Consider the following 72089-nt stretch of genomic DNA (forward strand, 5'->3'; position numbering starts at 1 on the left):
TCCCATGGCACTATTTCGAAGAGCATATCCCTGGTGCCAAAGCCAATACTTAACCCTCAATCAAACAAACATATTATCTGATCATTATCACATTGCTGTTTCTGGGAATTGGCTACTGCGTTTCCTTCATTACAACAGTGATTACACTTCACATCATCATAGGCAGTCCCTCGTGAAGTGAGGAAGACTTGCTTCCACTCCCAAAGTGAGTTCTTTGATGGCTGAACAGTCTGATACGAGAGCCAGAGATGCTGGTGGGACACTCATCGAGTGGAAGGGGTGGGGCTGGTTTGCTGCCTGAGCTTGACCTCTTCACGCTCTTTGTGTTGAGACTCGAAGAGTTCAATGCACTTTGGCCAGGTGTCAGTGGTGATGTTGCACTTTACCAGGGAGACTTTGAGAGTGTCCTTAGAAACATAGAAAATAGTTGCAGGAGTAGGTCATTCGGCCCTTCGAGCCTGCACCGCCATTCAATGAATTCATGGCTGAACATGCAACCTCAGTACCCCATTCCTGCTTTCTCACCATACCCCTTGATCCCCCTAATATATTTAATGAATTGGCCTCAACAACTTTCTGTGGTAGAGAATTCCAAAGGTTCACCACTCACTGGGTGAAGAAGTTTCTCCTCATCTCAGTCCGAAATGGTTTACCCCTTATCCTTAGACTGTGACCCCTGGTTCTGGACTTCCCCAACATTGGGAACATTCTTCCTGCGTCTAAACCCGTCAGAATTTTAAACGTTTCTATGAGGGTCCCCTCTCATTCTTCTGAACTCCAGTGAATACAAGCCCAGTTGATCCAGTCTTTCTTCATATGTCAGTCCCGCCATCCCGGGAATCAGTCTGGTGAACCTTCGCTGCACTCCCTCAATAGCAAGAATGTCCTTCCTCAAGTTAGGAGACCAAAACTGTACACAATACTCCAGGTGTGGCCTCACCAAGGCCCTGTACAACTGTAGCAACACCTCCCTGCCCCTGTACTCAAATCCGCTTGCTATGAAGGCCAACATGCCATTTGCTTTCTTAACCGCCTGCTGTACCTGCATGCCAACCTTCAATGACTGATATACCATGACACCCAGGTCTCGTTGCACCTCCCCTTTTCCTAATCTGTCACCATTCAGATAATAGTCTGTCTCTCTCTTTTTACCACCAAAGTGGATAACCTCACATTTATCCACATTATACTTCATCTGCCATGCATTTGCCCACTCACCTAACCTATCCAAGTCACTCTGCAGCCTCATAGCATCTTCCTCGCAGCTCACACTGCCACCCAACTTAGTGTCATCCGCAAATTTGAAGATACTACATTTAATCCCCACGTCCAAATCATTAATGTACAGTGTAAACAGCTGGGGCCCCAGCACAGAACCTTGCGGTACCCCACTAGTCATTGCCTGCCATTCTGAAAAGTACCCATTTACTCCTACTCTTTGCTTCCTGTCTGACAACCATTTCTCAATCCATGTCAGCACACTACCCCCAATCCCATGTGCTTTAACTTTGCACATTAATCTCTTGTGTGGGACCTTGTCGAAAGCCTTCTGAAAGTCCAAATATACCACTTCAACTGGTTCTCCCTTGTCCACTCTACTGGAAACATCCTCAAAAAATTCCAGAAGATTTGTCAAGCATGATTTCCCTTTCACAAATCCATGCTGACTTGGACCTATCATGTCACCTCTTTCCAAATGCACTGCTATGACATCCTTAATAATTGATTCCATCATTTTACCCACTACTGATGTCAGGCTGACCGGTCTATAATTCCCTGTTTTCTCGCTCCCTCCTTTTTTAAAAAGTGGGGTTACATTGGCTACCCTCCACTCGATAGGAACTGATCCAGAATCTATGGAATGTTGGAAAAGGAGCTCTGCATAAAGCATTTGCTTAGGGAATCTCGTATCTGGCATGCGAACTATGTGGCCTGCCCAGCGAAGCTGATCGCATGTGGTCAGTGCTTCAATACTGGGGATGTTAGCCTGGATGAGGACACTAATGTTGGTGCGCCTGTCCTCCCAGGGGATTTGCAGGATCTTGCAGAGACATCGTTGGTGATATACCTCCAGCGACTTGAGGTGCATTCTATACATCGTCCATGCCTCAGATCCATACAGGAGGGCGGGTATTACTACAGCCCTGTAGACCATGAGCTCCACCAGCCTGTCCCCGCCGCACAGCACTGCCCTCCAATCATCACGATTCACGGCGCGGCCCTCGACAACGTGGGCCATGTCCCATATCTCGGGAGCCTCTTATCAACAAAGGCAGACATTGATGCGGAGATTCAACATCACCTCCAGTGCCGTCTGAGGAAAAGAGTGTTTGAAGATCAGGCCCTCAAATCTACACTCCAAAAGTACTTCATTGGTTGTAAAGCGCTTTGAGATGTCCAGTGGTTGTGAAAGGCGCTATATAAATGTAAGTCTTTCTTTGAATATAGGGTACTTATAGGGTGATTATTGCAAGGAAGCAACAGTAGATTGAACAGTTTATATATAAGAGTGAATTATGTACTAACTATTACAGTAGAAGCATGGGAGGGGCAAAAGTGAACATCTGGTTTAAATTTCATAACACACGAGAGCAAACATTTTTCGGAAGAACCATTATTATAAAACTGGGAAGAAAAAAGCAATTGTGGGGAACGAGACCATTGATCAAAAAAGACTTGTGCATCTGGCAAGGTGCTTCTTGTAAGATCTCATCGCCGAGAGCATGCAGAAAACAAGCGCAGGCAGCGTAAAGAATGTGTCCCACCCACCCCTTCCCTCAGCTATCTGTCTCACCTGTGACAGGGACTGTGGTTCTCATATTGGGCTGTTCAGCCACCTAAGGACTCATTTTTCGAGCAGAAGCAAGTCTTCCTCGATTCCGAGGGACTGCCTATGATGATGATGATGCTTGTAAGATACACAAAAAGAGCAACAGTGATGAAGTTTTTATTCCGTGGCTTTTTTTTTGACCCCTTCTCCTTTCTTGGGTACAGGCAGGCAGAGATACCAAGTGCTCTCCTGTACCTCGCCCAAGTGCTAGTCTTCGCACGTGAGTCTTGACGGTTTGAACGTGTTTGACCTGCTTCGCTCACCCAATCTTCACGGGCACTCGCGCGCTTTCAGTCGGTGTCACCGACAATGTTTCCGTTAAGCTGCGCAGTCGCCTGGCCGAACAACGGTCTTGAGGTCCTGCACAGGCCATTCACCGTATTTTGTATGGGAAAAGCCGCTTATGCGTTAAAATTTGAACAGGCCGTGGAGCCAGTTAAAGGGACCATGAAAAAAAAATAAAAGGTATCATTGGTAACCATTAGGAGTCAAAACCCGGACTGGTTTATACCCCTGCCTAACCCAGGAACCGAGGCAGATTCTGGTGCTCCCAGTGCCTCCTCTTCCGTTAACTCAGCATGGACGGGAAGGCAAAAACTATGCCTTTGTCAATCTGTGCAGTTCGGCTGCTCAATATATAACCTCGCTGAGGCATCAGGAGAAGGCAGGGGAGATTTGGGGAAAAAATTGATTTAAATTTAACTACAAACAAGAATGAATATATTGTGAAAGTTTGTAAAAAAAAGAAAAGAAAAACTTGCATTTATATGGCGCCTTTCACGACCACCGGACGGCTCAAAGGGCCACTGTACAGCAAAATTCTAAAAGGACAAAGGGTGTTAAAAAAACAAGCCTGAAGGCTTTGTGTCTTAATGCAAGGAGTATCCGCAATAAGGTGGATGAATTAACTGTGCAAATAGATGTTAACAAATATGATGTGATTGGGATTACGGAGACGTGGCTCCAGGATGATCAGGGCTGGGAACTCAACATCCAGAGGTATTCAACATTCAGGAAAGATAGAATAAAAGGAAAAGGAGGTGGGGTAGCATTGCTGGTTCAGGAGGAAATTAAGGCAATAGTTCGGAAGGACATTAGCTTGGATGATGTGGAATCTATATGGGTAGAGCTGCAGAATACCAAAGGGCAAAAAACGTTAGTGGGAGTTGTGTACAGACCTCCAAACAGTAGTAGTGATGTTGGGGAGGGCATCAAACATGAAATTAGGGGTGCGTGCAATAAAGGTGCAGCAGTTATAATGGGTGACTTTAATATGCACATAGATTGGGTTAACCAAACTGGAAGCAATACGGTGGAGGAGGATTTCCTGGAGCGCATAAGGGATGGTTTTTTAGACCAATATGTCGAGGAACCAACTAGTGGGGAGGCCATCTTAGACTGGATGTTGTGTAATGAGAGCAGATTAATTAGCAATCTCATTGTGCGAGGCCCCTTGGGGAAGAGTGACCATACTATGGTGGAATTCTGCATTAGGATGGAGAATGAAACAGTTAATTCAGAGACCATGGTCCAGAACTTAAAGAAGGGTAACTTTGAAGGTATGAGGCGTGAATTGGCTAGGATAGATTCTCGAATGATACTGAAGGGGTTGACTGTGGATGGGCAATGGCAGACATTTAGAGACCGCATGGATGAACTACAACAATTGTACATTCCTGTCTGGCGTAAAAATAAAAAAGGGAAGGTGGCTCAACCATGGCTATCAAGGGAAATCAGGGATAGTATTAAAGCCAAGGAAGTGGCATACAAATTGGCCAGAAATAGCAGCGAACCCGGGGCCTGGGAGAAATTTAGAACTCAGCAGAGGAGGACAAAGGGTTTGATTAGGGCAGGGAAAATGGAGTACGAGAAGAAGCTTGCAGGGAACATTAAGACGGATTGCAAAAGTTTCTATAGAAATGTAAAGAGAAAAAGGTTAGTAAAGACAAACGTAGGTCCCCTGCAGTCAGAATCAGGGGAAGTCATAACGGGGAACAAAGAAATGGCGGACCAATTGAACAAGTACTTTGGTTCGGTATTCACTGAGGAGGACACAAACAACCTTCCGGATATAAAAGGGGTCGGAGGGTCTAGTAAGGAGGAGGAACTGAGGGAAATCCTTATTAGTCGGGAAATTGTGTTGGGGAAATTGATGGGATTGAAGGCCGATAAATCCCCAGGGCCTGATGGACTGCATCCCAGAGTACTTAAGGAGGTGGCCTTGGAAATAGTGGATGCATTGACAGTCATTTTCCAACATTCCATTGACTCTGGATCAGTTCCTATGGAGTGGAGGGTAGCCAATGTAACCCCACTTTTTAAAAAAGGAGGGAGAGAGATAACAGGGAATTATCGACCGGTCAGCCTGACATCGGTAGTGGGTAAAATGATGGAATCAATTATTAAGGATGTCATAGCAGTGCATTTGGAAAGAGGTGATATGATAGGTCCAAGTCAGCATGGATTTGTGAAAGGAAAATCATGATTGACAAATCTTCTGGAATTTTTTGAGGATGTTTCCAGTAGAGTGGACAAGGGAGAACCAGTTGATGTGGTATATTTGGAATTTCAGAAGGCTTTCGACAAGGTCCCACACAAGAGATTAATGTGCAAAGTTAAAGCACATGGGATTGGGGGTAGTGTGCTGACATGGATTGAGAACTGGTTGTCAGACAGGAAGCAAAGAGTAGGAGTAAATATAGACTTTTCAGAATGGCAGGCAGTGACTAGTGGGGTACCGCAAGGTTCTGTGCTGGGGCCCCAGCTGTTTACATTGTATATTAATGATTTAGACGAGGGGATTAAATGTAGTATCTCCAAATTTGCGGATGACACTAAGTTGGGTGCAGTGTGAGCTGCGAGGAGGATGCTATGAGGCTGCAGAGCGACTTGGATAGGTTAGGTGAGTGGGCAAATGCATGGCAGATGAAGTATAATGTGGATAAATGTGAGGTTATCCACTTTGGTGGTAAAAAGAGAGAGACAGACTATTATCTGAATGGTAACAGATTAGGAAAAGGGGAGGTGCAACGAGACCTGGGTGTCATGGTACATCAGTCATTGAAGGTTGGCATGCAGGTACAGCAGGCGGTTAAGAAAGCAAATGGCATGTTGGCCTTCACAGCGAGGGGATTTGAGTACAGGGACAGGGAGGTGTAGCTACAGTTGTACAGGGCCTTGGTGAGGCCACACCTGGAGTATTGTGTACAGTTTTGGTCTCCTAACCTGAGGAAGGACATTCTTGCTATTGAGGGAGTGCAGCGAAGGTTCACCAGACTGATTCCCGGGATGGCGGGACTGACCTATCAAGAAAGACTGGATCAATTAGGCTTGTATTCACTGGAGTTCAGAAGAATGAGAGGGGACCTCATAGAAACGTTTAAAATTCTGACGGGGTTAGACAGGTTAGATGCAGGAAGAATGTTCCCAATGTTGGGGAAGTCCAGAACCAGGGGACACAGTCTAAGGATAAGGGGTAAGCCATTTAGGACCGAGATGAGGAGGAATTTCTTCACCCAGAGAGTGGTGAACGTGTGGAATTCTCTACCACAGAAAGTTGTTGAGGCCAATTCACTAAATATATTCAAAAAGGAGTTAGATGGAGTCCTTACTGCTAGGGGAGTCAAGGGGTATGGTGAGAAAGCAGGAATGGGGTACTGAAGTTGCATGTTCAGCCATGAACTCATTGAATGGCGGTGCAGGCTAGAAGGGCCGAATGGCCTACTCCTGCACCTATTTTCTATGTTTCTATGTTTCTATGTTAAAGCCAATGAAGTACTTTTGGAGTGTAGTCACTGTTGTAATGTGAGAAACGCAGCAGCCAAATTACGCACAGCAAACTCCCACAAACAGCAATGTGATAATGACCAGATAATCTGTTTTTGTTGTATTGATTGAGGGATAAATTTTGGGCAGGACACCAGGGCGAACTCCCCTGTTCTTCTGCAAAATAGTGCCGTGGGATCTTTTACGTCCACCTGAGAGTGCAGACAGGGTCTCGATTTAACGTCTCATCCAAAAGACGGCACCTCCGACAGTGCAGTGCCTCCTCAGTTCTGGGCTGGAGTGTCAGCCTAGATTTATGTGCTTAAGTTCCTAGAGTGGGACTTGAACCCACAACCTTCTGAGTTTAAGGCAAGAGTGCTGCTCACTAAGCCACAGCTAAACAAAGAGCAAAACATACAGACATAAGAAATAGGAGCAGGAGTGGCCCATTTGGTCCCTTGAGCCTGCTCCACCATTCAATAAGATTATGGCTGATCTGATCCTGAACTCAACTCCACTTCTCCGCCCACTCCCCATAACCCTTTACTCCCTTATCATTCAAAAATCTGTCTATCTCCACCTCGAACATATTCAATGACCCAGCCTCTACAGCTCTCTCGGGCAGAGAATTCCAAAGATACATGACCCTCTGAGAGAAGAAATTCCTCCTCATTTCTGTTTTAAATGGGCGACCCCTTTATCTGAAACGATGACCCCTAGTTCTAGATTCCACCACGAGGGAGATATCCTCTCTGCAGCTACCCTGTCAAGCCCCCTCAGAATCTTGTGTTTCAATAAGATCACCTCTCATTCTTCTAAACTTCAATGAGTATAGGCCCAACCTGCTCAACCTTTCTTCATATGACAACCCCTTCATCTCAGGAAACAACCCCTTCATCTCAGGAATCAACCTCGTGAACCTTCTCTGAACTGCCTCCAATGCAAGTATATCCTTCTTTAAATAAGGAGACCAAAACTGTACGCAGTACTCCAGGTGTGGTCTCACCAATACCCTGTACAGTTGGAGCACGATTTCCCTGCTTTTATACTCCATCCCCTTTGCTATAAAGGCCAGCATTCCATTTTTCTTCCTAATTACTTGCTGTACCTGCATGTTAACTGTTTGCGTTTCATGCACAAGAACCCTCAGATCCCTCTGTATTACAACATTTTGTAATCGCTCCCCATTTAAATAATAATTTATTTTTTTATTTTTCCTTGCAAAGTGGATAACCTCACATGTTCCCACATTATACTCCATCTGCCAATTTTTTGCCCAATCACTGAGCCTATCAATATCCCTTTGTAGATTATTTGCGTCATCCTCACAAGTTGCTTTCCCACCTATCTTTTAGTCATCAGCAAACTTGGCTACATTACACTCGGCCCCTTAATATAGATTGTAACTAATTGAGGCCCCAGCACTGATCCCTGTGGCACCCCACTAGTTACTGTTTGCCAGTCTGAAAATGACCCATTTATCCCGACTCTCTGTTTTCTGTTAGTTAGCCAATCCTCTATCCACGCTAATATATTACCCCCTACAAACAATAAAATGCTGGCAATGTGCAGCAGTTCAGTCAGCATATGATTATCATTTTGGTTGTAGACCCTTCACAAAAATGTCTGCTTCAGAATCATATATCATCGGCAGTTTCTTGGAGTCGAGGATGACTTGCTTCCACATCAGAAATGAGTCCTCGGGTGACTGAAGAGTCTGATGAGGGACCTAAAGTCTCTGTCAGAGGTGGGGCAGACGGTGGTTGGAGGGACGGGTGGATGGGGGGCCTGGGTTGCCGCGCGCTCCTTCCGCTGTCGACTCTTGTCTCCAGCTTTCTCTTGGCGAAGAGACTCGAAGTGTTCAGCGCCTTCCCGGATGCTTTTGCTGCACTTCGGTCTTGGGCCAGGGATTCCCAGGTGTCGGTGGGGATGTTACATTTTTTCAAGGAGACTTTGAGGGTGTCCTTGAAGCGTTACCTCTGGCCACTTGAGGCTTGCTTGCCGTGTTGGAGCTCCGAGTAGAGTGCTTGTTTTGGGAGTCTCGTGTCAGGCATACGGACGACGTGGCCCGTCCAGTGGAGCTGATCGAGTGTGGTCAATGCTTCGATGCTGGGGATGTTGGCCTGAGCGAGGACACTGACGTTGGTGCGCCTATTCTGCCAATAGATTTGCAGGATCTTGCGGAGGCAGCGTTGGTAGTACCTCTCCAGTGTTTTGAGGTGCCTGCTGTACATGGTAGTGCCTGCTGTACATAGAATGATACAGCACAGAAGGAGGCCGTTCAGCCCATCGAGCTTGTTCCGGCTCTTTGAAAGAGCTATCCAATTAGTCCCCCTCCTCCGCTCTCCCAATACCTCTGCACATTTTTCCCATTCAAGTATTTATCCGATTCCCTTTTGAAAGTTATTGTTGTATCTGCTTCCACCACCTCCACCAGCCTGTCCACACCGCACAGCACTGCCCTCCCAGTCATCAAGCTCCACGGCGCGGCCCTGGACACCGTGAACCACTTCCCATATCTCGGGAGCCTCCTATCAACAAGAGCAGGCATCGACAACGAGATCCAACACCGCCTCAAGTGCGCCATGCAGCTTTCGGCCACCTGAGGAAAAGAGTGTTTGAAGACCAGGCCCTCAAAACTGCCACCAAGCTCATGGTCTACAGGGCTGTAGTAATACCTGCCCTCCTGTATGGCTCAGAGACATGGACCATGTTCAGTAGACACCTCAAGTTGCTGGAGAAATACCACCAACGATGTCTCCACAAGATCCTACAAATCCCCTGGGAGGACAGGCACACCTAGATCAGCGTCCTCATTCAGGCTAACATTCCCAGCATCGCAGCACTGACCAAACTCGATCAGCTCTGCTGGGCAGGCCACATAGTCCGCATGCCAGACGCGAGACTCCCAAAACAAGTGCTCTACTCGGAACTCCTTCACGGCAAACGAGCCAAAGGTAGGCAGCGGAAACGCTACAAGGACACCCTCAAAGCCTCCCTGATAAAGTGCGACATCCCCACTGACACCTGGGAGTCCCTGGCCCAGGACCACCCTAAGTGGAGGAAGTGCATCCGAGAGGGCGCTGAGCACCTCGAGTCTCAACGCCGAGAGCATGCAGAAACCAAGCACAGACAGCGGAAAGAACGTGCGGCAAACCAGTTCCACCCACCCCTTCCCTCAACGACTATCTGTCCCACTTGTGCCAGACTCTGTGGCTCTCGTATTGGACTGTTCAGCCACCAAAGAACTCACTTCAGGAGTGGAATCAAGTCTTCCTCGATTCCGAGGGACTGCCTATGATGATGATGATTCCATCGCCCTTTCAGGCAGTGCGTTCCAGATCACAACAACTCGCTGCGTAAAGAAATTCTTCCGGTTCTTTTGCCACTTACCTTAAATCTGTGCCCTCTGGTTACAGATCCTTCTGCCACTGGAAACTGTTCCTCCTTATTTACGCTATCAAAAGCCTTCATGATTTTGAACACCCCTGTTAAGTCTCCCCTCAACATTCTCTGCACTAAGAACAAAAATCCCAGATTCTCTAGTCTCTCCCACTCACTGAACTCCCGCATACCCGGAATCATTCTAGTCAAGTTCCTCTGTAAGGCCTTGACATTTTTCCTAGCGTGCAGTGCCAGCATTGGACACAGTGCTCCAGGACGTCCCGAAGCTCTTTACAGCTAAAGAAGCACAGCTACAAAAAATAATTAAAAGGGCAAATGGAATGTGAAGAGGGCTGGAATATAAAGGGGTAGAAGTTGTGTAAAGCTCTGGATCAACCATATCGGAGAACTGTGATTAGCGCTGGGCTCCCCACCTCATGAAGGATATATTGACCTCGGAGAAGGTGCAGCACAGATTCACCAGAATTATCGCAGGGCATTAGAGGGTTAAATTATAAGGACAGGTTGCATAAAGCTGGATTGTATTCCCTTGAGTACTGAAGATGGAAGGGGTGATATAATTGAGATGTTTAAGATGATCAAAGGGTTTGATAGGTGCAGGAGTCCAAAGCACGGGGGCATAATCTTAAATTTAGAGCCAGGCTGTTCAGGGGTGATGTCGGGAAGCAATTCTTCATACAAAAGGTAATGGAAACGTGGAACTCTCGGCCCGAACAAGCTGTTGAGGCTGAAAATTTCAAAACAGAGATTGATATATTTTTGTTGGATAAGGATATTAAGGGCTATGGAACCAAGACAGTTAAATAAAGTTAACATACAGATCAGCCATGAATGGCAGGACACGCTCGAGGGGCTGAATGGCCCACTCCTGTTCCTATATTCCTATTTTTAACCGTGCGGGACCAGCAGTAAGTGGATGAACATTTCATTTTAATGGGGCTAAAATTCCGGCCTCGCCGGGTCCATACGGAGTGTGTACAGACTCAGCGAGGCCTTGCAAAAGGCCTTCCATCTCTTGACAGATCCTTCACATTCCCGCAGCTAGGACATTCGCACGGGTGAGATTGGACCATTTGCCCATCTCTTTCCCAGCGAATGTCCTTAAAACTTTTATGCCTGGTAAAAGTTTTACCAGCGTAAGAGTTTTAAAACACATAAAAATAAAATGTAAACACACATTTTTAGAGTGGGGGCCCTGTCCATTAAGATAAGTTTATTTTGGACCCTATTAAAAGAAATAAAAAAGAAATCGAAAAGATATATATTTTTTCTAAAACATTTGATGAACTTTAATTTCAATTGGTTTTGGAATTGTGAGGTGTTTTTTCTGTTTGTTGTGTTGTGTTTGGGTGTTGTTTTTTCTCATTGGTAGTAATGAGAACTCGGAGTTACAGAGTTCCCATTGCGATCAATGAGAATACTGTACCGTGATTGGTTGTCCAGGCCCACGTGATTCCAGCTTCTCCGTGCGGAGCTGGAAGAAGTGGACGGGCTCCGATGCGCAGGAAGTGAAGGCCTCCGGCCTCCGGGACCACCAGGTACTTTCGCAAAAAATTCTTGGGTTGGAGGCGTTCGTCCAACAGAAGCCTCCGACAGGAATGTCAGGGCCACTATAGCAGTGCTGCACTGGAGCGTCACCCTAGATTTTTGGGCCCAAGTCTCTGGAGTGCGACTTGAACCCACAACCCTCTGACTCAGAGGGGGAGAGTGCTACCCACTGAGCCACAGCTGACACCATGATAACCCTGCAAAATGATGATGGTCAGACCTCTCCTTTAAGCTGAACACAGTAAGATCTTTACCAGGAAATGAGAAGCGGGTGTGTTGAAAGATCCTGCTTCATACTGAGGTGGGAAGTTACATGTCTGGTCCTGCTCCACTTTACTTTTGAAGTTCAGCACTTACATGTGAGGGTGACGGGGAGAGGATGATCAGTCATTAAGTCGGTTAATTTTGGCCCTTTGTGTCAGTACACCATTTCTGCTTTTCTGTCATTCCAAAATAAAAAAGCTAATTTGGTTTATGTGTTATTGAGTTCAAAATTCTCATCCTTGTTTTCAAATCCCTCCATCGCCTCATCCCTCCCTATCTCTGTAATCTCCTCCAGCCCCAGAATCCCCCCCAAGATATCTGCGTCCTCTAATTTTGGCCTCTGAAGCATCCCTGATTATAATCACTCCACCATTGGTGGCCGTGCCTTCTGTTGCCCGGGCCCCAAGCTCTGGAACTCCCTGCCTAAACCTCTCCGCCTCTCTACCTCTCTTTCCTCCTTTAAGACGCTGCTTAAAACCTACCTCTACTGTCCTAATTTCTCCTTATGTGGCTCGGTGTCAAATGTTTTGTTTTTAATGCTCCTGTGAAGCACCTTGGGATGTTTTGCTATGTTAAAGGTGCTATATAAATAAAGGTTATTGTTGAGTTCAATCTGCCAAACACAAAGTGCAAAGACTCCACTCCCCAGTCTTGTTGATACCTGAATCCCTGTATCTTTTAACTTGAGGCTCATCACTCCCCACTTGCTCCTCTAATAAACTATAACTCATCCGGAAAGCCACAGTCAATGCCTTACCCATACATACCTAATTATCCAGCCTAGAACAGGCACAACGACAGCAAATTTCAAGGTCCTGAAAGACACCTGACCCAGAATTGGGTCGGGCAGTTTTTCAGGTGCCCCAGAAATATTGAAATCCTCCACTGTCGAATGTCACGCGGAGATCAAACTCTGCTTGAGACACAATTTATGTCAAAATGTAGAATTACGTTGTAAAAGATATCATCATGTGATATTTGTGATGAAGGTAAAGGTCTGACTGATTCGGCTAGTTTACTTCCTCAGGTAGAGAAAAAAAATCATGGAAAACCACACACCCCTCCTCAAAAAACTCACCCTTGACCCCTCTGTCCTTGCAAACTGCAGTCCCATCTCCAACGTTCTTGAACGTGATGTCGCATCCCAAATCCATACCCATCTTTCCCGCAACTTCCTGTTTCAATCTCTCCTGTTCTCTGTCCCACCTTAGCACAGAAATGGTGCCAAGGAAAGTCACAACTCCTTGGTAATGGTCACCATGACGCACAACCTTTGACACGGGGTCAGCCACATCATCCTCTTCCAAAGCCTCTCCTCCCTTGCACAGCTCAGTGGGGCTGAGTGTGCTCGGTGAGTTCCAATTCGAACTATCCAATAGCGTGCAGTGCATCTCCAACAACAGCTTGCATTTGTATAGCGCCTTTAATGTAGATGCTTCACAGAAATTTATCAAACAAAATTTGAAACTGAGCGTCCTGAGGAGATATTAGGGCAGATGACCAAAAGCTTGGTCAAAAAGGTAGATTTTAAGCAGCGTCTTAAAGGAGGAGAGAGAGCTTGAGAGATGGAGAGATTTAACGAGGGAAGGAATTCCAGAGCTTAGGGCCCAGGTAGCCGAAGGCATGGCCGCCAATAACCGAGTGATTAAAATCAGAGATGCACAAGAGGCCATAATTGGAGGAGCGCAGATATCTCAGAGTGTTGTAGGGCTGGAAGAGGTTGCAGGGATAGGGTTGGGCGAGGTCATAGAGGGATTTGAAATCAAGTAATGGCATCTCTTCCCATCTCCTGCACAGCTACCTCTGGAGTTTCCCAAGGATGTATGCTTGGCCTTCATCTCTTTCCCAGCTACATGATGATACAAAGATAGGTGGGAAAGTAAGTTGTGAGGAGGATGCAAATTATCTGCAAAGGGATATAGATAGACTAAGTGAGTGGACAAAAATTTGTCAGATGGAGTGTCATGTGGGAAAATTTGAGGTTATCCACTTTGGTACGAAAAATAAAAAAGCAAATTATTACTTAAATGGGGAGAGATTACAAAATGCTGAGGTACAGAGGGATCTGGGGGTCCTTGTACATGAAACTCAAAAAGTTAGCATGCAGATACAGCAAGTAATTAGGAAAGCAAATGGAATGTTGGACTTTATTGCAAGGGAGATGGAGTATTTGGTAAGGAAGTCCTGTTACAACTGTACAGGGCATTGGTGAGACCACATCTGGAGTACTGTGTACAGTTTTGGTTTCCTTATTCAAGGAGGGATATAGTTGCATTGGAGGCAGTTCAGAGAAGGTTCACTAGGTTGATTCCTGAGATGAAGGGGTTGTCTTATGAAGAAAGGTTGAGAGCAGGTTGGGCCTAGACTCATTGGAGTTTAGAAGAATGAGGGGTGATCTTATTGAAACATATAAGATTCTGAGGGGGCTTGACAGGGTAAATGCAGAGAGGATGTTTCCTCTCATGGGAGAATCTAAATCTAGGGGGCATAGTTTCGCAAACAAAACTGAAATGAGGAATTTCTTCTCTCAGAGGGTCATGAATCTTTGGAATTCTCTGCCCCAGAGAGCTGTATATATTTAAGGTGGAGATAGACAGATTTTTGAATGATAAGGGAGTCAAGGGTTATGGGGAGAAGGCGGGGAAGTAGAGCTGAGACCAAGATCAGATCAACCATGATCTCATTGAATGGCGGAGCAGACTCGCCGGGCCAAAGGGCCTAATCCTGCCCTATTTCTTATGTTCTTATGTACATGCTGCCCCTTGGTGACATCATCTGCAGACACACAGTCAGCTTTTACATGTACACTGATGATACCCAGTTCCACCTCTCCACCACCTCTCTCAACCCCTCCATTGCCTCTGTGCTATCATACTGGTAATCCAGTATGTGCTATCATACTGGTAATCCAGCATGTGCTATTATACTGGTAATCCAGCATGTGCTATCATACTGGTAATCCAGCATGTACTATTATACTGGTAATCCAGCATGTGCTATCATACTGGTAATCCAGCATGTGCTATTTTACTGGTAATCCAGCATGTGCTATTATACTGGTAATCCAGCATGTGCTATCATACTGGTAATCCAGCATCCAGTCTTGGATGAGCTGCAACTTCCTCCAGCTAAACATTGGAAAGATAGAAACATAGAAACATAGAAAATAGGTGCAGGAGTAGGCCATTCGACCTTTCGAGCCTGCAACTCCATTCAATATGATCATGGCTGATCATCACCTCAGTACCCCTTTCCTGCTTTCTCTCCATACCCCTTGGTCCCTTTAGCCGTCGGGCCATATCTAACTCCCTCTTGAATATATCCAACGAACTGGCATCAACAACTCTCTGCAGTAGGGAATTCCACAAGTTAACAACTCTCTGAGTGAAGAACTTTCTCCTCAGCTCGGTCCTAAATGGCTTACCCCTTATCCTGGACTTCCCCAACATCAGAAACATTCTTCCTGCATCTAACATGTCCAGTCCCATCAGAAGTTTATATGTTTCGATGAGATCCCCTCTCATCCTTCTAAACTCCAGTGAATACAGGCCAAGTCAGTCCAATCTCTCCTCATATGTCAGTCCTGCCATCCTGGGAATCAGTCTGATGAACCTTCGCTGCACTCCCTCAATAGCAAGAATGGCATTCCTCAGATTAGGAGATCAAAACTGAACACAATATTCCAGGTGAGGCCTCACCAAGGCCCTGTACAACTGAGTAAGACCTCCCTGCTCCTATACTCAAATCCCCTCGCTATGAAGGTCAACATGCCATTTGCCTTCTTCACCGCCTGCTGTACCTGCATGCCAACTTTCAATGACTGATGTACCATGACACCCAGGTCTCGTTGCACCTCCACTTTTTCTAATCTGCTGCCATTCAGTTAATATTCTGCCTTTGTGTTTTTGCTCCCAAAGTGGATAACCTCACATTTATCCACATTATACTGCATCTGCCATGCATTTGCCCACTCATCTAACCTGTCCAAGTAACCCTGCAGCCTCTTAGCATCCTCCTCACAGCTCACACCACCACCCAGCTTAGTGTCATCTGAAAACTATGAGATATTACACTCAATTCCTTCATCTAAATCATTGATGTATATTGTAAATAGCTGGGGTCCCAGCACTGAGCCCTGCGACACCCCACTAGTCACTGCCTGCCATTCTGAAAAGGACCCATTTATCCCGATTCTCTGCTTCTTGTCTGCCAACCAGTTCTCTATCCACATCAATACATTACCCCCAATAACATGTGCTTTAATTTTGCACACCAATCTCTTGTGTGAGACCTTTTCAAAAGCCTTTTGAAAGTCCAAATACACCACATCCATTGGTTCTCCCCTGTCCACTCTACTAGTTACATCCTCCAAAAATTCTAGAAGATTTGTCAAGCATAATTTCCCTTTCATAAATCCATGCTGACTTGGACCGATCCTGTCACTGCTTTCCAAATGCGCTGCTATTTCATCTTTAATAATTGATTCCAACATTTTCCTGACTACTGTCGCAACACTTGCTCTCAACTGAGCAATGCACCCAGGGAGGCACCGCTAAGTTCTTGGTTGTTGTGAATGCTTATTCAAAATGGATTGAGTGTATAATAATATCTGTAAGCACGTCCACTGCCACCATCGAAAGCCTACGAGCCATGTTTGCACGCACGGCCTGCCTGATGTCCTTGTCAGCGACAATGGGCCGTGCTTCACCAGTGCTGAATTCAAGGAATTCATGACCCACAATGGGATCAAGCACGTCACATCTGCCCCATTCAAGCCCGCATCTAACGGCCAGGCAGAACGGGCAGTCCAAACTATCAAGCAAAGCTTGAAACGTGTGTCGGAAGGCTCACTGCAGACCCGCCTGTCCCGAGTCCTGCTCAGCTACCGCAAAAGACCCCACTCACTCACCGGGGATCCCCCTGCCGAATTGCTCATGAAAAGGGTACTCAAAACAAGGCTCTCTCTAGTCCACCCTGATCTCCATGATCATGTCTAAGGCAGGCGGCATCAACCGAGCATGTACTATGATCACACAAGTTTGTCACGCGCTACTGAAGTCAATGACCCTGTATTTGTACTCAACTATGGACATGGTCCCAAACAGCTTGCTGGCACTGTCGTAGCCAAAGAAGGGAGTAGGGTGTTTGAGGGCAAACTCGCAAATGGGCTAACTTGCAGAAAGCATTTGAACCAAACCAAACTGCAATTCACAGACAGCCACGAGCAATCTGAAGAGGACACCACCAACTTCGACCCTCTGATACACACACAAGTGGCAACCGACATCACGGTTGATCACGAAGCTGAACTCATCATCCCCAACAGCCCAGCAAGGCCAGCTGTGCAGCAGCCAAGCGAAGGCCCAACCAACTCACCTGCACCTGTGTTTGTACCGAGACGATCGACTAGGGAGCGGAAAGCCCCAGATCGTCTCACCCTATAAATAAGTGTACTATTGACTTTGGCGGTGGGGGGGGGTGGAGGGGAATGATGTTATGTATGCAACACCTTGTAACCAGCATTCTACCGCCACCAGAGGATCCCAGCATCCCTTGGGAGCATGTATATAAGCGGGCCTCCCATGCTGTGCGAGCACTCTGGAGTCAGAATAAAGGGACTAAGGTCACACTTACTCAAGTCTACAGTACTCAGTCAGATTGCTTTATTCGAGACATAACAAGTTTAACAATCACACCACACATTACCAGTTCATCCACCAGGCTCACAACTGCATACCTCATCGTGAATCCCCTAAACCCAACTGGTTGGGGTTTTATTGAGTCTTGTGAACATCACGTGACTGGCTAAGCCATTCCCAACTCAACAGCTCTATAAGCCTGTGAGCATACTCACAGGTGTATACGTTACACCCGCGACTTATCTGTGTATTGGCGGGGAGAAGTGGCGGGGGAAGGGGGGGTGGGGCCTCAGCCCTTCCAATCTTCAACTGTCAGCTGTCAGCCAGCTACTTTCCACTTGTTTCAGACGGGCACCTGGCTGGCAGGGTATCAATGAGACCCGGCCGTTAAAATCAGCTTCCTGCCTTGGAATAAAAATTCCCCTCACATCCTCTCCAACGCCAAGACTGCCTCCTTCCATGCCCGTAACATTGCTCACTTCCACCCATACCTCAGTCCCTCTGCTGCTGAAACCCTCAGCCATGCCATTGCCACTACCACCACCAGATGCAACAATTCGAACACTCTCCCATCCTCTGCCCTCTGTCATTGTCAGCTCATCCAAAAGTCTGCTGACCCATATCCAATCCCGTACCCAGTTCTCTTCACCTCACACCGCTCTGCTCACTGACCTATATTGGTTCCCGGTGCCCCGACACCCGTCCTTGTGTGCTTGAATCTCTTCATGACCTTGCCCTTCCCTTTCTCTGTAACCTCTTCCATTCATATAACCAGTTCCAAGCTCTGCGTATACCCAACTCTTGGCCACTTATGGACCTCCTCTTCTGTCACCCTACCATTGGTGACTATGTCTTCAGTCAGCTAGGTCCCACACTCTAGAATTCCTTGCCAAAAGCATTTCGCCTTTCTCAAATACCCTCACTCCTTCAAGAGACGCCATAAAACCCACCTCTTTGACTAAGCTTTTGACCACCCACCCGAATACCTCCTTCTTTGGTGTCCTGTCTGGCTGATCACACTCCTGTGTAGAGGGCGCTTTATAAATGCAGGTCATTGTTGCATTCACATGAAGTTGCTCCATCAACCCTTTGACCTACTTATGTTTAAATGGGTCAACACTTCTTTTAAAATAACAGATGGATTTGATATGGATGTGCTAAATGTTACATAGATTTTACAGCACAGGAACTTTATGGGGAACAGGCAGAAAAATGGAGTTGAGGCCAAGATCAGATCAGCCATGACCTTATTGAATGACGGAGCAGGCTCGAGAGGCCGTATGGCTTACTCCTGCTCCTAGTTCTTATGTTCTTAGCTGGCCACTCGAGCCTCCTCCCACCTTACTTCATCTCACCCTATAAGAACATAAGAAATAGGAGCAGGAGTAGGCCATACGGCCCCACAAGGCTGCTCCGCCATTTAATAAGATCATGGCTGATCTGATCATGGGCTCAGCTCCACTTCCCTGCCCGCTCCCCATAATGCCTTATCCCCTTATCGTTTAAGAAACTGTCTATTTCTGTCTTAAAGTTATTCAATATCCTAGCTTCCACAGCTCTCTGAGGCAGCAAATTCCACAGATTTACAACCCTCTGAGAGAAGAAATGTCTCCACATCTCAGTTTTAAATGGGCGGCTTCTTATTCTAAGATCATGCCCTCTAGTTCTAGTCTCCCCCATCAGTGGAAACATCCTCTCTGCATCCACCTTGTCAAGCCCCTCATAATCTTATACGTTGCGATAAGATCACCTGTCATTCTTCTGAATTCCAATGAGTAGAGGCCCAACCTCCTCAACCTCTCCTCATATCAGCATATCCTTCTATTCCTTTCTCCCTCATGTGCTTATCTAGCTACTTCTGAAAAACATCTGTGCTATTCGCCTCAACTATTCCGTGCAGCAGTGATTTCCACACTCGCACCACTCTCTGGGAAAAAAAGTTCCTCTTGAATTCGCCCCTAATTTTGGACTCACCCACAAGTGGAACCATCCTCTCTATGTCTACCCTATCGAACCCTTTCATTATTTTAAAGACTCTATCAGGTCAACCCTCAGTCTTTTCTTTTCTCGAGAAAAGAGCCCCGGCCTCTTCAGTCTATCCTGATAGGTATAACCTCTCAGTTCTGGTATCATCCGTGTAAAAGTCCTGGGGCTGGATTTTCCGCACAACTCCGCTCCGTTTTTCACCCCGGAGCGGCGGCAATGGCGGCGGTGAGGTGTTTTGGCCGGGCGGCCGGGCGGTCAACCTCCAGCGCCCCGCAGCGATCCTCGGGCCCGGTTTTGCGGTGGCGTGGAGCAGCACCGCCCGGATGAGCTGCGCCCTGGTTGCTACGTCCCTGGTTGCGACACAGGCGCGAGTTTTGATTCTTGCCCGGCCCGTCCGCCCCGAAGTGCCCGCATCACCCGCCTGGGAAATCAGGGTGGTCCAACCATCCCATCGGCGAAGAGGTAAGTAATGGACTCCGAAGGCAAGTGTGATTGTTTTTTCTTTTAATTTTCTTTGCGATTGTGTTGTGGTGGCGTGAGCAATGTTTTGGGAATGTTTTTGTGTTTTTTTTAGTTCTCCCCCCCCACCACCCCCACCTCTCTCGGAGCGCTCCCGGCCTGACTCTTTAGCTCAGGAGTTTCCCATGCTAATGCCCTAAGAGAGATGAACATAGAAACAAAGAAACATAAAAAATAGGTGCAGGAGTAGGCCATTCGGCCCTTCGGGCCTGCACCGCCATTCAATAAGATCATGGCTGATCATTCACCTCAGTACCCCTTTCCTGCTTTCTCTCCATACCCCTTGATCCCTTTAGCCGTAAGGGCCATATCTAACTCCCTTTTGAATATATCTAACCAACTGGCCTCAACAACTTTCTGTGTTAGAGAATTCCACAGGTTCACCACTCTCTGAGTGAAGAAGTTTTTCCTCATCTCGGTCCTAAATGGCTTACCCCTTATCCTTAGACTGTGACCCCTGGTTCTGGACTGCCCCAACATTGGGAACATTCTTCCTGCATCTAACCTGTCCAATCCCATCAGAATTTTATATGTTTCTATGAGATCCCATCTCATTCTTCTAAATTCCATTGAGTATAAGCCTAGTCGATCCAGTCTTTCTTCATATGTCAGTCCACTCATCCCTTAGGGCCACCCTTAATGCTCTGCCCCCTGACTCAGGGCCCAGCTGTCCAAACTTACTTACTGAGGTGCAAACTATTCCCGGGGGTTTAACTTTCCTGTCCCGCTGCCATTATCGCCCCAACACATCAACGCCAAAAATCCAGCCCTTGGTATCACTCTCCTAATTGTTCAAATGATATTGCACAGTTTAATCTCTAGATCGCAAAACAGTGACTGTTTGATACTTTATGGAATTTGGAGGAGTCATTGATCGACTTCATGGGTGCACTGAAGTGAGCCCAGCGGCCACACAGCCATACACCAGCGACTCTCTCATCTCCACTGCGTAGGCTGCTTTCCTTCCCTCACACCGGCAGGCTCGGTTACTTGCCGTGCTTATGTTACGGCACCATTGACAGAACCTGCTGTAATATCAAGACAACTTAAACCTGCTCTCGGCATCAAACGGAGAGCGATCCTGTCGAGTCAGGTCAGTGCCACTGAATGGTTAGTTTGTCCACAGCTGACTGACCCATCCATCGGCAGCTGCTCCAGACCCCAAGACCTTCCGTTCACACTTCACTCCCTATCAGTGAAATCAATGCCTCCTCACAGCTTACACACTTCACCTCAAGAACAAACAGAAGTAAAGTGACAGGGGCCTCGCTCTGCAGTGTTTTAGCACAATCTCAGGACCCTGAACCTGGCTGTCACAGAGGACATTTGAATGTGCTTTAAAAAATATTGTGCTTAAATATTTGATTCACTCCCAGTGCGGCACTGAGGGAGCACTACACTGTCGGAGGTGCCGCCTTTTGGAAGAGATGTCAAACCTCTCAGATGGACGTAAAATATCTCATGGCACTGTTTGGAAGAGCAGGAGAGTTCTTCCTCGTGTCCTACCAATGCTTACCCACCCCTCCTCTTTCTTTTGTCTCTCTTTCCCACAGCAGCTGGTGATGATTCCCCCATTCACACACTGTCCAGACTCATCTTTTGTTTCTTAACTTGTCCCATTACCATCTCATTTTTGCCCATCATCCCTTTTGTCTCTCTAATCTCTCCTACCTTCCACCCAATCACAGACCTTCCCTTTTGTTCTTTCCTCCCCTCCCCCTTTCCCTGCCCCTGTACTTACTTAAGAATCTGAGGTAATCTTAAGAATGAGAGGTGATCTAATTGAAACACATAAGATAATGAGGGGGCTCGACAAGGTGGATGCAGAGAGGATATTTCCACTCATAGGGGAAACTATAACAAGGGGACATGGGGCCCAAGTTTCCACATGATTCGCGCCTGATTTTTAGGAGCAACTGGTGGAGAACGGACTATTTTAGAAATCGCAATTCTCCACATTTTTTTTTCTGCAGTTCTAGTCAGGTACAACAGTTCTAGTTTAGAACAGAATTTTTTCTTCAAAAGGGGGCGTGTCCGGCCACTGATGCCTGATTTGAAAGTTTCCACAGTGAAAATGTACTCCAAACTAAAGTAGAATGGAGCAAGTGAAGATTTTTGTAGAACTGAAAAAACCTTGTCGACACATTAAAAAATCAGGTGCAGGTTACAAATTAGGCGTCCAGAACGAGGTGGGGGGGAGGGGGGGGGGGAAGGGAACTTATTAAATTCGACAATAAATCCTTATTTATTATTCTACAAATATTATACAATTAAATCCAACCTGAATAAACATTTATAAGCCAAGAAAAGATTAAATAAACCATCTTCCTACCTGTGTGAAAGTGCTTCAGCCAGGGAGAATTCTGCAGCCGTTCGTGCCGCTGAGCGGGAGGGGGAGAGAGAGAGAGAGAGAGAGAGAGAGGGAGGGAGAGAGAGAGAGAGGGAGGGAGGGAGAGAGAGGGGGGGAGGGAGGGAGAGAGAGAGAGGGGAGGGAGGGTGAGAGAGGGGGGGAGGGAGGGGGAGAGAGAGAGAGAGAGAGAGAGAGAGGGAGGGAGGGAGGGAGGGAGAGAGAGAGGGAGGGAGGGAGAGAGAGAGAGGGAGGGAGGGAGAGAGAGAGAGGGGAGGAGGGAGAGAGAGAGAGAGGGGAGGGAGGGAGAGAGAGAGAGGGGAGGAGGGAGAGAGAGAGAGGGGAGGAGGGAGAGAGAGAGAGAGGAGAGGGAGGGAGAGAGAGAGAGCGGGGGGGTGGGGAAGGGAGAGGTCAGGTCGGATTGGATCCACTCCGGGAGTTGGGAGTTGGGTCCAGTGGGGGGGGGGCAGTCGGGTCGGGGAACAGGAGCGCGGGTCGGGTCGGGTCAGTCGGGGGTGCGGGGGGGGAGCGGGTGTCGGGTCTCGGGTCGGGGCGAGGGGGGGGAGCGGGTGTCGGGTCGGGGCGGGGGGGGGAGCGGGTGTCGGGTCGGGTCTGGTCGGCGGGGGGGGCGGGGGAGCGGGTGTCTGGTCGGCGGGGGGGGAGGGGGGAGCGTGTGTCGGGTCTGGTCGTTGGGGGGGGCGGGGAGCGAGTGTCGGGGCTGGTCGGGCGGGGAGCAGGAGCTGGCCGTGGGAGGAGCCTTATTGACGCAGCCCCAGTGAGGCCATTCAGCCAGGGCTAGGGGCTGCGTGCTTCGGGCCCCTCCCACATAGTTCGGCGCCTGGAGCTACTGCACTTGCGTGCCCACTGTAGCGCGCATGTGCAGAGGTCCCGGCACTGTTTTCAGCGCAGGGACCTGGCTCCGCCCCCCCACAGCTCGTGCTGGCTGCGCCGAGGGCCAGAGGACCTGCAAGTAGGTGGAGAATACCGAGAATTTTTTTAGGCGCCGTTTTAGGCGCGAAAAACGGGCGCCCAGCTCGGAGGGGCGCCCGTTTTTTTTCTTGTGGAAACTTGGGCCCATAGTCTTAGAATAAGGGGCCATCCATTTAAAACTGAGATGAGGAGAAATTTCTTCTCTCAGAGGGTTGTAAATCTATGGAATTCTCTGCCCCAGAGAGCTGTGGAGGTTGGGTCATTGAATATATTTAAGGCGGAGATAGACAGATGTTTGAGCGATAAGGGAATAAAGGATTATGGAGAGCGGGCAGGGAAGTGGAGCTGAGTCCATGATCAGATCAGCCATGATCTTATTGAATAGAGGAGCAGGCTCGAGGGGCCAAATGGCCTACTCCTGTTCCTATTTCTTATGTTCTTATGTTCTAATCTGTTCCCTCTCGAACGTTTCCAGTTCTGACGAAGGGTCACAGACCTGAAACGTTAACTCTGTTTTTCTCTCCACAGATGCTGCCTGACCTGCCGAGATTTCCAGCATTGTCTGTTTTTATTCCAGATTCCAGCCCCCGCAGTATTTTGACTTTGTATCACTCAAACAGATTATCGGGACATTATCACATTGCTGTTTGTGAAATCTTGTTGTGTGCAAATTGCCTGTAGTGTTGCCTGTATTAAAAACGGTGACTGCACTTCAAAGGTACTTCATTGGCTGCAAAGCACTTTGGGACATTCTGAGGCCGTACTATGTAAATGCAATCTTTCTTTCATTCTTTCCTTCCTGTCGCTCTCCCCCTTCCAGTTTCATGCTCTCTCGCTGCACTGTAGCGAACACATGTAGAGAGCATGCAGAAATCAAACGCAGGCTCCGGAAGGAGCGTGCGGCAAACCTGTCCCATCCACCCTTTCCCTCAACAACCATCTGTCCCACCTGTGACAGGGACTGTGGCTCTCGTATTGGACTGTTCAGCCACCTAAGGACTCATTTTAAGAGTGGAAGCAAGTCTTCCTCGATTTCAAGGGACTGCCTATGATGATGATGATGACAGAGCGAACACATCGAGCTAAGTTGGGATGCAGTTGGACAGGCCCCTGCAGCTTCTGTTACCTCATTCACCAACCGAGGTTAATCCTGAGCACCACTTAAATGAAATCTACACTGCGGTTCCAGGTGACACAGGTTAAAAACTGGGAAAAGGAAGCTTGGGAATGATGCCAGGAAGCACTTCTCCGCGCAGGAAAGAAAGACTTGGATTTATATAGCGCCTTTCACAACCAGTGCTTTACAGCCATTAAAGTACTTTTAGAGTGTAGTCACTGTTGTAACGTGGGAAATGCAGCACCCAATTTGCGTACAAGCAAGCTCCCACAAACAGCAATGTGATAATGACTGGATAACCTGTTTTTTTGTTACGTTGATTGAGGGATAGCTATTGGCCAGAACACTGGTGGATAGCTCCCCGTGCACTTCTATGAAATAGTGTCATGGGATCTTTTACATCCACTTGAGGGAACAGATAGGGGCCTCGGTTTATCTGATCTGAAAGAAGGCACCTCCGACAGTGCAGTGCTCCCTCAGCACTGCATTGGAGTGTCAGCCTAGATTTTTTGCACTCAAGTCCTTGGAGTGGAGCTTCAACTCACAACCTTCTGTGAGAGTGCTGCCCACTGAGCCACAGCTGACACAGGAAGCCCTTCTCCATGTTGAGTGAACACAATCTTGAATAGGCTTCCAAATAAGGTAGTGGAGGCAAACACTCTGGAGTTATTCAAGGGGGCCAGTGGGATGGGGGAGGCCCGAGATGCTAAATGGGCCCAATGGCGGTTCTGGTCATTACTTTGCCTTCTGATCTTTGTGCCAGGAGAAATCTTTGAGCTCATTCCTCGGCAAATGACCAGACACACAGCGAGGTCACTGGAGAGCAATCAACACTGCCTTATTGTTCCTTTCCTGAAGTTGCTTTGTGTGGACATCAGCTCCTGATGACAGCAGCTAACTCACTGCTGACCAGGCAGTGAACCTGGCGCACTCGTTGGTACCTCAAGCTGCTTTTAGGTGGAAAAAAAGAAAGACGTACATTTATCCAGCACCTTTCACAACCTCGGGAAATCCCCAGGCATAGAATCCCAAAGGGAATTTTCCATTTGTGATTCACTCTTCCAGAGTTCCTGGTCTTTGAACAATCCTTACCATATCAAGTGGTGTATGAGTCACCACAAAGTATATGCTGCACACCTATTCTAATGTGCACAATAGTAGGAGCTGGTCCATGTCCCACTGCCCCTTTGGTTCTCCTTCAGTTACCTCTTCAAAAATCAAAGGTCTCGCTCTCTCTCTTCTGTTGATTCCACTCTCCTGCCTGCAGCTATCGATCTTCAGTCCTTTTTTGTCTCTCACTCCCTTATAAGAACATAAAATTAGGAGCAGGAGTAGGCCATTTGGCCCCTCGAGCCTGCTCCGCCATTCAATAAGATCATGGCTGATCTTCAACTCCACTTTCCTGCACTGTCCCCATATCCCTTAATATCCAAAAATCTATCGATCTCTGTCTTGAATATACTCAAAGACCGAGCCTCCACAGCCCTCTGGGGGAGAGAATTCCTCTGAGTGAAGAAGTTTCTCCTCATCTCTCTCCTAAATGGCCGAACCGTTATTCTGAGACTGTGACCCCTGGTTCTAGACTCCCCAGACAGAGGAAACATCCTCCCTGCATCTACCCTGTCAAGCCCTGTATGAATTGTGTATGTTTCAATGAGATCACCTCTCATTCTTCTCTTGTGAGTTTATCTCTTTCTTTCTCTTCTGTAGGTCTTTTGCGCTCTCTTATTTCTGTGGCTCTTCCTCTCATGTGGCCCTTTCACATTCCATCCTGCAAGTTGCATCGAGTCTGCAGCACAGAACCAGGCCGCTCGGCCCATCTGTTCTATGGGGCGTTTATGCTGTGTGGCGGCCCCGACAATGAGCAGCAGGCCGAGGCCATAAAAGGAGCAGCGAGTGGCGGCCTGGGAGCAGCGTGGAGGCAGCTCACTGCAAGGTACAGCGCGAGCTGATGCAGGAGGGCAACGGCAGTGAAGAGTGACGTCTGCAAGGTCCAGGTTGGTGATTGGAGCGTGGGCAGATGCAGCAGGAGCAGCGAGGTCGGGCGAAGGAGCAGCAAGGGCCCACGGGCCAGCCTACGGTGCGATATGTGTGCGCACTAGGTCCGTGCAGCAGAGCTGGTGTGCAGTTGTCTTGGGTAATCCTTGCCACTGGACCATGACCTAGCTCTGTCAAGCCCGTGTGGTGGCTGGTGTGCAACAGCCACCACACGTTAAAAAAATCCACGCACAGGCATCTTCCACATGTAGTTCGGGTTCTTCATTCGAAACATCTGTGAACTCATCCTTTTTTTGGCACGGAAGCAAGTCATCCTCCTTTCGAGAGACTGCCTATGATGATGATGATTATGCTCCACACGAGTTGCGTCTCTCTCATTGGCCAATTCCCCCTCATCTCTATGGATCTTCTCACTACTGCGGATGTGTCTCTAGCTCCTATAGATCTCCCTTTCTCCTGCTTCTCTCTTATTTAGATCTTTCGCTCTTTTTCTCTGTCTTGCTCTTTCGCTGGCCTTTCCCCACCCTCATCCCACTCCTCGCGATTTCCTTCACCCATCTCGCTTCCTGTCTGTCTGTCTCTCTTTATCTTTAAAAATAAAATGGGGAAGGTGGCTCAACCGTGGCTAATAAGGGAAATTAGGGATAGTGTTAAATCCAAGGAAGAGGCATATAAATTGGCCAGAAAAAGCAGCAAACCTGAGGACTGGGAGAAATTTAGAATTCAGCAGAGGAGGACAAAAGGTCTAATTAGGAGGGGGAAAATAGTGTAAGAGAGGAAGCTTGCCGGGAACATAAAAACTGACTGCAAAAGCTTCTATAGCTTCTATAATGTAGGTCCTTTGCAGTTAGAATCAGGTGAATTTATAATGGGGAACAAAGAAATGGCAGACCAATTGAACAAATACTTTGGATCTGTCTTCACTAAGGAAGACATAAAAAACCTTCCAGAAATACTAGGAGTTCGAGGGTCTAGCGAAAAGGAGGAACTGAAAGAAATCCTTATTAGTCAGGAAATAGTGTTGGGGAAATTGATGGGATTGAAAGCCGATAAATCCCCAGGGCCTGATATGCTGCATCCCAGAGTTCTTAAGGAAGTGGCCCTAGAAATAGTGGATGCATTGGTCATCATTTTCCAACATTCTATAGACTCTGGATCAGTTCCTATGGACTGGAGGGTAGCTAATGTAACACCACTTTTTTAAAAAGGAGGGAGAGAGAAAACAGGGAAATATAGAACGGCCAGCCTGACATTGGTGGTGGGGAAAATGTTGGAATCAATTATTAAAGATGAAATAGCAGCGCATTTGGAAAGAAGTGACAGGATCAGTCCAAGTCAGCATGGATTTATGAAGGGGAAATCATGCTTGACAAATCTTCTACAATTTTTTGAGGATGTAACTAGTAGAGTGGACAAGGGAAGAACCAGTAGATGTGGTGTATTTGGACTTTCAAAAGGCTTTTGACAAGGTCCCACACAAGAGATTGGTGTGCAAAATTAAAGCACATGGTATTGGGGGTAATGTACTGACGTGGATAGAGAACTGGTTGGCAGACAGGAAGCAGGAAGTCGGGATAAATGGGTCCTTTTCAGAATGGCAGGCAGTGACTAGTGGATTGCCGCAGGGCTCAGTGCTGGAACCCCAGTATTTACAATATACATCAATGATTTAGATGAAGAAATTGAATGTAATATCTCCAAGTTTGCAGATGACACTAAACTGGGTGGTGGTGTGAGCTGTGAGGAGGACACTGAGAGGCTGCAGGGTGATTTGGACAGGTTAGATGAGTGGGCAAATGCATGACAGATGCAGTATAATGTGCATAAATGTGAGGTTATCCACTTTAGTGGCAAAAACAGAAAGACAGAATATTATCTGAATGGTGACAGATTAGGAAAAGGGGAGGTGCATCAGTCATTCAAGGTTGGCATGCAGATACAGCAAGCGGTGAAGAAGGCAAATGGCATGTTGGCCTTCATAGCTAGAGGATTTGAGTATAGGAGCAGGGAGGTCTTACTGCAGTTGTACAGGGCCTTGGTGAGGCCACACCTGGAATATTGTGTTCAGTTTTGGTCTCCTAATCTGAGGAATGCCATTCTTGCTATTGAGGGAGTACAGCGAAGGTTCATCAGATTGATTCCCGGGGTGGCAGGACTGACATATGAGGAGAGACTGGATCAACTGGGCTTGTATCCACTGGAGTTTCGAAGAATGAGAGGGGATCTCATAGAAACATATAAAATTCTGACGGGACTGGACAGGTTAGATGCAGGAAGAATGTTCCCGATGTTGGTCCAGAACCAGGGGTCACAGTCTAAGGATAAGGGGTAAGCCATTTAGGACCGAGATGAGGAGAAACCTCTTCACTCAGAGAGTTGTTAACCTGTGGGATTCTCTACCGCAGAACGTTGTTAAGTCAGTTCATTAGATATATTCATAAAGGAGTTAGATATGGCCCTTATGGCCAAAGGGATCAAGGGGTATGGAGAGAAAGTAGGAAAGGGGTACTGAGGTTAAATGATCAGCCATGACCTTATTGAATGGCGGTGCAGACTCGAAGGGCCGAATGGCCTACTCCTGCACCTAATTTCTATGTTTCTATGTTTCTATCTTCTGTGTGTCTCGGCCTCTCTGTGTATGAACAGCCCCACGTTTTGAAATCATGCTCCCATCTGCCAAGAGCACAAGTCGGGAAATCTTGGACAAGCTGCCCGTATTGGGGTCCCAAACATTTGACTTTTGTGGGGCAAGGAGGAATAGAAGTGCTCCTCCTGGCTCGACAAAAATACTGCGGGCCACAGTGGGGCTTGAACCCACAGCCGTCTTTACTTCGGGGTGAGAGTGTGACCAGAGGGTCAAGCTGACTTTCATAGCTGTACTCATTCATAGGAATTGGAGAGAGGCTTTAGAAATAGAATCATAGATTCATAGGTCTTTTGGCTAAGATCAAGTGTAGTATCTGTTCTTATCAGTTTAAATCGCTTCTCGGCCTTTTGGCTAAGATCATGCGTAACTGACCTGACAGGGGAGTAGCCACCATGACCTCCGGGTGGTTCTCCCTGGATCAGGAAGATATATGCTTGCTTTTTTGGAAACAGGAGGTGGGTGGGGTGGCTTGACCCATCCACCTCCACGGAGGTGTGTGGGGGGCCTGACCCATCCACCTCCATGGCACGAACCTGGTATTGCAGTACTTCCAGGAACAGTGCAGTGGCTCTTGGCCTTTTGGCTAAGAGCATTGGCGCAGAGTGATCCTTGGCGTGTGCAAGGTGACCTCTGGCGTTTGTGATTTGACAAAGAATTGAAACATAGAAACATAGAAACATAGAAAATAGGTGCAGGAGTAGGCCATTCGGCCCTTCGAGCCTGCACCACCATTCAATAAGATCATGGCTGATCGTTCACCTCAGTACCCCTTTCCTGCTTTCTCTCCATACCCCTTGATCCCTTTAGCCGTAAGGGCTATATCTAATTCTCTCTTGAATATATCCAATGAACTGGCATCAACAACTCTCTGCGGTAGGGAATTCCACAGGTTAACAACTCTCTGAGTGAAGAAGTTTCTCCTCATCTCAGTCCTAAATGGCTTACCCCTTATCCTTTGACTGTGTCCCCTGGTTCTGGACTTACCCAACATCGGGAACATTCTTCCTGCATCTAACCTGTCCAGTCCCGTCAGAATTTTATATGTTTGGAACGATTGGCTACGAATTTCAAAAAAAAAAAATCATAGATTCATAGAAATTTACAGCATGGAAGGAAGCCATTTCGGCCCATCGTGTCTGTGCCGGCTGACAAAGAGCTATCCAGCCTAATCCCACTTTCCAGCTCTCGGTTCGTTGTCCTGTAGGTTACGACACTTTAAGTGCATATCCAAGTACGTTTTAAATGTGGTGAGGGTTTCTGCCTCTACCACCCTTTCAGGCAGTGAGTTCCAGACCCCCACCACCCTCTGGGTAAAGACATTTCCCCTCAAATCCCCTCTAAACCTACCAATTACTTTAAATCCATGCCCCCTGGTTGTTGACCTCGCTACCGAGGGAAATAGGTCCTTCCTATCCATTCTATCCAGGCCCCTCATAATTTTATACACCTCAATAAGGTCTTTTCTCAGCTTCCTCTGTTCCAAAGAAAACAGACCCAGCCTCTCCAATCTTTCCTCATAGCTAAAATTCCCCAGTCCAGACAACATCCTCGTAATTCTCCTCTGTACCCTCTCTGGAGCAATCACATCTTTCCTGTAATGTGGTGACCAGAAAACTGCACTGCAGAATAGAAGAGAGGCCATTCAGCTGCCCGGGCCCCTTCCACTATTCAAGTAGATCATGGTTTCATTTAACCGCCTTCACTCCATATCCCTTGACTTGACTATTCCATCGCACTCCTGGCCGGCCTCCCATCTTCCACCCTCCATACACTTAAGCTCATCCAAAACTCTGGTGCCTATACCCTATCTCGCACCAAGTCCTGTTCACCCATTACCTCTGTGTTTGCTGACATACATTGGCTCCCAGTCCGGCAATGCTTCAACTTTAAAATTCTCATCCATGTTTCAAAATCCCTCCATGGCCTCGCACCTCCCTATCTCTTTAACTTCCTCCAGCCCTACAGCCCCACGAGATGTCTGCGCTCCTCTAACCCTGGCCTCTTGTGCATCCACAATTTTAATCGCACCACCATTGGTGGCCGTGCCTTCAGCTGCACAAACCTGTAATCTGGAATTCCCTCCCTAAACCTCTCTGCTTGCTACCTTTCTTTCATCCTTTAAGACGCTCCGTACAACCTATCTCTTTGAGCAAGTTTTTGGCCACCTGTCCTAATATCTCCTAATGTGGTTCGGTGTCAAATTTTATTTGATTACGCACCTGTGAAGCACCTTGGGATGTTTTACTATGTTAAAGGCGCCATGTAAATACAAATCGTTGTGGTTAAAAATATATTTTCAGTGCAGTGCTGAGGGAGTGCTACACTGTCAGAGTTGCCGTCTTTTGGATGAGTTGTTAAACCAAGGCCCTGTTTGCTCTCTCAGGTGGACTTAAAAGTTCCCATGGCACGATTTGGAAGAGCAAAAGAGTTAGCCCCAGTGTCCTGATCAATATTTATCCCTTAACATCTAAAAAACAAACTATCCGGTCATTACCTCATTGCTCTTTGTGGGAGCTTGCTGTGCACAAATTGGCTGCCGCGTTTCCTACATTGCAAAAGTGACTGCACTTCAAAAGTACTTCATTGTTATGTGAATCGCTTGGGAACATCCTGAGGTCGTGAAAGAGGCTATATAAATGCAAGAATGTTTTTTTTTTGTTCTCTGTTTAGCTTAACTGCAAGAGCCACATATTTATACCATCGGAGCATAAGGCTCACTGCGTCACAGCGCCACACTGTGATCAGAGATGGTACTGCAGGCCCTTTTGGAGCTCTGAGCCCACCAGACACACACCAACATTTGGAGGTTAGATTCTGGTCTAGTAACTCAACAGATTTTGTTGAGTATTGGCGTCAATGTGGATGCGGGTCATCAAGGGGCCGGGGGGGCGGGGGGGGCGGTGCTGATTAATAAATGCGGAACAGAATTTCCTCAAACAGTTGGGTGTTGGAGTTAACATAAGAACATAAGAACATAAGAAATAGGAACAGGAGTAGGTCATACGGCCCCTCGAGCCTGCTCCGCCATTCAATAAGATCATGGCTGATCTGATCATGGACTCACTTCCCTGCCCGCTCTCAGTAACCCCTTATCCCCTTATTGATTAAGAAACCATCCATTTCTGTCTCAAATTTATTCAATGTCCCAACTTCCACAGCTCTCCGAGGCAGCGAATTCCACAGATTCACAACCCTCTGAGAGAAGAAATTTCTCCTCATCTCTGTGTTAAATGGGCAGCCCCTTATTCTAAGATCATGCCCTCTAATTTGAGTCTCCCCCATCAGTGGAAACATCCTCTCTGCATCCACCTGTCAAGCCTTCTCATAATCTTATACGTCTCGATAAGATCACCTCTCATTCTTCTAAATTCCAATGAGTAGAGGCCCAACCTACTCAACGTTTCCTCATAAGTCAACCCCCTCATCCCCGGAATCAACCTAGTGAACCTTCTCTGAACTGCCTCCAAAGCAAGTATATCCTTTCATAAATATGGAAACCAAAAATGTACGCAGTATTCCAGATGTGGCCTCACCAATCCCTGCTTTTATACTCCATCCCTTTTGTAATAAAGGCCAAGATACCATTGGCCTTCCTTATCACTTGCTGTACCTGCATACTAACATTTTGTGTTTCATACACAAGTACCCCCAGGTCCCGCTGTACTGCGGCACTTTGCCATCTTTCTCCATTTAAATAATAACTTGCTCTTTGATTTTTTTCTGCCAAGTTGCATGACCTCACACTTTCCAACATTATACTCCATCTGCCAAATTTTTGCCCACTCACTTAGCCTATATATGTCCTTTTGCAGATTTTTTGTATCCTCCTCACTCATTGCTTTTCCTCCCATCTTTGTATTGTCAGCAAACTTGGCTACGTTACACTCAGTACATTCTTCCAAGTTGTTAATATAGATTGTAAATAGTTGGGTTCCCAGCACTGATCCCTGCAGCATCCCACTAGTTACTGGTTGCCAACCATTTAGGAACCATTTATCCCGACTCTCAGTTCTCTGTTAGTTAGCCAATCCTCTATCCATGCTAATATATTACCCCCAACCCCGTGAACTTTTATCTTGTGCAGTAACCTTTTATGTGGCACCTTGTCAAATGCCTTCTGGAAGTCCAAATTTACCACATCCACTGGTTCCCTTTTATCCACCCTGTTCGTTACAGCCTCAAGGAACTCCAGCAAATTTGTCAAACATGACTTCCCCTTCATAAATCCATGCTGACTCTGCCTGACCAAATTTTGCTTTTCTAAATGTCCTGCTACTGCTTCTTTAATAATGGACTCCAACATTTTCCCAACCACTGATGTTAAGCTAACTGGTCTATAGCTTCCTGCTTTTTGTCGGCCTCCTTTTTTAAATAGGGACATTACATTTGCAGTTTTCCAATCTGCTGGGACCTCCCCAGAATCCAGGGAATTTTGGTAAATTACAACCAATGCATCCACAATTCCTGCCGCTACTTCTCTTAAGACCCTAGGATGCAAGCCATCAGGTCCAGGGGATTTACCTACCTTTAGTCCCATTATCTTACTGAATACCACTTCCTTTGTGATTGTGATTGTGTTAAGTTCCTCCCCCCTATAGCCCCTAGACTATCCACTGTTGGAATTATGATGGAGTGGTACCTTAACAAGGCAGAGCAGGCTCAAAGTGTCGAATGACCCATTCCTATGATGATGGCATTAGGAGGCGAGCTGAAATATCTGAAGGGAGTACCAGAGCTGAAAGTCCAAAGAGAAATGAGTCACCATGGCAACATTTTCACACAAGACTCCCAAAGCAAGTGCTCTACTTGGAACTCCTACATGGTAAGCGAGCCTCAGGTGGGCAGAGGAAAAGTTTCAAGGACACCCTCAAAGCCTCCTTGATAAAGTGCAACATCCCCACCGACACCTGAGAATTCCTGGCCAAAGACCGCCCTAAGTGGAGGAAGAGCATCCTGGGGGGCGCTAAGCACTTCGAGGCTCGTCGCCGAGAGCATGCAGAAAACAAGCGCAGGCAGCGGAAACAGTGTGCAGCAAACCAGACTCCCCACCCACCCTTTCCTTCAACCACTGTCTGTCCCACCTGTGACAGAGACTGTAATTCCCGTATTGGACTGTACAGCCACCTGAGAACTCAGTTTTAGAGTGGAAACAAGTCTTCCTCGATTTCGAGGGATTGCCTATAATGATGACTTTCACATCATAACCTCATAACTCCAACTCTTCTTCCCTTAAAATGAGTTTCTTTTCAGAGTCTTAGTGATGGCTCAGCAGGTTAAGGCTAGGGATAGCTGAGTCATGTAGAGTAGGAAGGATGTCGGGTTCCAGTAGATCTCAGCCAGGTTGGTGATAGGGGCACTCACAGCCTCTGGGTCAGGGAGAGCACAGACACCTGGATTCCAGTCCCTGAGTGCCCTGTTGCCAATACTCTTGGATGTGCATGTGTGAGAATGCCAGAAATGGTCTCGTTTGTGACCCTGCCTATTGGGAAAAAAAAGACGTGCATTTATATAGCGCCTTTCACGGCCTCAGGACGTCCAAACGCACTTTACAGCCAATGAAGTACTTTTTTGAAGTGTAGTCACTGTTGTAATGTACAAAATGCGGCAGCCAACTTGCACACAGCAAGCTCCCACAATCAGGAATGTGCTAATGATCAGATCATCTGTTTTTTTGTTATGTTGATGGAGGGATAAATATTGGCCAGGACACTGGGGATAACTCCCCTGCTCTTCTTCGAAATAGTGCCGTGGGATCTTTTACGTCCACCTGAGAGGACAGACGGGATCTTAGTTTAATGTCTTATCCGAACGACGGCACCTCTAACAGTGCAGCGCTGCCTCAGCACTGCACTGCAGTGTCAGCCTGGATTTCTGCGCTCAGGTCTCTGGAGTGGGACTTGAACCCACAACCTTCTGACTCAGAGGCGAGGATGCTACCCGTTGAGAATAGTAGAATAGTTTTACCGGCCCTCACCGCCATGGCTCACAGATGTCTAGTGGCCACTTGGGCAAGGAACAAGGTGATAAGAGTAATAACAGAGTCGGAGCATCAGCAAGGGGCCAACACCTAAAGCAGCGCGGGCGGGGGTCGGGATTGCATATACAACGTGTCATTATTCTACTTGTGTTTAAAATCAAACCATCATCATCATAGGCAGTCCCTCGAAATGAGAATGACTTGCTTCCTCGCCGAGAACGGATGAGTTCACAGCTGTTTCAATGATATTCCGGATCCCGAATTATATCCTGAAGGGTGGAAGATGTCTGTGCGTGGATTTTTTTTACCGTGGGGTGGCCGTTGCACACCAGCCACCACATGGGGTTGACGGAGCTAGGTCTTGGTCCAGTAGCAAGGGTTATCCAAGACAACTGGAGACCAGCTCTGCTGCACGGACCTAGTGCGCGCACATATCGCAGTGTGGGCTGGCCCGTGCTGCCCCTGGGCCCTCGCCACTTCTGGGCCCTGAACTCACGCCTCTCCTGGGCCCCGATCACATCCCTCTACGAACTCTTGCCGCTCCTGCTGTACCTGCCCGCACTGCAATCAGTCGTTGCCCTCCTGCAGCAGCATGCGCTGCTCCTGCAGTGATATGCCGCTACACGCTGCTCCCTCTAATGGCCCCGGCCTGCTGATGGAATCAACTGGAGATGAAATACACAACAACTTCTACTTACTGTTTACAGAGTGCGGTAAAGGTAAGCTGGTGTTTAATGAGCAGTGTGAGTGTCAGACCTTTGACCTCCAGGGTTTCCTGTGGAGTATTAGCGGTACCCAAATGGAATCGGTCGTGGAATCCTGTTAGTACTGGGTAGATGCACCAGTGGGGGAATGCAGTCCCACATCCTTCCACTGAGTACCGTTAACATGGTGTGTTTTACTACTCAGAGCTGTCTAATTACCAGCAGGGGATTATTTATGTGTAGCATTTTCACTAGAGCGTTATTTTAATCTGTGTCTCTTGGCAGTTTAACATCTAAAGCTGTCACTCCAGTATTGAGGAAAAATAGAAAAACAGAGTATTTTTTAAATGGTGAGAGATTGGGAAATGTTGGTGTTCAGAGGGACCTGGGTGCCCTTGTACATGAATCACTGAAAGTTAACATGCAGGTACAGCAAGCAATTAAGAAAGCAAATGGTATATTGGCCTTTATTACATAGGATGTGAGTACAAGTGTGAAGACATCTTACTGCAATTGTATAGCGCCCTGGTGAGACCGCACCTGGTGTATTATGTATAGGTTTGGTCTCCGCACCTAAGGAAGGATATACTTGCATAGAGGGAGTGCAACAAAGGTTCACCAGACTGATTCCTGGGATGGGGGGATTGTCCTATGAGGAGAGATTGAGTAGACTAGATCTATATTCTCTAGAGTTTAGAAGAATGAGAGGTGATCTCATTGAAACATACAAAATTCTTACAGGGCTTGACAAGATAGATGCAGGGGGGATCTTCCCCTGGCTCGTGAGTCCAGAACCAGGGGTCACAGTCTCAGAATAAGGGGTTGGCCATTTAGGACTGAGATGAGGAGAAATTTCTTCACTCAGATTGTGGTGAATATTTGGAATTCTCTATCCCAGAGGACTGTGGAAGCTCAGTTATTGAGTATATTCAAGACAGAGATCGATAGATTTTTGGATATTGAGGGAATCAAGGGATATGGGGATAGTGCAGGAAAGTGTTGAGGTAGAAGATTAGCCATGATCTCAATGAATGACGGAGCAGGTTCGAGGGGCCAAATAAGAACATAAGAACATAAGAAATAGGAACAGGAGTAGGCCATACGGCCCCTCGAGCCTGCTCCGCTATTCAATAAGATCATGGCTGATCTGATCATGGACTCAGCTCCACTTCCCTGCCCGCTCTCCATAATCTCTTATCCCCTTATTGTTCAAGAAACTGTCTATTTCTGTCTTAAATTTATTCAATGTCCCAGCTTCCACAGCTCTCAGAGACAGCGAATTCAACAGATTTACAACCCTCTGAGAGAAGAAATTCCTCCTCATCTCTGTTTTAAATGGGCGGCCCCTTATTCTAAGATCTAGTTCTAGTCTCCCTCATCAGTGGAAACATCTTCTCTGCATCCACCTTGTCAAGCCCCCTCATAATCTTATACATTTCGATAAGATTACCTCTCATTCTTCTGAATTCCAATGAGTAGAGGCCCAACCTACTCAACCTTTCCTCATAAGTCAACCTCCTCAACTCCGAAATCAACCTTGTGACCTTCTCTGAACTGCCTCCAAAGAAGTATATAGTTTCATAAATATGGAAACCAAAACTGCACGCAGTATTCAAGGTGTGGCCTCACCAATACCCTGTACAACTGTAGCAAGATTTCCCTGCTTTTATACTCCATCCCCTTTGCAATAAAGGCCAAGATACCATTGGCCTTCCTGATCACTTGCTGTACCTGCATACTAACCTTTTGTGTTTCATGCACAAGTACCCCAGGTCCCGCTGTACTGCAGAACTTTGCAATTTTTCTCCATTTAAATAATAACTTGCTCTTTGATTTTTTCTGCCAAAGTGCATGACCTCACACTTTCCAACATTATACTCTATCTGCCAAATTTTTGCCGACTCACTTAGCCTGTCTATGTCCTTTTGCAGATTATTTGTGTCCTCCTCACACATTGCTTTTGCTCCCAGCTTTTTATCGTCAGCAAACTTGACTACGTTACACTCAGTCCCTTCTTCCAAGTCGTTAATATCGATTGTGAATATATTAACCCCAACCCCGTGAACTTTTATCTTGTGCAGTAACCTTTTATGTGGCACCTTGTCAAATGCCTTCTGGAAGTCCAAATACATCACATCCACTGGTTCCCCTTTATCCACCCTGTTCGTTACATCCTCAAAGAATTCCAGCAAATTCAAACACGACTTCCCCTTCATAAATCCATGCTGACTCTGCCTGACCGAATTATACTTTTCCAAATGTCCTGCTACTGCTTCTTTAATAATGGACTCCAACATTTTCTCAACCACTGATGTTAGGCTAACTGGTCGATAGTTTCCTGCTTTTTATCTGCTTCTTTTTTTAAATAGGGGAGTTTTATTTGCAGTTTTCCAATCTGCTGGGACCTCCCCAGAATCCAGGGAATTTTGGTAAATTACAACCAATGCATCCACTATCTCTGCCGTTACTTCTCTTAAGACCCTAGGAAGACCCCAGGAGATTTATCTGCCTTTAGTCCCATGATCTTACTGAGTACCAGCTCCTTAGTGATTGTGATTGTGTTAAGTTCCTCCCCCCCCCTATAGCTCCTTGGCTATCCACTGTTGGGATATTGTTTGTGTCCTCTACCGTAAAGACATAGAATTATGTTGAATTTACAGCACAGAAAGAAGCCATTGGGCTAAACAGGTCTATGCCGGTGTTTATACTCCACATGCACTTCCTTCCACTCCAATGATCCCTGCCCCCGTATCCCTCTATTCCCTTCTCACTCATTTATACATCAAGCCTCCCCTTAAATGCATCACTGCTTCAACCATTCTACACCGTAGTGAGTTCCACATCCTCGCCACTCGAACAAAATTCTTCCTAAGTTCTGTATTTTGATCTTATATTTGTGCTCTCTTGTTCTGGACTCCACCACCACCCACCCCCCCCCCCCCCCAGCCCCCCCACCGCCTCTCCCCAAAGTGGAAATGCTTGCTCTGCATCCATCCCATCGAACCCCTTCATGATTTTCAAGACCTCTATCACGTCTTCTCTTTTCTAGGGCGAACAGTTCCAGTCTGCTCAGAAGCAACTGCCATTTATATAGTGCTGCTTATGACCTCAGGACATCCCAGTGTGTTTTATAGCGAATGAAGCTGCTTTATTGCAATAAAACCCAACCGGTTCAGTGATATCCTTTAGGGAAGGAAACCTTACTCGGTCTGGCCTATATTTGGCTCCAGACCCACAGCAATGTGGTTGATTCTTAACTGCCCTCTGAAATAGCCTAGCAAGGATAGGCACTTGAAGTGCCGTAACCTTACAGGGCTACGGACCAAGAGCTGGAAAGTGGGATTAGGTTGGATAGCTCTTGGTCGGCCGGCAGGGACACGGTGGGCCGAAATGGCCTCCTTCCATGCTGTAAATTACTATGAGCCACTCAGTCGTGTCAAACTGTGACAGTGGTTCAAGCCGAAGGCCCACCAGCACACCACCTCACCAAAGCTGGCATTAAATGCCAGCTTTGCCAGCGATGCCCACATCCTGAGAATTACGGTTTATTTAAAGTATTTTTAATGCGTTACCACTGTCTTAACATAGGGATGCACGGCAGACAATTTGCACACAGCAGGGTCCCACAAACAAGCAATGAGATAAATGGTCAGACCACCTGTTTTAGTTCTGAGGGTTGAGGGATAGGTACTGGCCAGGGCACCAGGGAGAACTCCCCTGCTGTTCTTTGAATACTGCTGTGGGATCTTTTACATCCACTTGGGAATATGTGCACAACCTGATGCAATTGTTCCCTCTGTCCCCTCCCAGCCTGCCCTGTCTCTCTCCAGCTCAGTGTTTGCTGCCCTCTACTGGCTGACCTTTCACTCTCCGCTTTTGTCTTCAAACCAATCTCCTCTCCTCCAGAGTTGCTTTTAAACTCCTGCATTGCCTTTGAGCCCCAGCACTACCTCAGTGACATTACCCACTGAACTTCCTCGCTCCACGAGCAGTGAAGACCAGATTTTCAGAAGAGCTGGGGAGAATAGCTTCAATCAAAACTAAGTAAACCGTGATTACTTTACATCTTCACTCTCGATGTACATGTGCACAGGAGAACGGTGAGCAACGCAGTCACCTCATGTTGTTCACACAGCCAACATTGGGGGGCGCAGTAACACAAGTAGAGATGCTTCCCACTGGTACAACATGATTAAAAGTGTCCGAGAATCATAGAACAAAAACAACTTGTATTTATATGGCGCCTTTAACGTAGTGAAACATCCCAAGGTGCTTCACAGCAGTATTAGGTGATAAAAAAATTGAAACCAAGCTGCATCAGTAAAAATTAGCGCAGGTAACCCATCATCACAGGCAGTCCCTCAGATTAGAGGAAGACTTGCTTCCACTCCTAAAGTGAGTTCTTTGGTGGCTGAACAGTCCAATAGGGGAGCCACAGACCCTGTCACAGGTGGGACAGACATTCGTTGGGGGAAGGCGGGGGTGGGGGGTGGGGGGGGGGTAGTGGGACTGATTTGCCGCATGCTCCTTCCGCTGCCTGCGCCTGACCTCTTCACGCTGGCAGCGTTGAGATTCGAAGAGCTCAACGCCCTCCCGGATGCACTTTCTCCATCTAGGGCGGTCTTCGGCCAGGGTCTCCCAGGTGTCAGCGGTGATGTCGCACTTCACCAGGGAGGCTTTGAGGGTGTCCTTTGAGGGCGCAGGTAACCAAAAGCTTGGTCAAAGAGGTATGTTTTAAGGAGCATCTTGAAGGACAAAAGTGAGGTAGGGAGACGGAGAGAAACATAGAAACATAGAAACATAGAAAATAGGTGCAGGAGTAGGCCATTCGGCCCTTTGAGCCTGCACCACCATTCAATGAGTTCATGGCTGAACATGTAACTTAAGTACCCCATTCCTGCTTTCTCGCCATACCCCTTGATACCCCTAATAGTAAGGACTACATCTAACTCCTTTTTGAATATATTTAGTGAATTGGCCTCAACAACATTCTGTGGTAGAGAATTCCACAAGTTCACCACTCTCTGGGTGAAGAAGTTTCTCCTCAACTCGGTCCTAAATGGCTTACCCCTTATCCTTAGACTGTGACCCCTGGTTCTGGACTTCCCCAACAGTGGGAACATTCTTCCTGCATCTAACCTGTCTAAACCCGTCAGAATTTTAAACGTTTCTATGAGATCCCTTCTCATTCTTCTGAACTCCAGTGAACACAAGCCCAGTTGATCCAGTCTTTATTGAATTGTCAGTCCCGCCATTCCGTGAATCAATCTGGTGAACCTTCGCTGCACTCCCTCAATAGCAAGAATGTCCTTCCTCAAGTTAGGAGACCAAAACTGTACACAATACTCCAGATGTGGCCTCAGCAAGGCCCTGTACAACTGTACTAACACCTCCCTGTGCCTGTACTCAAATCCCCTCGCTATGAAGGCCAACATGCCATTTGCTTTCTTAACCGTCTGCCACACCTGCATGCCAACCTTCAATGACTGAGGTACCATGACACCCAGGTCTCGTTGCACCTCCCCTTTTCCTCATCTGTCACCATTCAGATAATAGTCTGTCTCTCTGTTTTTACCACCAAAGTGGATAACCTCACATTTATCCACATTATACTTCATCTGCCATGCATTTGCCCACTCACCTAACCTATCCAAGTCACTCTGCAGCCTCATAGCATCCTCCTCACAGTTCATAATGCCACTCAACTTAGTGTCATCGACAAATTTGGAAATACTACATTTAATCCCCTCGTCTAAATCATTAATGTACAATGTAAACAGCTGGGGCCCCAGCACAGAACCTTGCGGTACCCCACTAGTCACTACCTGCCATTCTGAAAAGTACCCATTTACTCCTACTCTTTTCTTTCTGTCTGACAACCAGTTCTCAATCCACGTCAGCACACTACCCCCAATCCCATGTGCTTTAATTTTGCACATTAATCTCTTGTGTGGTGGGACCTTGTCGAAAGCCTTCTGAAAGTCCAAATACACCACATTAACTGGTTCTCCCATGTCCACTCTACTGGAAACATCCTCAAAAAATTCCAGAAGATGTATCAAGCATGATTTCCCTTTCACAAATCCATGCTGACTTGGACCTATCATGTCATCTCTTTCCAAATGCGCTGCAATGACATCCTTAATAATTGATTCCATCATTTTACCCACTACCGATGTCAGGCTGACCGGTCTATAATTCCCTGTTTTCGCTCTCCCTCCTTTTTTAAAAAGTGGGGTTACATTGGCTACCCTCCACTCCATAGGAGCTGATCCAGAGTCAGTGGAATGTTGGAAAATGACTGTCAATGCATCCGCTATTTCCAAGGCCACCTCCTTAAGTACTCTGGGATGCAGACCATCAGGCCCTGGGGATTTATCGGCCTTCAATCCCATCAATTGCCCCAACACAATTTCCCGACGAATAAGGATTTCCCTCAGTTCCTCCTTCTTACTAGACCCTCTGACCCCTTTTATATCCGGAAGGTTGTTTGTGTCCTCCTTAGTGAATACTGAACCAAAGTACTTGTTCAATTGGTCAGCCATTTCTTTGTTCCCCGTTATGACTTCCCCTGATTCTGACTGCAGGGGATCTAAGTTTGTCTTTACTAACCTTTTTCTCTTTACATATCTATAGAAGATTTTGCAGTCTGTCTTAATGTTCCCTGCAAGCTTCCTCTCGTACTCTATTTTCCCTGCCCTTATCAAACCCTTTATCCTTCTCTGATGAGTTCTAAATTTCTTCCAGTCCCCGGGTTCGCTGCTATTTCTGGCCAATTTGTATGCCACTTCCTTGGCTTTAATATTATCCCTGATTTCCCTTGATAGCCACGGTTGAGCCACCTTCCCTTTTTTATTTTTATGCAAGACAGGGATGTATAATTGTTGCAGTTCATCCCTGCGGTCTCTAAATGTCTGCCATTGCCCATCCACTGTCAACCCCTTAAGTATCATTCGCCAATCTATCCTAGCCAATTCACGCCTCATATCTTCAAAGTTACCCTTCTTTAAGTTCTGGACCATGGTCTCTGAATTAACTGTTTCATTCTCCATCCTAATGTAGAATTCCACCATATTATGGTCACTCTTTCCCAAAGGGCCTCGCACAACGAGATTGCTAATTAATATTGCTAATTAATCCTCTCTCATTACACAACACCCAGTCGAAGATGGCCTCCCCCCTAGTTGGTTCCTCGACATATTGGTCTCGAAAACCATCCCTTATGCACTCCAGGAAATCCTCCTCCACCGTATTGCTTCCGGTTTGGTTAGCCCAATCTATATGCATAATTAAAGTCACCCATGATAACTGCTGCACCTTTATTGCATGCACCCCTAATTTCCTGTTTGATGCCCTTCCCAACATCACTAATACTGTTTGGAGGTCTGTACACAACTCCCACTAACGTTTTTTGCCCTTTGGTGTTCTGCAGCTCTACCCATATAGATTCCACATCATCCAAGCTAATGTCTTTCCTAACTATTGCATTAATCTCCTCCTTAACCAGCAATGCTACCCCACCTCCTTTTCCTTTTATTCTATCCTTCCTGAATGTTGAATACCCTTGGATGTTGAGTTCCCAGCCCTGATCATCCTGGAGCCACGTCTCTGTAATCCCAATCACATCATATCTGTTAACATCTATTTGCACAGTTAATTCATCCACCTTATTACGGATACTCCTTGCATTAAGACACAAAGCCTTCAGGCTTGTTTTTTTTAGCACCCTTCGTCCTTTTAGAATTATGATGTATTGTGGCTTTTTGTTTCTTGCCTTTGTTTACTCGGCCTTCCACTATTGCTTTTTACCTTTCTTACATCTGTTTCTGACTCCATATTACTTTGCCATGTCTTGCTGCATAGGTTCCCATCCCCCTGCCATATTAGTTTAAACACTCCCGAACTGCATTAGCAAATGTTATCCCCAGGACATCAGTTCCAGTCCTGCCTAGGTGCAGACCGTCCCTTTTGTACAATTCCCACTTCCCCCAGAACTGGTTCCAATGTCCCAGGAATTTGAAGCCCTCCCTCTTGCACCACTGCTCAAGCCACGTATTTATTCTAACTATCCTGCTCCCTCTACTCTGATTAGCATGTGGCACTGGTAGCAATCCAGAGATTACTACCTTTGTGGTCCTACTTTTTAATTTAATTCCTCGCTCCCTAAATTCAGATTGTAGGACCGTTTCCTGCTTCTTACCTATATCGTTGGTACCTACATGTACCACGACAACTGGCTGTTCACCCTCCCTCTCCAGAATGCTCTGCAGCCGCTCCGAGACATCCTTGACCCTTGCACCAGGGAGGCAACATACCATCCTGGAGTCTCGGTTGCGGCCGCAGAAACTCCTATCAAGTCCCCTTACAATAGAGTCCCCTATCACGATAGCTCTCCCACTCTTTTTCCTGCCCTTCTGTGCAGCAGAGCCACCCATGGTGCCATGAACCTGGCTGCTGGTGCCTACCCCTGGTAAGTCATCTCCCCCAACAGTATCCAAAACGTTATATCTGTTTTGGAGGGAGATGACCGCAGGGGACTCCTGCACTACGTTCCTGCTCTTGCCTTGCTTTTTGGTCACCCATTCACTATCTGTCCTAATCCTTACCTGCGGTGTGACCAACTCACTAAATGTGCTATCCACAACATTCTCAGCATCGTGCATGCTCCAGAGTGAGTCCATCCGCAGCTCCAGTGCCGTCATGCGGTCTGTCAGGAGCTGCAACTGGACACACTTCACGCACACATAGTAGCCACGGGCACTGGAAGTGTCCCTGATTTCCCACATAGCACAGGAGGAGCATGGCATGGGTCCGAGCTCTCCTGCCATGACTTAACCCTTAAATTAATTTACCTCCTAATATTTACTTAAACACCAAACAGCTACTTAGTAGTTCGCTGCCAATTAAACCAATCTAAAAGTCAGTCTCAAAGAGAGTTATACTTACCAGTTGAACAGCCAACCACTTACCAGCTTGGCTGTGACGTCACCTCTCGATTTCGCACCCCTCTATCTTTGTCTGCAGCTGGTTGGGCTGGTCTCTGGGCCACCGTCTCCTACTCTCGCACTCCTTATCAGCTGCTCTAGTGTCAGCACTGGTAGGAAAAACAAGACAAAACAGCACCTGCCAGCCCCACTTGCCCTTAAAACTCACCCACTTACCAAACTCATAAATGCCACTCTGTGCTCTGCACGAGCTGCCTCTTTTTAAACTGTATCTAGGTCAGATGACTGAATACTGGTCAGTCGTTTACAGAAATGGTTTCAACTAGCTGCTAATTGCCTCCTACTGGAGAGTTACCTTGTTTTTCTCTGCCTAAACCTGAAAGATTCCCAACGATTTAACTTTTCCCCTTTAAATTAAACTGCTACTTACTTAGAAGCCACTAACAATTTACTTCAGCCTCTAAATGATTTAAAGAGAATAACCCTTAAAACTCACCCACTTACCGAACTCACGAATGCCACTCTATGCTGCTGCATCCAGTCCCGTCAGAATCTTATACGTTTCTATGAGATCCATTCTCATCCTTCTAAACTCCAGTGAATAAAGGCCCAGTTGATCCAGTCGCTCCTCATATGACAGTCCAGCCATCCCTGGAATCAGTCTGGTGAACCTTCGCTGCACTCCCTCAATAGCAAGAACGTCCTTCCTCAGATTAGGAGACCAAAACTGAACATAATATTCCAGATGAGGCCTCACTAAGGCCCTGTACAACTGCAGTAAGACCTCCCCTAGCTCTGAAGGCCAACATACCATTTGCCTTCTTCACCGCCTGTTGTACCTGCATGCCAACTTTCAATGACTGATGAACCATGACACCCAGGTCTCGTTGCACCTCCCCTTTTCCTAATCTGCCGCCATTCAGATAATATTCTGCCTTCGTGTTTTTGCCCCAAAAATGGATAACCTCACATTTATCTACATTATACTGCATCTGCCAGGCATTTGCCCACTCACGTAACCTGTCCAAGTCACCCTGCAGCCTCTTAGCATCCTGCTCACAGCTCACACCACCACCCAGTTTAGTGTCATCTGCAAACTTGGAGATATTATATTCAATTCCTTCATCTAAATCATTAATATATATTGTAAAGAGCTGGGGTCCCAGCACTGAGCCCTGCGGCACTCCACGAGTCACTGCCTGGCATTCTGAAAAGGACCCATTTATCCCGACTCTCTGCTTCCTGTCTGCCAACCAGATCTCTATCCACATCAGTACATTAACCCAATACATTGCGCTTTGATTTTGCACATCAATCTCTTGTGCGGGACCTTGTCAAAAGCCTTTTGAAAGTTCAAATATACAACATCCACTGGTTCTCCCTTGTCCAGTCTGCAAATTACATCCTCAAAAAATTCCAGAAGATTCATCAAGCATGATTTCCCTTTCATAAATCCATTCTGTCTTGGACCGATCAAGTCACTGCTTTCCAAATGCGCTGCTATTTCATCTTTAATGATTGATTCCAACATTTTCCCCATTACTGATGTCAGGGTAACCGGTCTATAATTAACTGTTTTCTCTCTCCCTCCCATTTAAAAAAGTCGTGTTACATTAGCTAACCTTCAGCCAATAGGAACCGATCCAGAGTCGATAGACTGTTGGAAAATGATCACCAATGCATCCACTATTTCTATGGTCACTTTCTTAAGTACTCTGGGATGCAGACTATCAGGCCCCAGGAATTTATCAGCCTTCAATCCCATCAATTTCCCTAACACAATTTTCCGCCTAAATAAGGATATCCTTCAGTTCCTACTTCTCACTAGACCCACTGTCCCCTTGTATCTTCGGAAGGTTATTTGTGTCTTCTTTTGTGAAGACAGAACCAAAGTATTTGTTCAATTGATCTGCCATTTCTTTGTTCCCCATTATAAATTCACCTGAATCCGACTGCAAGGGACCTACGTTTGTCTTCACTAATCTTTTCCTCTTCACATATTTATAGAAGCTTTTGCAGTCAGTTTTTATGTTCCCTGCTTCTTCTCGTACTCTATTTTCCCCCTCTTAATTAAATCTTTAGTCCTCCTCTGTTGAATTCTAAATTTCTCCCAGTCCTCAGGTTTGTTGCTTTTTCTAGCCAATTTATATGCCTCTTCCTTGGTTTTAACACGATCCTTAATTTCCCTTGTTAGCCACAGTTGAGCTACCTTCCCCATTTTATTTTTACTCTAGACAGGGATGTACAATTGCTGAAGTTCATCCATGTGATCTTTAAATGTTTGCCATTGCTTATCCACTGTCAACCCTTTAAGTATCCTTTACCAGTCTATTCTAGCCAATTCACGCCTCATACCAATTAAGTTACCTTTCCTTAAGTTCAGGACCCTAGTTTCCGAATTAACTGTGTCACTCTCCATCTTAATAAAGAATTCTACCATATTATGGTCACTCTTCCCCAAGGGGCCTCGCAAAACAAGATTGCTAATTACTCCCTTCTCATTACACATCACCCAGTCTAGGATGGCCAGCCCTCCAGTTGGTTCCTCGACATATTGGTCTGGAAAACCATCCCTAATACACTCCAGGAAATCTTCCTCCACCGCATTGCTACCAGTTTGGTTAGCCCAATCAATATGTAGATTAAAGTTACCCATGATAACTGCTGTACCTTTATTGCACACATCCCTTGTTTCTTGTTTGATGCTGTTCCCAACCTCACAACTGCTTCTTAGTGGTCTGTACACAACTCCCACTAGTGCTTTCTGCCATTTGGTATTCCGCAGCTCCACCCATACCAATTCTACATCGTCCAGGCTAATGTCCCTCCTTACTATTGCATTAATTTCCTCTTTAACCAGCAACACCACCCCGCCCCCTTTTCCTCCTTCCTAAATGTTGAATACCCCTGGATGTTGCGTTCCCAGCCTTGGTCACCCTGGAGCCATGTCTCCGTGATGCCAATTACATCATACCCATTAACTGCTGTCTGCACAGTTAATTCATCCAGCTTTTTCGGAATACTCCTCGCATTGAGGTACAGAGCCTTCAGGCTTGTCTTTTTAGAATTTTGCTGTAATGTGGCCTTTTTTGTTTTTTGCCTTGGGTTGCTCTGCCCTCCACTTTTACTCTTCTCATTTCTATCTTTTGCTTTTGCCTCCAATTTATTTTCCTCTGTCTCCCTGCATAGATTCCCATCCCCCTGCCATGTTAATTTAACTCCTCCCCAACAGCACTAGCAAACACTCCCCCTAGGACATTGGTTCCGGTCCTGCCCAGGTGCAGACCGTCCGGTTTGTACTGGTCCCACCTCCCCCAGAATCGGTTCCAATGTCCCAGAAATTTGAATCCCTCCCTTTTGCACCACTCTTCAAGCCACGTATTCAGCTGAGTTATCCTGTGATTCCTACTCTGACTAGCACATGGCACTGGTAGCAATCCTGAGATTATTAACTTTGAGGTCCTACTTTTTAATTTAACTCCTAGCTCCCTAAATTCGGCTCGTAGGACCTCATCCCGTTTTTTACCGATATCGTCGGTACCTATATGCACCACGACAACTGACTGTTCACCCTCCATTTTCAGAATGTCCTGCACCCGCTCCAAGACATCCTTGATCCTTGCACCAGGGAGGCAACATACCATCCTGGAGTTTCAGTTGCGGCCGCAGAAACGCCTATCTATTCCCCTTAAAATCGAATCCCCTATAACTACAGCTCTCCCACTCTTTTTCCTGCCCTCCTGTGCAGCAGAGCCATCCACGGTGCCATGAACTTGGTTGCTGCTTCTCCCCCCTGAAGAGTCATCCACCCTCAACAGCACCCAAAGTGGTGTATCTGTTTTTCAGGGGGATGACCGCAGGGGACCCCCGCACTACCTTCCTTCCACAGAGGTTAAAACAGGAAGTTCCAGAGCTTGAGGCCTAGGCAACAGAAGGCACGGACACTAATTGTTGAGCAGATTATAATCAGGGATGCTCAAGAGAGCAGAATTAGAGGAGCTCAGATATTAAGAAAATATGAACATAAGAACATAAGAAATAGGAGCAGGAGCAGGTCATTTGGGACCTTGAGCCTGCTCCATCATTCAATAAGAGTGAGAGATGATCTTATTGAAACATATAAGATAATGAGGGGACTCGACAAGGTGGATGCAGAGAGGATGTTTCCACTAAAGGGACTCATGGGCACTTCCCTGCCCGCTCCCCATAACCCTTGACTCCCTTATCACTCAAAAGTCTGTCTACCTCCGCCTTAAGTATATTCAATGACCCAACCTCCCCAACTCTCTGGGACAGAGAATTCCTCAGATTTACAACCCTCTGAGAGAAGAAATTCCTCCTCATCTCAGTTTTAAATGGGTGACCCCTTATTCCAAAACTATGCCCCCTAGTTCTAGATTCCCCGATGACTGGAAACATCCTCTCTGCATCTACCTTGTCGAGCCCCCTCATTATCTTATATGTTTCCATAAGATCAGCTCTCATTCTTCTGAACTCCAATGTGTAAAGGCCCAACCTACTCAACCTAACTTCATAAGTCAAAGCCTTCACCTCAGGAATTAACCAAGTGAACCTTCTCTGAACTGCTTCCAATGCAAGTATTTCCTTCCTTAAATAAGGAGACCAAAACTGTACGGAGTACTCTAGGTGTGGCTTCACCAATACCCTGTACAGTTGTAGCAGGACTTCCCTGCTTTTATACTCTATCCCCCTTGCAATAAAGGCCAACATTCCATTTGCCTTCCTGATTACTTGTTGTACCTGCATACTAACTTGTGTGTTTCATGCTCAAGGACCCCAAGGCCCCCCTGCACTACTGCATTTTGCAATCTCTCTCCATTTAAATAATAATTTTTTAAAATCTTTCCTGCCAAAGTGGACTACATGACTCTTTCCTATATTATACTCCATCTGCCAAATTATTGCCCACTCACTTATCCTGTCTATATTCCTTTGAAGATTTTTTGTTTCCTCCTCACAACTTGCTTTCCCACCCATCTTTGTATAATCAGAAAACTTGGCTACATTGTTCTCGGTCCCTTCATCCAAATCATTAATATAGATTGTAAATAGTCGAGGACCCAGCACCGATCCCTGCAGCACCCCACTAGTTACAGGTTGCGAACCGGAAAATGACCCATTTATCCCCATTCTGTTTTCTGTTAGTTAGCCAATCCATGCTAATATATTACCCCCAACTCCGTGAAATTTTATCTTGTGCAGTAACCTTTGACGTGGCACCTTATCGAATGCCTTCTGGAAATCCAAATACAACACATCCACTGGTGCCCCCTTATCCACCCTGCTCATTACATCCTCAAAGAGCTTCAGCAAATTTGTCAAACATGATTTCCCTTTCATAAAACCATGCTGGCTCTGCTTGACTGTATTATGCTTTTCCAATTATCCTGCTACTCATCATCATAGGCAGTCCCTCGGAATCAAGAAAGACTTGCTACCACTCTTAAAATGAGTCCTTTGGTGGCTGAACAGTCCAATATGAGAACCACAGACTCTGTCACAGGTGGGACAGATAGTCGTTGAGGGTAAGGGAGTGTGGGACAGATTTGCCGCACGCTCTTTCCGCTGCCTGCACTTGATTTCTGCAGGCTCTCAGCGATAAGACTTGAGGTGCTCAGCGCCATCCCGGATGCACTTCCTCCAATTAGGGCGGTCTTTGGCCAGGGACTCCCAGGTGTCGGTGGGGATTTTGCACTTTATCACGGAGGCTTTGAGGGTGTCCTTGTAACGTTTCCTCTGCCCACCTTTGGCTCATTTGCCATGAAGGAGTTCCGAGTAGAGAGCTGTCTTTGGGAGTCTCATGTAGGGAGCCTCATTGTCTCATGCGGACAATGTGGCCTGCCCAGCAGAGCTGATCAAGTGTGTTCAGTGCTTCAATGCTGGGGATGTTGGCCTGGTCGAGGACGCTAATGTTGGTGCATCTGTCCTACCAGGGGATTTGTAGGATCTTGCGGAGACATCGTTGGTGGTATTTCTCCAACGACTTGAGGTGTCTACTGTACATGGTCCATGTCTCTGAGCCATACAGGAGGGTGGGTATTACTGCAGCCCTGCAGACCATGAGCTTGGTGGCAGTTTTGAGGGCCTGGTCTTCAAACACTTTTTTCCTCAGGCGGCTGAAGGCTGCACTGGTGCACTTGAGGCGGTGTTGAATCTCGACTTCAATGTCTGCTCTTGTTGATAAGAGGCCCCTGAGGTATGGGAAGTGGTCCACATTGTTCAGGGCCGCACCACGGATCTTGATGGCTGGGGAGCAGTGCTGTGCGGCGAGGACAGGCTGGTGGAGGACCTTTGTCTTATGGATGTTTAGCGTAAGGCCCATGCTTACGTATGCCTTAGTAAATACGTCGACTATGTCCTGGAATTCAGCCTCTGTATGTGCGCAAACGCATTCAACACCACCTCCAGTGCACCAGTGCAACCTTCAGCTGCCTGAGGAAAAAGGTGTTCGAAGATCAGGCCCTCAAAACTGCCACCAAGCTCATGGTCTGCAGGGCTGTAGTAATACCCGCCCTCCTGTATGGTTCAGAGACATGGACCATGTACAGTAGACACCCTAAGTCTCTGTAGCTCGATGACAGAGGTTGGGGTGGTCTTGGACCTGGTCTGGAGATGGCGAATGTTGAATAGGTTCCCACTGGTTCTGTAGTTTAGTTCCACTCCAGCGGGGAGCTTGTTGACTGTGAGGTGGAGCATGACAGCGAGGAAGATTGAGAAGAGGGTTGGGGCAATGACGCTGCCCTGTTTGACCCCAGTCCGGACCAGGATTGGGTCTGTAATGGATCCTGCTTTGCTTCCTTAATAATGGACTCCAGCATTTTCCTGGCAATGGATGTTAGGCTAACTGGTCTATTAATTTCCTGCTTTCTGTTTGCCTCCTTTTTTAAATAAGGATGTTACATCTGCTTTTTTCTAATCCGCTGGGACCTCACCAGAATCCAGGGAATTTTGGTAAATTACAACCAGTTCATCCACTATCTCTGCAGCCACTACTTTTAAGAACCTAGGATGGAAGCCATCAGGTCCAGGGAGCTTGTCCGCCATTAGTCCCATTATTTTACCGAGTGCTACTTTATTAGTGATAGTGATTGTATTAAGTTCCTCCCTCCCTATAACCCCTTGATTATCCACTATTGGGATGTTTTTAGTGTCTTCGACTGTGAAGACCGATACAAAATATTTGTTCAAAGTCTCTGCCATTTCCCTATTTCCAATTATTAATGCCCCACTCCCATCCTCAAAGGGACCAACATTTACTTTAGCTAGCCTCTTCCTTGTTATGTACCTGTAGAAACTCTTATTATCTGTTTTTATATTTCTTGCTAGTTTACATAGAAACATAGAAAATACGTGCAGGTGTAGGCCATTCGGCCCTTCGAGCCTGCACCACCATTCAATAAAATCATGGCTGATCTTTCACCTCAATATCCCTTTCCTGCTTTTACTCCCTACACCTTGATCCCTTTAGCCATAAGGGCCACATCTAATTCCCTCTTGAATATATCCAACGAACTGGGATCAACAACTCTCTGCGGTAGGGAATTCCACAGGGTAACAACTCTCTGAGTGAAGAAGCTTCTCCTCATCTCAGTCCTAAATGGCCTACCCCTTATCCTGAGACTATGTCCCCTGGTTCTGGACTTCCCCAACATTGGGAACATTCTTCCCGCATCTAACCTGTCCAGTCCAGTCAGAATTTTATACATTTCTAAGAGATCCCCTCTCATGCTTCTAAATTCCAGTGAATAAAGGCCCAGTTGATCCAGTCTCTCCTCATATGACAGTCCAGCCATCCCTGGAATCAATCTGGTGAATCTTTGCTACAAATTCCTCAATAGCAAGAATGTCCTTCCTCAGATTAGGAGACCAAAACTGAACACAATATTCCAGGTGAGGCCTCACTAAGGTCCTGTATAACTGCTCCTATACTCAAATCCCCCAGCTATGAAGATCAACATACCATTTGCCTTCTTCACCGCCTGCTGTACCTGCATGCCCACTTTCAATGACTGATGAACCATGACACCCAGGTCTCGTTGCACCTCCCCTTTTCCTAATCTGCCGCCATTCAGATAATATTTGCCGTTGTGTTTTTGCCCCCAAAATGGATAACCTCACAATTATCCACATTAAACTGCATCTGCCATGCATTTGCCCACTCACCTAACCTGTCCAAATCACCCTGCAACCTCTTAGCGTCCTCCTCACAGCTCACAACGCCACCCAGTTTAATGTCATCTGCAAACTTGGAGATATAACACTCAATTCCTTCATCTAAATCATTAATGTATATTGTAAATAGCTGGGGTCCCAGCACTGAGCCCTGCGGCACCCCACTATTCAATGCCTGCCATTCTAAAAAGGACCCGTTTATCCCGACTCTCTGCTTCCTGTCTGCCAACTAGTTCTCTATCCACGTCAGTACATTACTCCCAATACCATGTGCTTTAATTTTGCACACCAATCTCTTGTGCGGGACCTTGTCAAAAGCCTTTTGAAAGTCCAAATACAACACATCCGCTGGTTCTCCCTTATCCACTCTACTAGTTATATCCTCAAAAAATTCCAGAAGTTTTGTCAAGCATGATTTCCCTTTCATAAATCTATGTTGTCTTGGACCGATCCTGTCACTGCTTTCCAAATGTGCTGTTATTTCATCTTTAATAATTGATTCCAACATTTTCCCCACTACTGATGTCAGGCTAACTGGTCTATAATTACCCATTTTCTCTCTCCCTCCTTTTTTAAAAAGTGGTGTTACATTAGCTACCCTCCAGTCCATAGGAACTGATCCAGAGTCGATAGACTGTTGGAAAATGATCACCAATGCATCTACTATTTCTAGGGCCACTTCTTTAAGTACTCTGGGATGCAGACTATCAGGCACCGGGGATTTATCGGCCTTCAATCCCATCAATTTCCTGAACACAATTTCCTGCCTAATAAGGATATCCTTCAGTTTCTCCTTCTCACTAGCCCCTCGGTCCCCAGTATTTCCGGAAGGTTATTTGTGTCTTCCTTCGTGAAGACAGAACTAAAGTATTTGTTCAACTGGTCTGCCATTTCTTTGTTCCCCATTATAAATTCACCTGAATCTGACTACAAGGGACCTACGTTTGTCTTCATTAATCTTTTTCTCTTCACATGTCTATAGAAGCTTTTGCAGTCAGTTTTTATGTTCCCTGCAAACTTCCTCTCATACTCTATTTCCCCCCTCCTAATTAAACCCTTTGTCCTCCTCTGCTGAATTCTAAATTTCTCCCAGTCCTCAGGTTTGCTGCATTTTCTGGCCAATTTATATGCCTCTACCTTGTATTTAACACTATCCTTAATTTCCCTTGTTAGCCACGGTTGAGCCACCTCCCCCGTTTTATTTTAACTCCAGACAGGGATGTACAATTGTTGAAGTTCATCCATGTGATCTTTAAATGTTTGCTATTGCCTATCCACTGTCAACCCTCCACGTATCATTTGCCAGTCCATTCTAGCTAATTCACATCTCATACCATCGAAGTTACCTTTCCTTAAGTTCAGGACCCTAGTTTCTGAATTAACTGTGTCACTCTCCATCTTAATAAAGAATTCTACCATATTATGGTCACTCTTCCCCAAGGGGCCTCGCACAACAAGATTGCAAATTAGTCCTTTCTCATTACACATCACCTAGTCTAGGATGGCCAGCCCTCTAGTTGGTTCCTCAACATATTGATCCAGAAAACCATCTCTAATATACTCAAGAAAATCCTCCTCCATCGTATTGCTACCAGTTTGGTTAGCCCAATCTATATGTAGATTAACGTCGCCCATGATAACTGCTGTACCTTTATTGCATGCATCCTAATTTCTTGTTTGATGCTGTCCCCAACCTCACTTCTACTGTTTGGTGGTCTGTACACAACTCCCAATAGCGTTTTCTGCCCTTTGGTATTCCGCAGCTCCAACCATACAGATTCCACATCTTCCAAGCTAATGTCCCTCCTTATTATTGCATTAATTCCTTCTTTAACCAGCAACGCTACCCCACCTCCTTTTCCTTTCTGTCTATCCTTCCTGAATGTTGAATACCCCTGAATGTTGAGTTCCCAGCCTTGATCACCCTGGAGCCATGTCTCCGTGATGCCAATAATATCATATTCATTAATTGCTGCCTGTGCAGTTAATTCGTCCACCGTATTATGCATATTCCTCGCATTGAGGCACAGAGCCTTCAGGCTTGTCTTTTTAACACACTTTGCTCTTTTAGAATTTTGCTGCAATGTGGCCCTTTTTGATTTTTGCCTTGGGTTTCTCTGCACTCCAGTTTTACTTTTCTTCTTTCTATCTTTTGCTTCTGTCCCTATTTTACTTCCCTCTGTCTCCCTGCATAGGTTCCCATCCCCCTGCCATATTAGTTTAACCCCTCCCCAACAGCACTAGCAAACACTCCCCCTCGGACATTGGTTCTGGTCCTGCCCAGTGCAGACCATCCGGTTTGTACTGGTCCCACCTCCCCCAGAACCAGTTCCAATGTCCCAGGAATTTGAATCCCTCCCTTCTGCACCATTGCTTAAGCCACGTATTCATCTGAGCTATCCTGCGATTCCTACTCTGACTTGCACGTGGCACTGGTAGCAATCCTGAGATTACTACCTTTGAGGTCCTACTTTTTAATTTAACTCCTAGCTCCCTAAATTCAGCTTGTAGGACCTCATCCCGTTTTTTACCTATATCGTTGGTACCTATATGCACCACGACAAGTGGCTGTTCACTCTCCCTTTTCAGAATGTGCTGCACCCGCTCCAAGACATCCTTGACCCTTGCACCAGGGAGGCAACATACCATCCTGGAGTCTCGATTGCGGCCGCAGAAACGTCTATCCATTCCCCTTACAATCGAATCCCCTATCACTATAGCTCTCCCACTCTTTTTCCTGCCCTCCTGTGCAGCAGAGCCACCCACTGTGCCATGAACTTGGCTGCTGCTGCTCTCCCCTGATGAGTCATCTCCCTCAACAGTACCCAAAGTGGTGTATCTGTTTTTCAGGGGGATGACCGCAGGGGACCCCTGCACTACCTTCCTTCCACTGCTCTTCCTGTTGGTCACCCATCCTCTATCTGGCTGAATATCAATAGATGAAAAAGAGCTAATGTTGAGGGAACCTGTGAGAAAGAAAGAAAGAAAAACTTACATTGATATAGCACCTTTCACGACCACCGGAAGTTTCAAAGCACTTTACAAGCAATGAAGTACTTTTGGAGTGTAGTCACTGTTGTAATGTGGGTAATGCGGGAAGTTCGCGGGCATCGGTGAATTCTCCGCGTCCAGTCGGTAACCCCTTAGCACCCCGTTACCGCCCTCTGCAGGTGCGAATGGCAGGTGCAAACCAGGCCAATTTCTCCAAGACTTAGCTCTTTGTGCTGGACACATGTGAAATTACACACTACAGTCTTAAACCCTCTCGTTTCTTAATTACTGCACAATTACCGTAAACACTTCAAGTCCAAATCTAGATAGTTAAAGTAGATGCTTCAACAATTCAGTATCCAACATTTACATTTTATTGTTTTCTGGAGTGCATTATTGCAACAAGCACTACCAAGGCTGTAATTAGTCCAATAATGGATGTGTCAGTATTCTTATTTTACTGAATGATAGCCGAAATTTATAGATCTCATCAATCTATTCTGGTTTGCTACACGCTCAGTAAAAGGCTTTGAACTAACGTGCTCCCACTTTGCTGGTACAATGCCAGTTATTGTGCAATGTCTATAAATACCATCAGCAAAGGTTAAGTGTCCATTCGTATTAGAAGCTTCAATGCTGACTAGATTTGTTCCGTGGGTGATTTACTTTAACCACAGTTTTAGTTAAGAAATTCATCAGCCACTGTCATATGCAGAAGACAATGGATTCCATTCCACATTCATACCTTTTGTTTCACACAGAACCGATTTGCATAAATGAATATATGATATAATCCACTGCAAGATCAAACAATGCATCTAGGAGTAAACACGCATAAGATCAGCCCTGTGAGAGGCTGAGAGTTTGATGGAAGGGAGGGAGGGACAAACAAATGAAGAAATGAACCAATGAATGAAGGAGGGTGGGAAGGAAGGAAGAAGAGAAAGAGGGGCGGAAGGGAGGAAGGAAGGCGGGAAGGAGGGAAGGAGGGAAGGAGGGAAAGAGGAAAAGAAGGTAGAAGGGATGGAAGGGAGGCAGGAAGGAAAGAGGGAATGAGCGAAGAAGAGAAGGAGGGATGGAAGGAAGGGAGGATGGAAGAAGGGAAGGGAGGAAGGAAGGGAGGAGGGAGGGAAGAAGGGAAGGAGAGAAGAGAAGAAGGGATGGAAGAGAGAGAGAAAGGAAGAAAGGAAGCAGCAAAGAAGAGAAGGAGAGATGGGAGGAAGGAAGGAGGGAAGGTAAGATGGAAGGGAGGAGGGAGGGATGGAGGGAAGAAAGAGATCGAGGAAGGGAGACTCACTGAAGGATTGGAGACAGAGAAGTGAATTAAGGATCGAGGACAGAGGGAGGGACACTGCGGGATCGGGGCGGAGGGAGAGACACACTGAGGGATCGGGGCAGAGAAACTGACTGAGGGATTGGGGCAGAGGGAGGGACACACTGAGGGATCAGGGCAGAGAGAGAGACTGACTGAGGGATCGAGGCAGAGGGAGGGACTGACTGAGGGATCGGGGCAGAGGGTGGGATGCACTGAGGGATCAGGGCAGAGGGAGGGATGCACTGAGGGATCGGGACAGAGGGGGGGACGCACTGAGGGATCGGGACAGAGGGGGGGACGCACTGAGAGATCGGGACAGAGGGGGGTACTGACTGAGGGATCGGGGCATAGGGGGGGACACACTGAGGGATCGGGACAGAGGGAGGGACGCATTGAGGGATCAAGGCAGAGGGGGGGACGCACTGAGGGATCGGGACAAAGGGAGGGACGCACTGAGGGATCGGGGCAGAGGGGGGACACACTGAGGGATCGGGACAAAGTGGGGGATTGACTGAGGGATCGGGGCAGAGGGAGGGACGCACTGAGGGATCGGGACAGAGGGGGAGGGGGGTACTGACTGAGGGATCGGGGCAGAGGGGGGACACACTGAGAGATCGGGACAGAGGGGGAGGGGGGTACTGACTGAGGGATTGGGGCAGAGGGGGGGACACACTGAGGGATCGGGACAGAGGGGGAGGGGGGTACTGACTGAGGGATCGGGGCAGAGGGGGGGACACACTGAGGGATTGGGACAGAGGGAGAGACGCATTGAGGGATCGAGGCAGAGGGGGGGACGCACTGAGGGATCGGGACAAAGGGAGGGACGCACTGAGGGATCGGGGCAGAGGGGGGACACACTGAGGGATCGGGACAAAGGGGGGGACGCACTGAGGGATCGGGGCAGAGGGGGGACACACTGAGGGATCGGGACAAAGGGGGGGACTGACTGAGGGATCGGGGCAGAGGGAGGGATGCACTGAGAGATCGGGACAGAGGGGGGACTGACTGAGGGATCGGGACAGAGGGGGGGACTGACTGAGGAATCGGGGCAGAGGGAGGGACGCACTGAGGGATCGGGGCAGAGGGAGGGACACACTGAGGGATCGGGACAGAGGGGGGACGCACTGAGGGATCGGGACAGAGGGGGGGACTGACTGAGGGATCGGGGCAGAGGGAGGGACGCACTGAGGGATCGGGACAGAGGGGGGACTGACTGAGGGATCGGGACAGAGGGGGGGACGCACTGAGAGATCGGGATAGAGGGGGGACTGACTGAGGGATCGGGACAAAGGGAGGGACGCACTGAGGGATTGGGACAGAGGGGGGTACTGACTGAGGGATCAGGACAAAGGGAGGGACGCACTGAGGGATCGAGGCAGAGGGAGGGATGCACTGGGGGATCGGGACAAAGGGAGGGACGCACTGAGGGATCGAGGCAGAGGGGGGGACGCACTGAGGGATCGGGACAGAGGGGGGGACGCACTGAGGGATCGGGGCAGAGGGAGGGACGCACTGAGGGATCGAGGCAGAGGGAGGGATGCACTGAGGGATCGGGACAGAGGGGGGGGACTGAGTGAGTGATTAGAGACAGAGAGAGACACATTGAGGGATCGGGACAGAAGGAGACTTACTAAGAAAAGGACAACTTCTGTATGATTTGAGAACCCTGTCCTGTGGCGTGCACCTGTGGGTTGATAGTCGCTTCGCTAGATAGCGTACAATAAGGTACGATCGTACCAATTTTTGATCCAAATGGTACAAGGCACTTGGATTGAGTGGGAAGGTCCTCTGTTTATGAGCAGGACTTGCCTCTGCTAATCTCTGGGAGTCTCCATTCCTCAGTGTCTGGGTTCTTGGGCATCCCCCAGCCTCCGCCCCATCCCCTCACCCCAGCATTGGCAGCAGAAGCTTTAACTGCATCTGGAATTCTCCCCCAAACCCCTCCGCCTCTCCAATTCTCTTTCCTTCTTTACAGCTACAAGAAAGACTTGCATTTATATAGCGCCTTTCATGATATCAGGACGTCCCTAAGCACTTCACAGCCAATGGAGTACTTTTGAAGTGTAGTCGCTGTTGTAATGTAGGAAACACGGCAGCCAATTTGCGCACAGCAAGCTCCCACAAACAGCAATGAGGTAATGAGCAGATAATCTGTTTTAGTGAGGTTGGTTGAGGGATTACTATCACCAAGACTCCCCTGCTGTTCTTTGAAATAGTGCCATAGGACTTTTATGTCCACTGGAGAGATCAGACTGAGTCTTGGTTTGGTATCTCAGCCGAAAGACGGCACTTCGCTCAGTGCTGCACTGGGTGTGTCGGCCGAGATTTTTGTGCTCAAGTCTCAGGAGTGGGACGTGAACCTACAACCTTCTGACTCAAGAGGCGAGAGTGTTGCACACTGAACCACAACTAATAGCATTAAATATTGACTAGTTTTCTTGTACTTCAAATATAAACATTAATTATTTGGTTCTGTTTATGCACAAATATCTTAGTATTTGTGTTATAGAGAATTTTATTGCTGGTACAATAACATTAGCTTTCAGTGATTAATGTGCTGGTAAATACACTCTCATTGTTCTAAAATTTGTACAGAGTCATATCTAAGGGTGATACTATTTTTAGCAATCTATATCAGTGGTTGATTATGCTGCTATTTGCTTTCTTAACCTCCATACACCCGTTAACACTGCCAATTATTACCAAGCCAATAACTGATATCAGCAAAACATAGCAACAAGTTTCATCTCACTCTTCCGTGCCAGGTGGCACATGAGACAACCCATTTCTTCCACTGCTTTACATCCAGAACCTGCAGAACCGGCTAGGTGCGATGGCAGGGCAGGGGCAACACTCCAATCCACCACTCCCCCATCAGACGCAAGCACACTGCTGGATGCCAACCATGGTTTGATGGTTTGACTGGGAGAAATGAGAGGGTTAACAGCCAGGGTCTGGGGACTAGGCAGCATGGGATTGGGGACAGGCGACATGTTAGGGGCCGGAGATTGGAGGTACAGGATATGGCACGGGGGGCACGAGAATGGCGGACAGAGGGTATGGGACGGAGGTAGGAGATGGGGGTATGGGATTGGGCACTTAGGATATGAGACAAAGGGGTATTGGTTATGGGATAGTGGGTATGGGTCACGATCACTGCATCTCTGAGATCTTCCGGCATGCTCTCCTTCCTCCAGATGAGATGAGGTCATGCATTTGTGTCAACAGTGCCTCTCCACCATACTTCAGTGCTTCAGCGGGGATTCTATCCGCTCCTGTAGCCTTGTTGTTCTTAAGCTTCCTTATGGCTTTTTCTACCTTGTGCAGTGTTGGGGTTTTACTGAGGTGGTGGCAGTAGCGTGCTGTGGGATGGAGTCGAGAACACTCAAGTCAAAGGCAGAGTCTCGATTGAGGAGATCTTTGAAGTGCTCCTTCCAGTGGGCCCTGACAGCCTTGGTGTCCTTGATGAGTGTATCCCCGTTCTTGGCCAGCAGTAGGTCAGCCTCTGTCATTGAGCTATAGTACACGGATGACGCCTGCGTCTGCGCACATACAGAGGCTGAACTCTAAGTCATAGTCAACGTATTCACTGAGGCATACGAAAACATGGGCCTTAGGCTAAACATCCGTAAGACAATGGTCTTCCACCAAACTGACCCCGCCGCACAGCACTGCCTCCTAGTCATAAAGATCCATAACGTGGACCATTTCCCATACCTCGGGAGCCTCTTATCAACAAGAGCAGGCATTGACGACGAGATTCAACACCGCCTCCAGTGCACCAGTGCAGCCTCCGGCTGCCTGAGGAAAAGAGTGTTCGAAAACCAGGCCCTCAAATCTGCCACCAAGCTCATGGTCTACAGGGCTGCAGTAATACTCGTCCTCCTGTATGCCTCAGAGACATGGACCATGTACAGTAGACACCTCAAGTCTCTGGAGAAATACCACCAATGATGTCTCCGCAAAATCCTGCAGATCCCCTGGGACGACAGATGCACCAACGTTAGCGTCCTTGACCAGGTCAACATCCCCAGCATTGAAGCACTGACCACACTTGATCAGCTCCGTTGGGCATGCCAGACACGAGACTCCCAAAGCAAGCGCTCTACTCAGGACTCTTTCACAGCAAACGAGCCAAAGGTGGGCAGAGGAAACGTTACAAGGACACCCTTAAAGCCTCCCTGATAAAGTGTAACATCCCCATTGACACCTGGGAGTCCCTGGCCAAAGATCACCCTAAGTGGAGGAAGTTCATCCGGGAGGGCGCTGAGCACCTTGAGTCTCATTGCCGAGAGCATGCAGAAATCAAGCGCAGGCAGCGGAAAGAGCATGCGGCAAACCAGTCCCACCCTCCCTTACCCTCAACGACTGTCTGTCCCACCTGTGACAGAGACTGTGGTTCTCATATTTGACTGTACAGCCACCTCAGTTAAGGACTAATTTCTAGAGTGGAAGCAAGTCTTCCTCGATTATGAGGGACTGCCTATGATGATGAATGGGTATGGGGCAGGGCTATGGGGAAAGAGCAGAGAAATGGGAATAATTGGATAGCTCTTTGAAAGAACTGATGCAGGTATGATGGGCTGACTTGCCTCGTCCTGTGCGGTATTTGTTATGTACGGTATTATATCTTTGTTACCTCAAGACTTGACTACTCCAATGCACTGCTGGCTGGCCTCCCATTCACCCATCACCCCTGCGCTCGCTGACCTATATCGGCTCCCGGTAAAGCAGCGCCTTGATTTCAAAATTCTCATCCTTGTTTATAAATCCCTCCATGGCCTCGCCCCTCCCTACCTCTGTAATTTGCTTCAGCCTCACAACGCCGAGATGTCCGCAATCCTCTAATTCTGCCCTCTCGAGCATCCCTGATTATAACTGCTCAGCCATTAAGAACATAAGATCATAAGAAATAGAAGCAGGAATAGGCCACCTGGCCCCTCGAGCCTGCTCCGTCATTTAATAAGATCATGGTTGATATGATCATGGACTCAGCTCCACTTCCCTGCCCACTCCCCATACCCTTTATTCCCTTATCACTCAAAAATCTATCTATCTCCGCCTTAAGTATATTCAATGACCCAGCCTCCACAGCTCTCTGGGGCAGAGAATTCCATAGATTTACAAACAGCTGAGAGAATAAATTCCTCCTCATCTCAATTTTAAATGGACGGCCTCTTATTCTGAGACAATGCCCCCTAGTTTTAGTTTCCCCTATGAGTAGAAATATCTTCTCTTCATCCACCTTGTCGAGTCCCCTCATTATCTTATATGTTTTGATAAGATCACCGTTCATTCTTCTGAACTCCAATGAGTATAGACCCAACCTACTCAACCTATACTCATAAGTCAACCCCCTCATCTCCGGAATCAACCTAGTGAACCTTCTCTTAACAGCCTCCATTGCAAGTATATCCTTCCTTAAATATGGAGACCAAAACTGTACGCAGTATTCTAAGTGTGGCGTGCCTTCAGCTGCCTAGGCCCTAAGATCTGGAACTTCCTCTGTCATGTATGTTGATCATGTATACTAACTGTATAATCACATAAGGTGTGCCACCAGAGGGCACTGCGGTGGGAGACCTTAGGATCACCTGCATAGGTGTGCAGGGCCCAGTATAAAAAGCTGCTCACCATGCTTATGCATCACTTTGGAGTTACAATAAATGGGACTAAGGTCACAATTGCTCAAGTACAATACTAGATCCCATGGAGTCATTCATAAGAGTATTAAAGACATAACAACTGGCGACGAGATTATGAACTTTCACGCAAAAATGACTGACGTTGGTGCATTAGAAAAGTTCTCAGAGGGTGAAGATTGGAGAAAACAATGACCAAGTCATATGAGGAGCTGAAAGTGCTAATTCGGGACCAACTCAAACCGAAGGAGAGCATCCTCACAGCCAGGCATCGATTTTATACACACTGCCACCCCGAGGGCCAGAAAATCACGAAGTACGCTGCCGACCTCAGGAGGCTGGCAGGACTGTGTGAATTCGACGCTTCCCTCGCCGATGCTTTGTGGGACGTCTTCGTAATTGGCATCGGTCATGAGGCCCTTCTTCACAGGCTACTGTCTGCCGAAACCACCATCACTCTGCAGAAGGCCATCAGAATCAGCCAGGCATTCATGACCTCAAGCTGCAGCTCCAAGCAGATGATGACTCACTCTCAGGACTCAAAGTACTGTAAACAGAATGGCTCCTTTCACAGGCAGAACTGTTGAACGTGAATCTGCCCAGGGCAGAGCGTATAGGCCACCGAGTCCTTTAACTCAGAGTCCGCCAAGGGGTGCAAACGTAAGTCGAGTAGCATCATGCTGGCGTTGCAGAGGTAATCACAGGGCTCATCAGTGTCGGTTCAGAAACTATTTGTGCAAAGGCTGCAACACAAAGGACCACCTCCAGCGAATGTACAAAAGAGCTGTGACTCACCACGTGGAAGAGGAGTCAGCAGATGGCTGTGAATCCAGCACAGATTACGAGGAGGTGGCTAGAGAGACAGCTCAGGCCCAGGACGAAGTGTATGGAGTATATACCTGCACCATAGATTGTCCTCCAGTGATAATGGAAGTCGAGATAAATGGTGCTCCAGTCTTCATGGAAGTGGACATGGGGGCGAGTCAGCCAGTAATGAGCCAGGAAGCCTTTGAAAGGCTACGGAACAATCAAATTGAACGACCCAAGCTGGTCCCGGTTCAGGCAAAGCTGCGCACCTACACCAAGGAACTGATATCAGTTGTGGGTAGTGCGGATGTAAGTGTATCCCATGATGGCGCGGTGCACAATTTACCACTGTAGATTGTTTCAGGTGATGGACCAACGCTACTTGGAAGAAGCTGGATGGGGATGATTCATTGGAACTGGGAAGACTTCATCCCTCCAGCGATCGACGTTCCCCCGTGCTCAAAGGCAGAGCAAGCCCCTATTTTCGGTTGGACCAGGCACCGGAGAGCAGATCTGCCCAGCCCCCGAGTCACAGACTGCTCATCACGATTGTGTGGTGATGGTCCGGCCGAGACGACCCGAATGCACCTTCCCGGGTTCACTGGCAGGACTCCTGGGGAGGACGATTGGATCCGAGGGCACCTTCCCAGCTTCAATGGCAGAATCCCTGGGAAAGAAGATCGCGGCAGTCGACATCATGGACAGGGAAAAGATGGCGTCCAAACCACGAGGTGCAGCGCTAATGGAGCAACGACACGTGATTCCACGCAAGGAAGACGATTGGGGTAAAAGTAGTAAGGCCATTTTAAAGGAGGCCAGCAACCCGTCATTTTTTAATGAACTGCTTGAAATTGGTAACCAATGTAAAAGTCCAGCTGTAATGAGCAAAATATTGTTGAGCGATGTCGGGTGCAAATTGCAATCAACCAATGTAGCGGGCAAACACCTAACGGTTTAGTGGGCTACCCAATGCTGTAGCCTGCGTCCCCGTGACCAGAACGATGTATCATAAAGTGTCCCCACAGCTGACAGAAGTAGACAAGCCGCAGAGTAAACAATCCCGGAGAGCAGAGGCACTGGTAGCGATACCCTGCCTCAGACCGGTTTAACATTGCAGGCACCCGATGGCATGAACCGCCACGGGCCAGAAACAGTAAACTGCGTCTATGCTCGCAGTCGGCTACCGTCGCCCACCACCCGGGTGAAAAAGGCACAGCCCACAAACCCACTCGCCACCACGGCAATGCCAAGAGAAAAGGGTCACCCGCAACGGCTCCTCCAAACGGGACCTGGACCAACCAGGATCCCAAACTAGAGAGTGCTCACAACGGTGCCCTCAAGGAAAGCGAGTCAGCAGTTCCCTGCAAACTGCTAGACAAGACAAGGCAGCCCTACCGTCGCTTAGACGAAACGCTCACTCGCTCAGACCGCTTCCTAGGTAGCAGCAGTGACACTGTGCAAACAAAAGGACAGGGAGGTCACAGACACATCAGCTGTGTTTGGGCCTGCCCGACACTAGGAGTAATGGCAAGAGCCCTGAGCTGCGGCAACTCGAGCAAAATGAGCTCACCTCGCCCACAGACCCACTAGCATGGGGCGCTGGGCTGCCACCAGATGACCTGGATCTCATCCGGCTGTGCTGGAACTAGACTGTCCTTGTGTACCTATACTGAGATACCTGTACTGATCATGTAAATGTACCACACAAAAAGAAACGCAACTGCAATCCACCCAACAAATATACAAAGATGTAAATGTAAAACCCATGTGATGAACTTGAATGCAACTTGCATGTAATTAGAATGACCTCTATGTGGGGGGGAGAATGGAGTAGTCATGGACTCACAACCAGAAACCACTGGGACCTCTACTGGCAACAAATCTCACTACCAACCCACCCAAGCTAGAAGCAATCCTCCAATGGTCAACCAGGAGGAGCAAAGCCCAGGTCACTGTCAATGTACGAGTCAATTTGCATTAAAGACTTGGGGTGACGTGATGTCATCGATGCAGATCATGTATACGAACTGTATAGTCACATAGGGTGTGCCACCAGAGGGTACTGCAGTGGGAGACCTGAGGCCCACCTGCATAGGTGTGCAGGGCCCAGAATAAAAGGCTGCCCACCATGCTTGTGCCTCAGTCTGGAGTTACAATAAATGGGACTAAGGTCGCAACAGTTCAAGTACAATACTGGACCTCGTGGAGTCATTCATAAGAGGATTAAAGACATAACACCCTCCCTAAACCTCTCCGCCTCTCTACCTCCCTTTACTCCTTTAAGACACTCCTTAAAACCTACCTTTTTGAGCAAGCTTTTGGTCATCTGCCGTATTTCTTCTTACGCGGCTCGGTGTCAAATTTATTTGTTTTGTCTTATAACACTCCTGTGAAGCGCCTTAGGACGCTTTACTACATTAAATGCATTATATAATATAAGTTGTTGTTGTTGTGGGCCTGGACAACATGGGCCATTTCCCATACCTCGGGAGCCTCTTATCAACAAGAGCAGACATTGATGACGAGATTCAATACCGCCTCCAGTGCGCCAGCGCAGCCTTTGGCTGCCTGAGGAAAAGAGTGTTCGAAAACCAGGCCCTCAAATCTGCCACCAAGCTCATGTCTACAGGGCTGTAGTAATACCCGCCCTCCTTTATGGCTCAGAGACATGGACCATGTACAGTAGACACCTCAAGTCACTGGAGAAATACCACCAACGATGTCTCCGCAAGATCCTACAAATCCCCTGGGAGGACAGATGCACCAACATTAGCATCCTCAACCAGGCCAACATTCTCTGTAGTGAAGCACTGACCACACTTGATCAGCTCCGCTGGGCAGGCCACATTGTCTGCATGCCAGACACGAGACTCCCAAAGCAAGCGCTCTACTCGGAGCTCCTTCATGGCAACCGAGCCAAAGGTGGGCGGAGGAAACGTTACAAGAACACCCTCAAAGCCTGCCTAATAAAGTGGAACATCCCCACTGACACCTGGGAGTCCCTGGCCAAAGACCGCCCTAAGTGGAGAAAGTACATCTGGGAGGGCGCTGAGCACCTCACATCTCACAGCTGAGAGCATACAGAAATTAAGCGTAGGCAGCGGATAGAGTGTGCGGCAAACCTGTCCCACCCACCCCTTCCCTCAACGACTATCTGTCCCACCTGTGACAAGGACTGTGGCTCTCGTATTGGACTGTTCAGCCACCTAAGGACTCATTTTTAGAGTGGAAGCAAGTCTTCCTCGATTCCGAGGGACTGCCTATGATGATGATATTTGTTTGATGGGGACAGTGGATATGGAACGGAATATGGGATAATGTAGAGAGGGTATGGGATAGGGGACAGAAGGTATGGGAAATGAAGTATGGGATAGGGACAAGGGGTCATTGGAGGAAACAGAGGGTATGGGATAGGGCAATGGGGGAAGAGTAGGGAAGTGGGACTAGTTGGATAGCTCTTTCAAAGAATGGGCACAGAAATGATGGGCTGAATGGCCTCCTTTTGTGCTGTATGATTGTGTAACCCAGTATTCAGCCACTGGCACTCTCCTCTCTGCTTGCCGGGATTGTCTGAAGTGGGTCTCGAACTCATAAAGTTCTGACTCAGAGGCAGAAATGCTACCGGACTAGTACAAACTGCTACCTCCCAAACCCACAACCTCGACTACCTAAAAGGACAAGGGCGTCAGGTATGTGGACACATCGTCAACACCAAGTTGCCCCTCCAAAGTCACACATGTCCTGACTTGGACATCTATTGCTGTTCCTTCATCATCGCTGGGTCAAAATCCAGGAACTCCCTCCCTAACAGCAATACAGGAGCACCTTCACCACACATAGAATCGTAGAATTAGAAGGTTGCAGCACGGAAGGAGGCCATTTTGACCCATCGTGTCCGCGCCGGCCAAGAGGCTATCCAGCCTAATCCCACTTTCAAGTATCTTTTAAATGAGGTGAGGACTTTTGCCTTTCAGGCAGTGAGTTCCAGACCCCCACAAGCCTCTGGGTGAAGACATTTCCCCTCAAATCCTCTCTAAACCGTCTACCAATGACTTCAAATTTATGCGCCCTGGTTGTTGACCCCTCTGCTAAGGAAAATAGGCCCTTTCTATCCACTATATCTAGGCCCCTCATAATTTTATACATCTCAATGAGGTCTCCCCTCAGCCTCCTCTGTTCCAAGGAAAACAAACCCAGCCTATCCAATCTCTCCTCATAGCTAAGATTCTCCAGTCCCGGCAACATCCTTGTAAATCTCCTCTGTACCCTCTCCAGTGCAATCACATCCTTCCTGTAATGCGGTGACCAGAACTGCACGCAGTGTTCCAGCTGTGGCCTAACCAGTGTTTTATACAGTTCAAGCATAACCCATGGACTGCAGGGGTTCAAGAAGGCGACTCACCACCACCTTCTCTGGTGCAATTAGGGATGAGCAAGAATTGCTGGTCATGCCCACATCCTGAGAATGAATGGAAAAGTGGTTGCACTCAGCACGCCCACCTACTAAACTCCAAGCATTGACCCAGTAAGCTATCAGAGAAGTTGCGTCACTATAGAAACATAGAAACATAGAAAATAGGTGCAGGAGCAGGCCATTCAGCCCTTCTAGCCTGCACCGCCATTCAATGAGTTCATGGCTGAACATGCAACTTCAGTACCCCCTTTCTGCTTTCTCACCATACCCCTTGATCCCCCGTGTAGTAAGGACTTCATCTAACTCCCTTTTGAATATATTTAGTGAATTGGCCTCAACTACTTTCTGTGGTAGAGAATTCCACAGGTTCACCACTCTCTGGCTGAAGAAGTTTCTCCTCATCTCGGTCCTAAATGGCTTACCCCTTATCCTCAGACTGTGACCCCTGGTTCTGGACTTCCCCAACATTGGGAACATTCTTCCTGCATCTAACCTGTCTAAACCCGTCAGAATTTTAAACGTTTCCATGAGGTCCCCTCTCATTCTTCTGAACTCCAGTGAATACAAGCCCAGTTGATCCAGTCTTTCTTGATAGGTCAGTCCCGCCATCCCAGGAATCAGTCTGGTGAATCTTCGCTGCACTCCCTCAATAGCAAGAATGTCCTTCCTCAAGTTAGGAGACCAAAACTGTACACAATACTCCAGGTGTGGCCTCACCAAGGCCCTGTACAACTGAAGCAACACCTCCCTGCCCCTGTACTCAAATCCCCTCGCTATGAAGGCCAACATTCCATTTGCTTTCTTAACCGCCTGCTGTACCTGCATGCTAACCTTCAATGACTGATGTACCATGACACCCAGGTCTCGTTGCACCTTCCCTTTTCCTAATCTGTCACCATTCAGATAATAGTCTGTCTCTCTGTTTTTACCACCAAAGTGGATAACCTCACATTTATCCACATTATACTTCATCTGCCATGCATTTGCCCACTCACCTAACCTATCCAAGTCACTCTGCAGCCTAATAGCATCCTCCTCGCAGCTCACACTGCCACCCAACTTAGTGTCTTCCGCAAATTTGGAGATACTGCATTTAATCCCCTCGTCTAAATCATTAATGTACAATGTAAACAGCTGGGGCCCCAGCACAGAACCTTGCGGCACCCCACTAGTCACTGCCTGCCATTCTGAAAAGTACCCGTTTACTCCTACTCTTTGCTTCCTGTCTGACAACCAGTTCTCAATCCACGTCAGCACACTACCCCCAATCCCATGTGCTTTAACTTTGCACATTAATCTCTTGTGTGGGACCTTGTATTGTATTTTGACAAGTTTTCATTCACATAGTGAATGCTTTAGAGTGGCAAGAGGTTCTGCTTTCACTCTTAAGAAAGGTGTTGGAATGACTTAAAACTTTGAGAGCAACCATAAGCTCAATCAAGGATGGAGTTTAATTGTTCTACGTGAATACGTTTCGTATGGATTACTAAACCAAGAAAAACATACAAGTTTTATGAATGAACATAAGAAATAGGAGCAGGAGTAGGCTATATGGCCTCTCGAGCCTGCTCCGCTATTCAATAAAATGATGGCTGATCTTCTCCACTTCCCCACCTTATCCCCATATTTTTCGATTCCCTTAGAATCCAAAAATCTATCGATCTGAGTCTAGAGTGTACTCAACGATTGAGCATCCTCAGCCGTTTAGAGTAGAGAATTTCAAAGATTCACCACCCTTAAAGTGAAGAAATTCCTTCTCATCTCATACCTGAATGGCCGACCCCTTAACCTGAGACTATGACACTAGTTCTAGACTTTCCAGCCTGGGGAAACAACCTCTCAGCATCTACCCTATCAAACCCCCTCAGAATCTTTTCTGTTTAAATGAGATCACCTCTCATTCTTCTAAACTCCAAAGAGTATAGGCCCAATCTACTCACTCTCTCCTCATAGGACAAGCCTCTCATGACATGAGTTATGGGGTCTTTTTCTTCAGAAGAACGTTGTTAGGAAGAATGCTCTCTGCAAATATGATCAATATGTCAAGAATTTACTGGTTGTTAGCGATACATGTAATGCAATATTCAGAGGGGATGCCTCAACCTATGTTAAAATCACTGGGGGAGAAATTGCCCCGCGTCCTGATTGGGGATGGTAACCCACTCGGGGCGGGACTTCCTACGCCCGGCGGAGAAGTCCCGCCCCGGCCGATGAATTGAGCTTACCGCCCCACAAAGGAAGTGGAACGCAATCTCGCTCTGCCCAGCACTGGCCCGCCTCAACGCTCCGCCCCTTCGCTTAAAGGGCAGGGCCGCCCGCTGCACACTCTGCAAGGCCTCTGATGGCCTCCGCCTGTGCCAATAGCTGACTGTGATTAGTGAGTAAGCTGTTCCTGACTGAAATAAACAGGGAACCGGCGACTTTGAAACTGACGTTAATCCAAATGAATGATGGTTGTTGCTTTTCGCACTCTATAAGCAACTGTCCATTTTAAAGATGGATGTTTTAAGTGGTGGGGACTGCAATTGGTTATTCACCTCATAACTGCTTACGGGATCTTGCTGTGTGAAAATGGCTGTTACTGATTTTGCCTAAATAGCACCAGCCGCCTGTGCTTCCGAGTAAACTCGTTGGGTGTGAAACATGCTGAGGCGATTCTGAGACATATAATAAGGTGCAATAAGATTATGGGGCCGAATTTTATCAAGGCCTCTGCCCACCCAAGTGCCACCCAACGTGCCGCCGAAGGCCGGTGAAGTACCAGGCGGTACTTTGGGCGGGGTTTTCATTGCCGAGGTCCCTCGAAAGTCGGCGGGCGGCAAATCAATGACGTACGTCTCCAATCTGGGTGGTAGCGGATGGGAGGTCTCATTCTCGGTGGCAGAGGCACTTGCTGCCCAAGTGCCTCCAAGGATGGAGTCGGACCCACAGAGGGTCGAAGAGATAAAAATAAAGATCATCGCCAACAAAAAAAAAACAAACATCTGAGGACCTTCAGGGGACCCCATCCAGGTAAGTACCTGTAAAGAAATAATTTAAGACATTCCACTGACCTTTTTTTTACAGGATCTTGACACTCACCATTCAGGACAGAGCAGCCTCCGCGCGGTGGTCCACCGCCGTCCTGCCGCCGATTCCTGCCGACTCCCGCCCCCACCACCAATCTGGCATCTCGGCGGACTGGAGCCTACTTACGCGCATTGGCTGTCCACTAACGTCGGTGGGCACTTCCCGGCGGCTCTCCCCTCCCACCCGCTCCAGGCCACGTCGAAAGTGGCACTGGGCAGTTCGAGCAGAGGGATGGCAGTGGGCGGCAGTGGGACGGTGAGTGCATCAATCTTGTTCCCGTAACACATCTTTCTTTCCCCAGAACAGCATTACAAAGAACAGTTACTGCATGAACCAGCTGAGCTTCTACATTTGTATAATGCCGGCTGTTGAGAAATATCATAGCAGGTGGCTTTTATATTATTCCTTATGGAAATAATACGTCTCGGCCTGAATTTCCCAGATATCCAATTCATGAACTTTATTGGAATTAAAAGCTTAATTGCCTTTCTGTAGCAGATCTGTGATCGGTGACAGGAATAACCAGATTGTGATTTGCATACCTAAGTTATCTGCAAGCTAGGGGGTCACAGCTCCAATGGAGTGTGTTCTAAATTTGTTTGGAAATCAACTCCCTCTTGTCAGCCATGGTGCAGTGTGTTGTGTTCAGAATAACTCCACAAGACTGTATGCTGTAAGCTCAATCTGTTGTGAGCTTGGTCTCTTTAATGTAACTCCAGAGTGAGGAAACAGCATGGTAGACTGCCTTTTATACCTGCTTGCCTGGGGTGTGCAGGTGACCCTGGGTCTCCCACAGGTGCCCCCCCCTAGTGGCAAGTCTTACACAGTAGTAAAGTTTACGTATATAACACATTGGGTAGCACTCTTGCCTCTAATTCGAAATGTTGTGGGTTCATGTCCCACTCCAGAAACCTAAGCATAAAATCTGGGCTGGCACTCAGTAGAGGACTGAGGGAGTGCTGCACTGTCGGAGGTGCAGTCTTTCGAATGAGATAGTAAACTTTCTCGTCTTCCCTCTCAGGTGGACGTAAAAGATC

General features: G+C 47.4%; 1 pseudogene; it reads left to right on the top strand.

Moving 5' to 3' along the window:
• The first annotated feature begins 29268 nt into the window (after window positions 1-29268).
• LOC139251585 (U2 spliceosomal RNA) lies at window positions 29269-29524 on the top strand (annotated as a pseudogene).
• The last annotated feature ends 42565 nt before the right edge of the window (window positions 29525-72089 follow it).

Source organism: Pristiophorus japonicus, chromosome 2 (assembly GCF_044704955.1).
Source record: "Pristiophorus japonicus isolate sPriJap1 chromosome 2, sPriJap1.hap1, whole genome shotgun sequence".
NCBI classification, from domain to species: Eukaryota; Metazoa; Chordata; class Chondrichthyes; family Pristiophoridae; genus Pristiophorus; species Pristiophorus japonicus.